The sequence below is a fragment of the Lynx canadensis genome, chromosome B4, assembly GCF_007474595.2.
Source record: "Lynx canadensis isolate LIC74 chromosome B4, mLynCan4.pri.v2, whole genome shotgun sequence".
Taxonomy (NCBI): domain Eukaryota; kingdom Metazoa; phylum Chordata; class Mammalia; order Carnivora; family Felidae; genus Lynx; species Lynx canadensis.
Window position 1 is genome coordinate 28,897,636 of NC_044309.1, and position 72,089 is coordinate 28,969,724.

At 37.2% G+C, this 72,089-nt stretch overlaps 1 protein-coding gene and 1 long non-coding RNA gene across 2 annotated transcripts; one reads left to right on the plus strand and one right to left on the minus strand.

The window, feature by feature from the left end:
* Positions 1-612: 612 nt before the first annotated feature.
* On the minus strand, positions 613-51,271 carry KIF5B (kinesin family member 5B). The gene is made up of 26 exons (XM_030321213.2): positions 50,677-51,271; positions 42,096-42,183; positions 33,227-33,300; positions 32,221-32,325; positions 31,566-31,614; positions 30,960-31,015; positions 30,580-30,667; positions 30,293-30,417; positions 29,088-29,192; positions 28,640-28,785; positions 27,794-27,942; positions 27,155-27,348; positions 23,466-23,534; positions 21,122-21,328; positions 18,488-18,631; positions 13,741-13,929; positions 13,090-13,207; positions 12,499-12,560; positions 12,293-12,402; positions 11,427-11,528; positions 10,007-10,067; positions 9,824-9,895; positions 9,549-9,653; positions 8,041-8,257; positions 7,147-7,297; positions 613-3,706 (listed from the first exon to the last, which is right to left on the minus strand). Exons 1-25 carry the CDS (start codon positions 50,800-50,802, stop codon positions 7,167-7,169), a joined length of 2,892 nt encoding a protein of 963 aa, XP_030177073.1. The 5' UTR covers positions 50,803-51,271; the 3' UTR covers positions 613-3,706; positions 7,147-7,166.
* On the plus strand, positions 27,283-45,438 carry LOC115518011. The gene is made up of 4 exons (XR_003970145.1): positions 27,283-27,368; positions 29,063-29,077; positions 35,786-35,790; positions 45,428-45,438. It is a non-coding gene; the product is annotated as an uncharacterized LOC115518011 (long non-coding RNA).
* Positions 51,272-72,089: the final 20,818 nt, after the last annotated feature.

Sequence of the window (72,089 nt, forward strand, 5' to 3'; positions counted from 1 at the left end):
TTACTGCTATTCTGCAACCCCTAATAATTGGTGGATAAAGGCACTCATCATTAATGGCAAATAATAATCCAGGAAGAGAACAGATATTATGTGCCACCTGATGGAAGAATATCAGCATCTATGAAGCAATGCTGCACCTCTCTCAACAGAAAAGCTAAACCTGATGAAGTCTGTGGATCCAGGATAAATTTATAGGAAATATAAAGGACCAAGGAGTTAGTATCAAAGGAATGTGAACAGCAAAATTTGGTAAACTACCGAACAAAGAACCTGCTTTCCTTATAAACTAATTACAGGGGGAAAAATGAGAAAGAGAAATGAAGTGGATGCTACTGCAATATATGGATTTTAATTGGATCTTGAGTCCAACAAATTGTTTATAAAATTGAATTTGTTTAGGGAATTATTCGTTTTTTTGGTGATAATGGTATCTGGTATTGTATGTTTTAAGGAGTATGTACTTGAGAGAGTGTGGAAAATGGGAGAGGCAGAGAGAGAGAATCCCAAGCAGGCTCCACGTTCAGTCCAGAGCCCCATGCAGGGCTCGTTCTCATGACTGCGAGATCAAGACCTGAGTCAGATGCTTAACAGACTGAACCAACCAGGCACCGCTTAACAAGCATGTATTTTAATATGCATAATATACTGAAATTTTATGAAGAAATGCATATATCCAGGATTGCTTTAATGTATATATGGGGGAGGGGGCACATGAGTGGGGGTTATGGATTAAACAGAATTAGCCCTGAGTTGAAAACTGTTGAGGTACTTGGACGTTCATTATTTACTGTATGCTTTTATATGTAATTAAACATTTCTATTAAAGAATTTAATATTATACACCCCGACCCCCCCCCCCCCCAACAAAAAGCCAAATCACCACTAGAACTTAAGAACAGTCTTTCTTTAGTTTTCTCCAGCTAGGCTTGAATGATCACTGAGGACCACCGAGTAAGCATTGAAAAACAAACACTTCTTACACAGGTTAATAAAACAATCAGGCTCAGATGAACAGAACCATGTAGGTAGGCTAAAGTAAAATAACATGGGTGAGACTGATTTCATTTCTGGCTCTGAAGTTTTCAGCCTACATATTTAATACCCACTGTCCAAAGAGTAAGTAATACATTAGGAAACAGAATATACATGAATATAATGACACATTAGTCACTATTCTGTCAAGACAAAAGGCCTCTTAGTCATATAAAATCAACCTAATACTTCATCAACTAAGTTTTAAGAAAGTTATTACATTTCAAAAAAATTTTCCTCTTTATTTAAACATAAAACACATTTACAGCATGCAGGTTAACTTAAAATTATATGGCGTCTTCCCAAACCAATGATCTTTGAGTGTATCTTCAAGCACTGAAAATAAACCCACATACTCCACAGGTATACTCAAGACTCTTTTCTGTCACCTCATATCAAATTGAAAGTTACAAATAGTAGTTTAAGTTAGGCAAATAATTTAATTGCTCACCATGAATAAATATTATTCTTTTATTTCACTGAGTTTCTCTTCTGAACCATTTATCAATACCATTCAGAGGAACGTTGATATTGTCAAAAAAAAAAAAAAGACACCGCAAATTGAAATAAGCGTCAATGTTCCAGATGATCAGAAATTTTCATTTATAAGAGTAAATGCTGTTTAATGACCTACCGTAGCAAATAGAGCAGTTCACTGAAAACTAATTTATGAAATTCTTTGTACACTTTGTGAAAGTTTGAAATTATAAATAGAAAAGAACCATTTCAATATTAAAAAACCCTAACATTGTGTATTCTGAACCACATGCTAGTTACAATTGTTTGTTACACAGCACCAATACCCGTGATACATCTAACAAGAGTGAAACTACCATGTTCAGATAAAAGAGAAAAAAAAATCTGCTTCATTTAAGACTACTGCCAAAGAAGCAAGCTTTCTTTTGAAAACAAAATATAAATGTCTATGTGAATGCAGCCAAATATTTCTCCATTTAGAAAACTATCATCATAAATAGGCTATAGCACTTTTTTTTTTTTAAAGTTAACTGTATTACTTCAATCTTGCTGCACACCAAGGTTTCATCTCAATTTCTGGAGTGTTTCTTTGATCAAAAGCAACACAATCATTTTAAAGGTTGCATACTCCAACAGCAAGGATTTTTGACTGTTAAAAAAATAAATAAATAAATTTATCTTTTAAATCAAAACTATTATAAAAGTGGAAATTACAATAGTTAAATAGAAAAATAAGCCAATTATGATCTGAGTCTTCTGACTATGGCTCCAAATTTAATACAAATATCTGTGTATAAAACTTTTTCAAAAAGTTAATTCTGCCAGCCAGATCCTAACACAGAACTCTCCAACTTTCTTTACTGACTGAATAACCTTAAATCCTCATCCTCTGCAAATTTCTGCTAATATAGCTGTAGTCACCCCACGCACAGATGAAGCAAATATTGAAACCTCTTTCCTTATTACTTTTATAGCTTCTGAAAATAAACTTGACGTCGCCTAATCAGCTGAGAAGAATGGCAAAAACAGGTACACTTAGTACTAATTACAAAATTAGGGGCTATAGCCAACACAATAATTTGAGGATTAGTGACTTGCAATTTATTATTTCTAGACTAAACAAGAAATAAACTATAGTGTATGACTTGGTGTTAACAGATTAAAAACACCTCAAGGATTTCAGACCAAAATTAATCAACGTGTTTCTAAGTCCACCATATACTTGTCCTGTTCTTCCATACTTTTTCTCAATTTTCACAGACTATAAATTTAGAATAATCGATACAGCACTAACAATATAAAATGCTGTTTGATCATGTAGTATCTTAATTCATTTCACTATATTAAGATGATAAATTAATCTGTCCAATTCTTATATTAATTAGCAGGCTCACCAGAATGAAGCAGGGTATTTTCATTCCATCAGGCCATATTGATTACAGAACTGGGAAGAGTCTCCAAACTCTCTTTCATAAAGTGAGACTGCTTTTGATATAAAATATTTCTATTCAAGATAATTTAGCAACAGGCATTTCATGAGAGAATTAAGTAGCATTGCTCAGTCTCAAATGCCTACTTATGCAGTTTTAAGGTTTCAGTGCTCAAACAGTAGTTTTCAGAAGCAAACTTCAGAGACGATACAAATAATTTTAACTCTGAAATCATTTCAAGGGATTTTAAAGTACAGTACTGACTGGATATATTTTGTGGGCATGTAGTGTTTTAAGTGGTAAAATTTAAGACATTTAATCTAAATGTTCCATTTTCCCTAAATAAGGAAGACATCGTAATAAGAAAAGCAAAATAAAAAGCAGTAGCAGCTAGGTAACTTAAACTGAGATTAAAAAATAAACACACACACACAAAAAAGTACAAAAAGCACAATCCTATATGGTACAGTTAGCTTGGCACAGTGAAGACTAAATTTAAGACACAAAAGACAAACTGTGTAATAAATAGGACCACAGTTGTAAACTGTCATTTTTTTCCCTCCTAAGACGCCAAAATTGCACTCTAGTTGTGTTGGGAAGCAGCAGAGTTTACAAGAGGAGTGGGTAGGAAACAGCTGTACAAGCCAGGTATAATTTATACATTAAAAAAAAGTTATAATTCTACAATTCCCAGGGGGTAGAGGTTATAGTCACTGAAAGACTCTGCTTGATATTATGTCCTCTTCATATTCAATTACTTTCAATGCCTGAAAATAGATGAAAAACAGAAAATATTTTTATTTATACAAAACTTGTTTCCAAACAATCATGAAAAAGATGGAAGTAAGTTCATAAAATACACCAATAGTTTAAAAACATTTTAGCCAACAGCTTAGACCACTTTCCCCCAAATTAAAAAGACTGGCAATATTAAATGATTTTATTCCTTTTCCTTTTACTTAAGTTTTAAACAGGGTAGTTTATAAGCAGTATAATGCTTAAAAGGTCAGCCCTTTATTCTCCCCAAGAGAGTTATGAATGAGCAAATGAAGGAATTACATTTTTTTGTAAAAAGAAACAAATGGTTAATAAAATGGGAGCAGTAGACGATATCCATGACATTTTTAAGCCAAGGATCATGAACTAGCAAAGTTTTATACATGGTAGCTGGAAAAGAAAAACAAAAAGTGGGACAGGAATAGGGATATACAAGAGATACATGGAGTGGGGAAAAGTAACCTTAAAATAAACAATTCCAACTGCTGTTACCTGGAGGCATCTTGTATTAAACTACCTCTTTACCTCTGTGTTTAGGAAAACTCAACTTGTTGAAAGTATTATGCAAACTACAAGTCCAGCCACGTAAAACTGGGTTCTAAAAGAATCAGTATTAATACACTGTTGTCTTTCCCAGAAATAAATCCAGTGTCTCAAAATGTTTCTTAATAATTAAAAATTTCTCTACATATTATCTAATTTTTCAACACTTTATCACTTATGAGACTTGTATACTCCTCAATCATGGTTTAAGACTGCAAGGCTTTAAAAAATAACAATCACTATCCTCTGGCTCAGCAATGAAACAAACCTGCAAACGACTACACTTTTCAAGTAACTTCAAGTCTTGCAAACCTCATCTGGACAGGTTAGCTATCTCCCTCATGTGCTAAACTGCTGTCATTACACTGGGATCACCATTCTACTTTCAAGCTAAAACTTAGTTATATTTAAGTAAGGCCACGGTCTATCTTGTCTATGAATGATAGTGCAAAGTTTACACATGAATTCTGATGTGAGGACAATACCCAAAAAGAATAAACTTTTGTCTGTATGTATATATATGCTTTGAAAATCCCTTTGCCTACCTACACTTCCAGAAAAGGCAACTTGCATCTACTGTACAACTGTTGTGTACTAGGTAACACTTTGTAGAATTCTCAAGCATGACTTTCATTCTTGTGGCAAAGGGGCTTCAACAAGTTAATTACTCCAAATGGAGAAAAACAGAGGCCACCTCTAATTGGCAGGAAAACCACTGTTTTACTGATGCAATACGATATTAATATTAAATTAATGCAATACAATATTAATATTAAACACATTATTACTTTATGTGGTAGTCTCATTAAGAATGGTTACTTATGCCCAATCTAATAAATGCTTTCATTACAACGAATAGAGGAACAAAGCTACTTACTATACATAGAAACAAACACACCCAGAGGTGGCATATGCTCAAGAGAACTAGCCTAGTCTCTTCAGTAAATCAATGTCATTAAAAAGGGGAGAATTTTTCTAGATTAAAAGAGACTAAGGAGGTCTAACTGAATGTAAACAGCAGTCATGGATTATACCCTGGTTTAGATAAACCAGCTATAAAGGACTTAGGAAAAAAATAACAATTAGAGAAATATGAATATGGACTGGTATTAGACAATGTTTAAAAATATTGTTAGGTGTGATACTATTGTGATTATAGAAAAAATGTTATGTTTACAGATACATTAGTTTTAGATCATAAACACATAATTTATTTTCATACTTAAGAAATTTAAAAGGAGTCAAAACAAGAAAGAAATTATATACAAAAAAAGTAACTTGTTGAAGTTTCTAAAAGTAGAAAACTCAGGATTCAACCTTATGGAACTCCGATGTCTGTACTCTTCACTATGTCACTCTCTTTTAAATCCTATACTTTGTGGACAAAAAATTTTTATGAGTTATTGGGATATTTGAATCCTTCAGACTATTGCTTAATTCTCTACTCAAACTGAGAGCCATTCTTATCCAATGTGTCAAAGTAAAAATAAGCAAGATGCAAATAAGTGGACTTTAGTATTTGTCAGAAAGTGTTAATAGGTAACGTAATAATTTTAGTATTTTTAGTACCCAAAGCGTGTATACATCTGGGACTTTCTAAACAACAAAAATCTGTGTTTCTGCTAGATGATGACATACTAGGCAGCTTATTATCTAGTCAATCATGTTGTAGAAGAAAATGTTCAGAACACATTGCCAAGTTAAAGAAGGCTACAAAGAAACATGTACTAGAATAGGAGCAGTATGTTATTAGAGTATTTATCAATAGTTAGAAATTTAATCTAAAAACGAAAATATGTGGGCACCTGGTGGCTCAGTCAGTTTGACTTCAGCTCAGGCATGATCTCATGATTAGTGAGTTCAAGCCCCCCATTGGGCTGTCTGGTCTCAGCACAGAGCCCACTTCAAATCCTCTGTCTCCCTGTCTCTGCCCATCCCCTGTTCATGCTTTTTCTCTCTCTCAAAAATAAATATTAAAAAAAATTATAATATGTAAAGAAAACACCAGAAAGATACACACAATAAATTGTGTGGTATCTCTGGATGAAATGTATCTTCTACTTTGTGAGAATTCTTTACTCTCCTATAAGGAACAGACATTACCTGTACAACTAGAAACAAATAAAAATCACTTGCAATAGGTAAATGGAAAAGGATACATACAGGAATAACTCAAAAAAAAAAGGGAAATATAAATGAGCCGGTAAATATATGAAAAAAATCCAACTTCTTAATAAATCAAGGAGATGCTTATATTAAAACAGAAGTTTAAAAACTATTAATATTCAATACTGGCAAAGATGCAACAAAATAGACAGTATCCCTGGCTATGACGCAATTTGGCCTAGTCCTTCTAGACAGCAATGTACTAGTATGTATCAAGAACTTTGAAAATATTCATGCTTTCTTATAATTCCACTTCTGGGAATCTTCTGAAAATAATCTAAAAGGTAAGAGAACACAAAAAGATATTTCACACTTGAAATTTTCCAAACTGAAATTTCCGTATATGAAATTCGAAATGTGAGACATCTTTTTATAGTAAATATAGAAAAAGAATTAGCATGCTTAATTTAATTAAATGTCCCATAAAGGGAATAGTTATAAGCCATGGTATATCCATTAGACAAAATACAACAGCTTTTAAAAATATTCCAGTATGTAAGGTTAAAGATGTTAGGAACGCAAACTTGAATATAAAGTATGAGATCTAAACTATGATAAAAGACTAGAAGGAATTATGCCAAGTTACTTTTATAATCACATACATAAAAAAAAAAAAACACAAAAAACCCAATATGGATATCCAAAAAAGCAGTATTTAACAACCAATGGCTGAATATTTCCATGTAGAGCTGTGACTCAAAGCCAGATATAAACTACAAACCTGTGGGTAATGTGTAGAGGTTACACTTGTTTGCCTCCTCCACCTCGAACTGCTACTGGCTGGCTGTTCTGAACAAATGCACCTCCTCCACGAATTGCACTTGGATGAGTTGGAGAAGCTGCTGGATGTTGCCCAGGACGAATAGGTTTAGCTAGTGTGAAAAACAAAAGCTGACTTTAGCATAAATCTTAACACATGACTCTTCTCTTTATTCACAACAATTCCCAAATGTGGTTTTTCTTTGCCTTTTTGTTCCTCAGAGAATTCTTCTCTTTTTTTCAGTTATAGCCTTTTCTCCAGGACCTATACAATCCCTAGTCTCTTAAGAACCTAATTCCTGTATCAATAATTATTCTAAAACATGTAATATTGTTGCTAAAAGATTGCATATTCCTGCAAGTCTCTCTGCTTTAAAAATGCTCTCTATAGAGGGGCGCTCAGTTGGTTAAGCTGAGGTCTCAGGTCATGATCTTGTGGTTTCTAAGTTCAAGCTCCGGGTCAGGCTCTGTGCTGACAGCTTAGAGCATGAAGCCTGCTTGGGATTCTGTGTCTCCCCCTCTCTCTGCTCCTCCCCTGCTTACACTCTGTGCCTCTCTCTCTCTCTCTCTCTCAAAAATAAATAAACATTAAAAAAAAAAAAATGCTCTTTTTATAGCTTCACCTCCTCCTGACCATTTTTGCATGCTAGTCTAGTTCTCATTTATCTTTTTTTCCTGTGAATGTGGCTATTCCTCAGTTTGCTCTTCATTCTCAACAATGCCACTCTTAGGTAAGTTAGAAATAAAGACAAGTACAACCATGACAACACAGAATCTGTCAATCAGATTACGTTTTCAGGTAAATAAAAACACTCAAAGTAAGCAAGGTTAAAAGGTTTTAATGTGTTCTACTAACCAATTTGTGCAGAATGTCCTCTTCTAGCCATATTCTTTGACCTGACCGCTTCCTTTATACGATCTACTTCTTGCTGATAGCGTTTGCGATCACGAGATGCATTTTCTTTGGCTTCTTTCAGTGCTGACTCCAAAGCTTTTACCCTCTCAGCTGTAGCTCTAAGTCGCTTTTCCAACTTAGGAAGTTCACAGCGAAGATCTGCATTATCACGTACCAACTAAAAGTACATAAAGAAAATAAGGATTTTAGCTTTAACAAGATGAATTGAAGAAGTATGAATGTTTCATAACTTCTCGTTAGAAAAGAAAACTACATTTTATATTAATGTTTTCCATTTATCTAACAATTTAGGCAGCAATAAGCAAAGAATACATACATCCATACAGATCCATATGTGTGTCTCACAAAATATAACTTCATTTAATTTTGGGAGGGGTTGAGGGAAAGGGTTCTTTCTCCCCACTAGCCAGTGACGGGAAATTGTAACATCTGGTAAATACCATGTTAAGTGTTAAAATCAAGTTTTGAAAGCAAAAAAAGGCTAAAATTCCCTTAACTTTACTCTGGTGCAAACATCAGGTCTACAATAACGAAATGTACGATTGAGTGCACTAAGAAACTTTAAAAATAATTAAGTCACATATCAAGGCACAGAAAGCAAAACAATAAAAACCCACATAGTTTAGGTAATGTGAAAGCATTATTTAAAAAAAAAAAAATGAACTGCCTCATTATTTTATTTCACACTCTGGGGCATTAAATGTAAAAAGACAAAAGACAAAAAAAATGTATTTGTAACTACAAAGACCTATCTATTGAAGATTTTTAAATTACCATGGGGGTGCCTAGGTGGCTCAGTTTACTTAAGCGGCTCCTGATTTTGGCTCAGGTCATGATCTCACAGTTTGTGAGTTTGAGCCCTGCATCAGGCTCTGTACTGACAGTGAAAAGCCTGCTTGGAATTCCTTCTTTTTGCCCCTCCCCTGCTCATGCACTAAGAAAATAATAAAACACCAAAAAAAAAATTTAAGGGGCACCTGGGTGGCTCGGTTAAGCATCTGACTTCGGCTCAGGTCATGATTTTGCAGTTCATGGATTTGAGCCTCGTATCAGGCTCTGTGCTGAAAGCTCAGAGCCTGGAGCCTGCCTAGGATTCTGTGTCTCCCTCTCTCTTTGCCCCTCTCCCATTCATGCTCTCTCTCAAAAATAAACATTAAAAAAAATTTATAAAAAAATGTTTCTTAATTACCATGAATAACTGAGAAAAACTGACAAGACTTAAAATCCTAGAAAAGAAATAATACTAACCATTTTCAATGGCCTCTTGATAAAAGGGTTGTTAAAAATATTAAGTTCCCTAAAAACTGCTAGTGATTTATTTATATAATTGCTTGATTAAAATAATGGAACAGCTCAGGGTATGAGAATTCCTTAGTACTCTGAAATATATAAACACTCCTCAATTTTTTTCTTAATTTGCAGCTACCATAAAATACACTCTCTATTACCTGTTTGTGCACTTTAGTGAGTTGTTCAAGATTATTTTCAAGAAAGGAGATCTTCTGCTTTTGAGCAGCACTGCCTCCAGTGTCATCAGAATCAATCTCGGCACTCTAAGAAAAGAAGGTCAATGAATACTACAAAAACATTAAAGATTAAAAAAAAATCTAACCTTAACTACACAGAAATTGTTTTGATAATATAAAATTATTTCACTTATGAACATAAATAATCATAGTAAACACCACTTATATAAATACCCACCTCAGCATTATTTTATTACCTTTTTAACTCTGGTGGCCAAGTCCTGAACAAAGAGCTTACGCAGGTTGTGTAAAGTCTGAAGTTCTTTTGCCTTGAATTAAGAACAGCAATGTTTTTGGAATTTGGTCTTTAACTTTAGTCATAAGCCAGGGGAAACCCATTAAACATCCCACTATCTTATTTATTTTCAAGTTTTTCTTACCACTGTCTCTTCCAAACCTTTCAAGTCTTGTCTTGCTTGTTCTCGTCTATCTTGCATGACTCTAACAGAAGAATATACATAATTTTCAAGTTGAATTTCATAAAGTCATAGTTTTATTTTCAAATAAATTTTTATGCCTTATAATTTCCTTCTAAATCTATAGTTTATTAGGAAAAAAACCCCTTATAGCAGAAGAGATGAAATAAAATGCAGCAGAATTCAAAGAATAAGGAGTGGTTCTGATATTTTAGTGCCACATAGAACATACTGCTATTTATCCAAAATAATTCCTATTAAGTGGGAATTAGAGATTATAAATTATTGAAGACTAAAACATTTTATGTATTTTATATTGGAATTATTCTAAACAAAATTATGGTTGAGATTCGCTAGTTTTTATAAAACCAACTCTGAGTTGATCCTGATCTGTGACCATCCTAATAACAGCAGTTCCACTTACAAATCGTCTTTCATAAATTCAAGATAGGAAAAGTTATAATCATGTGTTTTGTACCTGCTCAGATTCTAGAAAAGTAAGTACAGACTATATTTTTAGTATGTTAGGAAAAAAGTAAATGGTGAAAACCTCTGTTCAAGAGGCAAGGCTGAAACAATAATCGTCTTTTATGCAAAATCAAATCTGACAAAAATTCAATTTTTTTTGGCAGACCCTGAAATCTCTGAAATGACTTAATGTCATATAAGGTATATTTTTACAATGGATCTTCAACTAATATGGTAGCACAGAAATCTGAATCTTGACTATCAGTGAAAAATACAGTATCTTGCCTTTGCTAAACTACAATAATATATAGTATATTATTGCCAAGTTTTAAGGTATAAATCAAACCAAATCAGAGGTTTAAGAAAAATACCCTTTAACCTATACAAACTGAAAAATGTATTCATTGGATATAGCAAGAATAATATCTGCAATCCTCTAATTTAGTTTTTATTTTTTAAAAATTTTTAAGTTTTAAAATTTATTTTGAGAGACAGCGTGCACACAGGGGAGGGGCAGAGAGGATCCCAAACAGGCTCCATGCTGTCAGCACAGAGCCTAACTTGGAGTTCGATTTTACAAACTATGAAATCATGACCTGAGCTGAAACAGAGTCAGACACTTAACCAACTGAGCCACCCAGATATCCCCCTAGTTTTCATCTTATTTTATTTTTTTTACTGTTTATTTATTTTTGAGAGAGAGAGCACGCAAGCAGGGGAGGGGCAGAGAGAGAGGGAGACACAGAATCCGAAGCAGGCTCCAGGCTCTGAGCTGTTGGCACAGAACCCGATGCGGGGCTCGAACTCACGAACCGCAAGATCATGACCTGAGACGAAGTTGGATGCTTAACTGACTGAGCCACCCAGGCGCCCCTCTAGTTTTTATTTTTAAACTTGAATTAAAACATTTACTCACGTAAGTTCATGTAGTTTTCTGCTCTTTTCCTGATCTGTAGCTTTCAATTTCTCATGCTCTACTCTCAGACGTTCCTGTTCTAACATCATTTTCTGGTTTTGGCTGACAAAAGAAAAAAACATAACACAGTATCAACAGCATTGTCTTCTGAATGGCACCATTAAAATGTTTTCATCAAATTCTTTAGTTCTATAATCTCATTACTGAAATACTCAAGACTACCTGTTATCCTGTCCTCACAGCAGGGAGAAAAGAAAGGAAGAGCACGTGGCTACTACTTTCAGTCATATAATATTTTTCATATTTTGGTTTGAAATCATGACTCTCATTCTATATTCATCATTTCCCTGAACCCTTGTCCCTAAATCCATTAGGTATTAACATTAAGATCCACATGTCAAAATTTATCATTTTTTGTTAGTCACCTCTGGTTCTTACTCAAATCATGATTTGGTTGCAGACCTCCAATTTCTATAAATTCTAGCCTATATATGCATATGGCTATGGAAATAGGGAAAACCTCTTCTAGAAAAACTAAGATGACAACTATTAAAAAAAACTTCTTGAATTAAAATAAAATAAAAACTTAAAAACTTCTAAACCTCACAATTTCCAATAAAGTTTTTTCTCTGTTAAGAAATTTTCAAAGAGGAAGTTAATTTTTAAAAATTTCATCTGGAACTTAGAAGTTATGCTCATAAGCTAAAAAAAATCTTTATCTTCAAGTCAAAATGACAGTATCAATGAAAAATGCAGGTTTCTAAAATGGACATACTGTCCATCAATAATTTATTATTGCCTCTTGCTAAATAGTCCATCTTTCTGTGTTACTTCTAATATCTTAGAGGGAAGAAAAGTTTACTTACTCTTGAAGATCAGTAATAAGTTTTTCTTTTGCCTCAACTTCATCTCTCAAACTACTAATTTGTTTTTGATGTGTTTCTCTGTGGCTCTGGATCTGCTGTTCAACAGCTTGCTAAAATTATTGGGGGAAAAGGATGTTAAGGTAAGATTAATCAACATAAGAATAACGAGTTCAAGTCATTAGAATCTAATGCTACATCAAACTTGCCTTAACTTCATTTGCAGTCTGAACTTTATTTAAGTGCTCCTTTTCCATTTCATGCACTTTCTCTGTTTGGGTAGAGAGAGAAAACAGGAGAAGAAATAAGCCTTAAAGTTCTTCCTATAAACCAAGGAGCAAATAGGTTTAATGAGGGATCTGTTGCTTAACAGTACTAGACTTTATCCAAATGCCATACAGTAAATCTTGCTCTTGAAGTTCAGAACATTTTGACTCTTAGTTATATCCATTGTGTTAGTATTATGGTTACAGTTTCTTTTATTTTCTTTGCCTAATCCTGGAACAGACTGGTTAGGGAATGGTAGGGAATGAGATAGCTTTCCACCACATCCCCTATATTACGATTTATACATATATATACAACCTCATGACTGTGGGAAATTCCTAGATTGACCACTTCCACATTCAAACACAATTTTGCAAAAATATGTGTCAAAGCCACGTTAAAAGGTATTATTTGTTTCCTATTGCAAATTACCCATATTCCTACTATTTTCTATCAGTTTGAATATAAGTTTACTACAATTATACTAAGGGAAGAATATAGACAAGAAGTCATAAAACACTGAAAGCTAATACCTTGTGCACGAAGTTGGACTAGTTCTTCACTGAGGGAATCGACAGATTCCTCTAGCTGTCTTTTCTTTTGCTCCACATTTTGAAGGTATTCAGTCAATGATTTGATTTTGGCTTCATGCTTTTGGGAAAAAACATACTGATATGAATGAAGTGCAAAAAAATCTTACACGCACATTTTACAGATAAAGTTAACAGAAAGCAAGGTTTTATCTATGTATCTAAATATATATTGCAACAATAAAGAATTTAATCATTGAAATGGTCACCTGTTTAACTTATAACATTTGCACATTAAGGTACTGAAAGCTGACATATGAAATAATATTCTTACTATTATCTCCATCTAATACTACTCTCTTTCCCTCCTTACATAATTCCTATCTTGGTGAAGGACCTCATCCATTCAGTTGCCAAAGCCAGAAAACGGGTCTTGCAGTTTTGTCTACCCTAGAATTCTTCAATAGTCAAATCAGTTACAGCTTTCTAATAAATTTCTATACATGTCAATAAACATAACCCAGTTAAATTCATTCATGTTGCTATACTGCAGAGAACCTAGGAAAAAACTACTTGCATTACCCTTTTAATTGTTACCCAAAATAACCTATAGAAGGTCATTTTCCTTAAACTTTGTTCTATAATAATACATACTTGAGAGATACGAAGCTGGCATGCTGCTAACTCCTTTTCATTTTCTTCCATTTTTTTGTTGCTCTCAGTTTGCGTGCTTTCTAACTGTTTGCAGCGTTTTACCATTGTTTTTACTTCTGATTTCATTTTGCTAATGTAGAGCCTTGCAACAGTGAACTCTTCATCTATCATGCCAGTTCCCTCAGGCTGCTGTCAGAAAAAAAAAGAAAAATTAAAAACAATAATGTTTTTTAATGCTTGCTTGCTTTATTTATTTATTTATTTATTTATTTCATTTATTTATTTTTGAGAGATAAGAGTGAGAGCAGGAGCAAGGGAGGGGCAAAGGAAGAAGGAGACACAGAATCCAAAGCAGCCTCCAGGCTCTGAAGCAAGCAAGCAGTCAGCACAGAGCCTGATGCGGGGCTTGAACCCACGAACTGTGAGATCATGACCTGAACCAAAGTCGGATGCTCAACTGACTGAGCCACCCAGGCGCCCCTAACGTTTATTTATTTTTGAGAGAGAGAGAAAGAGAGAGAGAGAGAGAGAGAGAGGGAGGGAGGGAGGGAGGGAGGGAGGGAAGGAGGGAGAGAGAATCAGACTCGGAGGGAGGGGCAGAAAGAGAAAGAGACACAAAATCTGAAACAGGCTCCAGGCTCCGAGCTGTCAGCACAGAACTCCACACGGGGCTCAAACCCACGAACTGAGAGATCATGACCTATGCCAAAGACAGACGCTTAACTGACTGAGCCACCCAGACGCCTCGCCTTCCTTATTTTGTTTTTTTAAAAAATGTTTTTAATGTTTATTCATTTTTGAGAGAGAGAGAGAAAGAGACAGAGACAGAGGGTGAGCAGGGGAGGGGCGGAGAGGGAGACACAGAATCCAAAGCAGCCCCAGGCTCTGAGCTGTCAGCATGGAGCCTGACGTGGGGCTCAAACCCACAGACTGTGAGATCATGACCTGAGCCAAAGTCAGAGACTTAACCAACTGAGCCTCCCAACTTAATGTTAATACATGCTTGCAAGAGAAAAAAAAAAAGCAACCTAAAAACAAACAAAACCGATGACACTTGCTTCTTTCTATTTTTGATTTCCTCTTCATTCCTAATCATATGTGAGTCCAAATTAAAACTTTACAAATACTGATGTGTAGGTGGCAGAGGAAGGATGACTCTTAAGCTCACCAAAAGAACTGTGGTAACTATACATTCCTTAAGTTTCATTACAAAATTCCAGTACAATATTCAGTGTCAAAATTAAGTGGAACTTGAAAAGGAAGAAATTAAGACTGTCTTTGTTTGCAGATAGGATTGTTTAAAAAAAAAAAAAAAAAAAAAACTCCTAAAATAAACTATCATAGTAACATTGCAGAATACACGATTAATATACCAAAGTCACTTTCCTATATACCAGCAATGAACAAGGGAACTTGAAATTAAAAACACAGTGGCACTGACATTGTAATAAAGAGAAAAAAAGAATTATTTAGGCATAAATGTAATAGAACAGGTATAAAATCAATAGGACAAAAGAAATCAATGTAGAACTGAATAAATGTTAGATATTCTATATTCAGGGAAAGAAAGACTCAAGATGTCCATTCTTCCTAACTTGATCTATAGATTTAACATTATCTTCATCAAAATTCCTGCAAGTTATTTTATGGCTATCAACAAATTTGACTCTAAAGTTTAAAGGGAAAGGCAAAAGACCTTGAATTGCCAACACAACACTAAAGAACAACAAAATCAAAGAACTGACACTACCTAACCTAAAGACTTACTAAAGCTACAGTAATCAAGATGGTGGGGTACTGACAAAAGGACAGGTAACTAAAACAGAAGAGAGCCCAGGAACAGACACACACAAATACAGTCAATTGATCTCTGACAAAGGGGCAAAGGCAATTCAATGGAGATTTTTTTTTGAGAGCGACAGTGAGAACACAAGAGAACAAATGCACACAAACGCGTGAGAGAGATAATCTTAAGCAGGCTCCACACTCAGTGCAGAGCCCACATCTCTAGACCTATAAGATCATGACCTGAGCCAAAATCAAGAGTCAGACACTTAACCGAATGAGCCACCCAGGTAACCTGGAGATAGATCTTCAAGATTCAGTCCTAGAAAAACTATCCAGCCACATGTAATACAATGAAGCTGGACAGACCCTTTTTATCTCACAGAAAAATTAATTCTAAATGGATCATAGACCTAAATGTAAGTATAAAACCAAAAAACCTCTAGAACATAGGAGAAAATCTAGATGACCCTGGGTTTGGAGATGAGTTTTTAGATACAATACCAGAAACACAATCCTGAAAGAAAAAATTTTCAAGTTGAACGTCATTAAAATTAAAGGGAATGAAAAGATAAAGCCAGACTTGGAGAAATATTTGCAGAACACATATCTGGTAAAGGACTGTTACCCAAAATATACAAAGAACTCAAGGTAACAAAACATCCCAAATGCAAATTAAAACAAGATAACACTACACATCTCAAACCAAAAAACCAATACTTGTGACACCAATACTTGTGAGGGTGTGAAGTAACAAGAACTCTCACTCACTGCTGGTTGGAATACAAAATGCTGTAGCCACCTTGGGAGTCTCTTACAAAGCTAACACTATCTTAACATATGATCTAGCAATCATGCTCCTGGGTATTAACCAACTGAGTTGAAAAATTATGTCCACAGGAAAACGTGTACACAAGTTTATAGCAGCTTTATGTATAAGTGCCAAAGACTGGAAGTAACCAAGATGGCCCTCAATAGATGAATGGATAAACAAACTAGTACATCTATACAATGGAATATTTGGTGATATAAGAAATGAGCTACCACGCCACAAAACGACATGGAAGAACCTTAAATGCACATTGCTAAGAAAAATAAGCCAGTTTGAAAAGGACATTTACTGTCTAATTCCAACTATGTGTTATTTTGGAAACAGCAAAACTGCACACATAGTGAAAAGATCACTGGCTGCTAGAGGTTCAGGGCTGAGGCATGAATAGGGTAAAAAGGGATTTGTTAGGTAATCTACATTATTATATTGTAATGGTGGATCTGAATTATGTATTGTCAAAATCCACAAAATTGTACAACACGAGTGAACCATAACGTAAAAAACACAAGCAGTACTTACTGGTGATGTTAAGAGGAAAAGAATTACATATAAATGACAAAAATATTGAGAATTCATACATTAAAAAAAAAAGAAGCTATTTGCAAGGCTGACTTGTTTTCAAAATGCTATAATGGTATAGTGAAAAAAGCAGTCTGGGAGTAAGGGAACCTGTATTCTATCATTGGCTCTACCACTGAACATAAGCCGAAATTTCTACTCTTATTTTCCCTATCTTTACCACCTTTTCATGTAAGATTAGTTGAACACAAAATGGGAAGATTTTTCTAAAAAGAAGCTGCAAATTTACAAAGCAAATTTTGAACACCATTCTAGTGTTTAGTGATATTAAGTAAATTTACTTTTCCATCCCAAAAGATTCCCACAGCTCTATCATCTCACATTAGACCACCCTAATGAATGACAGAAGCGAGTGATGAAGTGAGTGAAAAGACAAGCGAGTGAAGAGAGAGAACAAGTCAAGTCATCCAGTATTTAACAATAACATTTTTCCTCTGTTTCAATGGCATGACAATGTTAAACAATAATATATGAGGAGAATGAATCCCTGCCTCCATCAACAAACAGCAAATTTGAATAACAATTGACAAAAGGAATGTGTGTTCCACATTGCAAACTTACTCATTTCAAGCTCTTGTTAAACTGGGCTTCTTATTCTTAGTAGGCTGTCACTATCAACCCTAGTTTGTTCTGTTACAAAATTAAGCTTTAATCAAGAAGATAAAATCCAAACAAATACCTAGCGCAACATACAAATCTTTCATATTATGTGCATGTGCTTGCAGCTAAGAGTCCTAGTGTGCTTTTCTGGTCTAAGTTTTAAAACCAGGTCACTAAACGTTTTTTTTTACCACATGCCTAGTGCTAACATAACCAATGTTAGTACCCTAAAAAAGACTATCAGAAAAATGGCATAAATAAAATAGGTGTGGCAAATTTTTTTTTTTTTTCAACGTTTATTTATTTTTGGGACAGAGAGAGACAGAGCATGAACGGGGGAGGGGCAGAGAGAGAGGGAGACACAGAATCGGAAACAGGCTCCAGGCCCTGAGCCATCAGCCCAGAGCCTGACGCGGGGCTCGAACTCCCGGACCGCGAGATCGTGACCTGGCTGAAGTCGGACGCTTAACCGACTGCGCCACCCAGACGCCCCAGGTGTGGCAAATTTTTGATAATAACTCTGAGGTTCACAGTATTATTCTCTCTACTGTTTAAAAATTTTTATAATAAAACTTAAAAAAATTAATAAGCATATCCATCTTTTATCTTTTCAAACATTTAAAACAAACCACAGGCCAATTCATTTACAAGTTTACTCCCTGAGCTAATCTTCACTGTTGTCCCAGTGACATACTTTCAAGTACTGTAACTAACATAATTCCTAAATGCAAACATACATAGTAAAGAACCAAACATGGGGTCCAAATAAATACTTACTGAATATACTTTCTGAGTGCCCCTTATTCTTTTCTCACCTATTACCATCTACTATGCATTGCTGTTGTGCATGAGATAATGGGTATGAAAAGAAATTTGTAAAAAGTTAGTAGTAAACAGAAGTATGAGTGGTGTACAAATAATTATGCTTAATATTTGGTTATTATTACTTACCTTTACATCATTATTTCCTACAGCAATTCCTATTTCTGCAAGGTCTTTTAGTAAAGATGCCATCATCTCAGCTGCTCGTTTTTTCTGGTGGTTGGTCATTTCCTTAAGTTTCTGAAGTTCAGCATCTATACTTGCTAAAGTTGCCTAACATAATCCAAACAAAAGACACAGTTAAATCTATTAAATGAAATATTACTTCAAATATTGACACATCCCAAGTTTTCACCCGGTACTTACAAAAGCATTATTTTCTAGTTCAGACTTTAAGACTTTAATTTTAAGTATTCTCTACGCCCAACGTGAGGCTCAAACTCACAACAATGAGATCAAGAGTCACACACTCAACCAGCTGAGCCAGCCAGGTGCCCCTCTACTTTCAGTTTTTTGAACTAACTATTCTACCGAGTTCTGGGACAGCTCTCAGTTCAAACTTACAAAATATTTCAGACCTAATAGACTACATAAAATAGCCATATTATGCTCCATTACGAGCAGGTAGTTTGTATCATTTCACTAATTTTTGAGACTGGGTAATATTTTCTGCCTAGAAATGGGAAATTTCCATATTAATTAGATTGAATTTTCTTTTACTTCCACAGTATAGCTTATATTTGGAAACAGCATCTGAGCAAATTAATGTTAGAACTGAATTTTCTAGATGGTTTGTAGGTTTTCTTTATATACTTTCTACATACACAGTCACTGGAAAGAATCCACCTGATAATTACTACTACTACATGATATAAAGTTATTTAGGAGATAGTGATGAAATAGTATTACTGAATTTAATTACTTTAAGTTTAAAATAATAGCTGGTTTATCAACAAGAAAGTCATCACAGCTTTGAAAAGTCCAACCATTTTGGCCACTTTAAAACTAATCATTATAGCACAAGTCAGATACTGACTAAAAGTAAGTTGCACTAAAAATAAATGAGTAAAGATGCCATCATTTCAGTTTTTTGTTTCTTATGGTCATTTCCTTAAGTTTCTGAATATCAGTAGTGTACTCACCCAATTTAATATAAAATACCAGGTATCTTTCAAGTCTCATAAGGTAGTATGCTTTATTTTTTTATTTTTTTAATGTTTATTTATTTCTGAGACAGAGAGAGAGAGAGCATGCGTGGGGGGAGGGGCAGAGAGAGAGACACACACACAGAATCAGAAGCAGGCTCCAGGCTCTGAGCTGTCAGCACAGAGCCTGACGCGGGGATTGAACTCACAAACCGTGAGACCATGACCTGAGCCGAAGTCGGTCGCTCAACTGACTGAGCCACCCAGGAGCCCCAGGTAGTAAGCTTTAATGTTTAAATCACCAGGTATTTTCTCTAACAACTGAGCAGGAATATTGTACGCATATACAAAGATGCAGAACGCTATAAGGTTTCTAACTCCTATTACCAATACAGTGCTGACAGATTCAGCTTCGTAACTGGGACACAGACACAAATGTCTTAAAGACTGAAATAGGTGACCAAAGACCAACTTACAGCTTATAGAGATGTAAGAAATTCCTACTGCTCTTCCAAATGGTAATTAGGTTTGCTAATAATGCAACTCAGTAAGAGCTATAAAGGCACCTTGGTTTCCATGCTGTGAAATTGTAACTTCCAGCTTAACTGTAACTTTGGAGATTAGAAAGGGAAAATGAATTTATCAGGGGTACGAAAACTTTAGAAATAGTGTTGATTGCTTTCCTTTAGATAGATGAACATGGACAGGGAAGTAAGCAGTGAACACTGATCCTGAGTCCAACTCTAGATGTGGTTTCTAGACAAGAAGTTAGCATTAGCAATAATAAATCCTTAATGAGAAAGCTCATCCACGGTGATGCTGGAAGTATAGCAGTCATTATCACAGCTATCTATTATCTTCAGCATCACTCCAGGAGGGTGGCAAATCCTGTTCTATAGCAATGATGACAAACAAAGATTCTTATCTACTGTGGAATCACAAGGAAGATGTGCCAGGTGGGCTCTGCTCCAGGGGCTGTGAGTTTAACAGTGAACAAAACCCAAATTATATGAAGTTATATATTTTTCTTTTTCTCAATTTACAGTTTGAACAATCATCTAATAACTTTACTAGAAGTTATTCTAGCAACTAGAAGCTAACTTATTTCCCCTTTAACATCAGAATATTAGGAATAGTCAGCAAGTCTTAAAATGGCATTTTAATTACCCATTAATAGACTTTCAGGAACTAAAAAAACAGCCTTCTTCTTTACCTCTAAGGCTTCATATAAAGGAGGAAGTGAAGTTGAGACCTGGAATTCCTTAAGAATTGATACCATCAGTCTTGGGCTTACATAGAAAGAAGTTACTGAGATAATTTCAATTAAGAATACTTGTATTAGGGGCGCCTGGGAGACTCCGCTGGTTAAGCATCCGACTCTTTATTTCTGCTCAGGTCATGATCTCATGGTTCTTGAGACTGGCCCCCATGCCGGGCTCCAGGCTACAGTGTGGAGCCTACTTGGGATTTATTCTCTCTCTCTCTCTCTCTCTCTCTCTCTCTCTCACACACTCTCTCTTCCCCCACCCTTCCCACGCATGCATGTTTTCTCACTCTCAAAATAACAAGCATTAAAAAAATAATAATAAAGTATTAAGAAAACAAAATCATAGTTTACCGATTTCTGGTTTAGTTCATCACTAAGCAATTCATATTCCTTAGTTTTATCTTCGACTTCCTGAGACTTCTGATCATAATTGACAGCAAGCTCCTCTAAGGCTTGTAAAACTTCTTTTACTTCTTCTTTAGAGGCATCATTTTCTGCTTGAAGGCGATTCAGTTCAGCTTGCATATTATCTTGATCTCTTCTGGTCGATGCCAGAAGCTACATGAAAGAGTAAAAGTATACAGGTTTAAAAAAATCTATTTGCTTCATCATATGCTATATACAGTGAATAAAATATGGATGCAATTAGCTGTTAGTATTTATTCATTCAACAGATTTACTAACTACTATGTGCAGGCAATGTGCTAGACACTGTGGGAGACAGCAAGGAAATCAAATAATGACTCTGTCTTTGAGGAATCTAGTAGAAGAAACACAGGTACATAAATAAACGCATGAGATAGAATGTTAAGAGCCATAAAAGAGGCAACAGGACATAACACATAAAAAGTACTTGGTAGTATTTAAAACAGGAGGGTAGGTATTTCTGTAGGTTATTCACAAAGAAGGAGGCTAGAACAGGCATTTAAAAACTTTTTTTTTAATGTTTATTTTTTGAAAGCGTGCATGTGCATGCAAGTGAGGGAGGGGCAGAGAGAGGAGACACAAACTGAAGCAGGCTCCAGGCTCTGAGCTGTCAGCACAGAACCAGACATGGAGCTTGAACTCACGAACCGTGAGATCATGACCTGAGCCGAAATTGTAGGTTTAACCCACTGAGCCACCCAGATGCCCCTAGAATAGGTATCTTAGTCATGTGTAAATGAATGTAATAGAAAGGAACAGGCATATTAGGTTCATGAATGGTGAGCATAGAAAAACAAGGAAATTAGTAGATGTTTAGAAGACTTCAGATTTTCTTTGGGCAACCAGGGGTGACACCTAAATTATGTCCCAGGAAAATTTAGTATCAACAAATAAAATTTGAACTGGAGAGAAACCAAGACACTAGTCTGGAGAACACTGTAATCATCCAGGGTCAGTGGCTTTAAAGAAGGGGTATTTGGAAATGTGTAGGAGTATTTCTAATGGGGCAGAATGCTAATGGCACTTAGAAGTAGGGACCAGGGGTACTAAATGTCCTATAACATACAAAACAGAATAATATAATGAAAAATTATGCAAATTACTAGTGCCCCTTTTGAGAAAACATGCTATAATTTAAGTAAGTGCAAAGATGACGTGACTAGGATTAAGTTGGTAGACAGTGGCTATCTTTTCCTTATTGAAGCTATACAGTTTTTGCCCACATTTCCAAAACAAACCTTAAATGATGTACCATTTTTCAATTATCCCCCTGCTCTCCCAGGTAAGATAAATTGACGGTCCAAACTAGGTGACAAACTAGAGAAGAGAAACTTGAAAGAAGGCAGAAATGAATGGGTTCAATGAGGGTAGACATGGTGAGAGGAGTCCCAAAGGATTTCATTCACTGATAATCTCATTCCAACAATAAGTCATACCTCAAATTATGCAATTATTAAAGACAGGTCAAAGTAATTCAGAAATCAGTATTTTTCCTTGTTTAATCATCCCTTTAAACTCTGTGTGTTTAAGTGAATGGTAATAAAACATGCTGTTTTTTTATATTCTTTCCTTCATTTCCTTGGGGAAATACTTTCCATGAAGGGAAGGAGAGTCTGAAGTTATCCCAGTCCAGTGTAGTAAGTCTTTCTCAAGAATCAGTAAGAAATGTTTTGGGGAGAATAAGGAGATAAAACAGCACCATATTTTAAGCAAGGAAAGAAGAAGACAGAGTTAAAAAGTCCATTAGAAATATGTTAAAGAATAATACTGAAAATTGTTATCTTCTCCCCTCCAGTTAGAACTCTAACTTAAAAAAAACAAAAAACAAAAAAAAAAACCAAATTCCTAGGGGTGTCTGGGTGGCTCAGTTGGTTAAGTGTCCAATTTCAGCTCAGGTCATGATCTCAAGGTTCACAAATTCGAGCCCTGCGTTGGGCTCTGTGCTGACAGCTTGGAGCCTGGAACCTGCTTCAGATTCTGTGTCTCCCTCTCTCTCTGCCCCTCCCCCCTCACACAGTGTCTCTCTCTTTTTCAAAAATAAACATTAAAAAAAAAATACTAAAAACAAATACTTTAAGAGGAAATCAATCTTTGCTTCAACCCATATGATAGCACAGAGAGCACAATCCACAGAGAAGCAGTCACATTCAAAACATTTTTAAATGGACTCTAGTATATTTTGAGATCTGTAGGTTCATCTTTTATGTTGAAATAATAACGACAAATTATAAAGCTCTCCTGAAAGCAGTATGTAAAGTATTCAACTTACCTCTTCTTGATCCAACATTTGTGTCTTTAGTTTCTCTACCAACTGGCTCTGTTGATTAATTTCTTCATCCTAGAATTTTAAAGTACCAAGTTAACAAAATTGCTCACAATCTGATTCTAATTATTTTCTAATACGAATTATAAGGTTACTATTCCCCCAATCAAGGTATTTCAAAACTGTTTCTCCAAGTCCAACATTGCTTATTTCAATCTCCTAAAAAAATGTTGAAAGAGATGGAATGTCTTTCAATTAATAATTATAACATTCACCATGCAATTAAAAAAGCTTAAACTTATAAAAGTTATTCATTAAATACTTTAAATGCTAAAAAATAATAAACATGTTTAAATTTATTATTGAAAGTAATGGCCATTCACTAAAAAGGAGAATTACGGGCCAGCATCACTGATGAATATGGATGCAAAAATTCTCAACAAGATATTAGCAAATTGAACTCAACTGTACATCAAAAGATTATTCACCGTGATCAAGTGGGATTTATTTCTGGGCTGCAGGGCTGGTTCAGTATTCTCAAATCAATCAATGTGATAAAAAAAAGGATAAGAACCATATGATCCTTTCCATAGATGCAGAAAAAGCATTTGACAAAATACAACATCTTGATAAAAACTCTCAAAAGAATAGGGAAAGAAGGAACATACTTTAACATCATAAGAGCCACATATGAAAGGCCCATAGCTAATATCATCCTCGATGGGGAAGAACTAAGAGCTTTCCCCCTAAGATCAAGAACACAACAGGGGTGCCCACTCTCAGCAGTGTTGTTCAACACAGTACTGGAAGTCCTAGCCTCAGCAATCAAGACACCAAAAAGAACAAAAGGTATCCAAACTGGCAAGGAAGAAGTCGAACTCTTACTCTTCACAGAGGACAAGATAGTCTACATGGAAAACCTGAAAGACTCCACCAAAAAACTGCTAGAGTTGATATACAAATTCAGCAAAGTCACAGGATATAAAACCAATATATAGAAAATCTGGTGCATTTCTATACACCAATAATGAAGCAGCAGCAAAGAGCTATCAAGAAATCAATCCCATTTACAACTGCACCAAAAACCGTAAAATACTTAGGAATAAACCTAACCATAGAGGTAAAAGATCTGTACACTGAAAACTATTTTCCACGCTCACAGAAAGAAGAACAAATACTGTTAAAATGTCAATACTGCCCAAATCAAGACACAGTCAATGCAATCCCCATCAAAATAACACCAGCATTCTTCACAGAGCTAGAACGAACAATCCTAAAATTTGTATAGAACCAGAAAAGACCCCGAATAGCTGAAGTACCCTTGAAAAAGAAAACCAAAGCTGGAGGCATCAAAATCCCAGACTTTAAGCTGTATTACAAAGCTGTCATCAAGACAGTATGGTATTGGCACAAAAACAAACACACAGACCAATGGAACCCAGAAATGGGCCCACAAATATATGGCCAACTAATCTTCAACAAAACAAGAAAGACCATCCAATGGAAAAAAGACAATCTCTTCAGCAAATGGTGCTGGAAAAACTGGAGAGCAAAATGCAAAAGAATGAAACTGGACCATTTTCTTACACAATACACAAAAATAAACTCAAAATGGATGAAAGACCTAAATGTAAGACAGGAAACCATCAAAATCCTACAGGAGAAAACAGGCAACCTCTTTGACCTCGGCCGCAGCAACTTCTTACCTGACATGTCTCTGGAGGCAAGGAAAATAAAAGCAAACATGAACTACTGGGATGTCATGAAGATAAAAAAGCTTCTGCACAGTGAAGGAAATAATCAACAAAACTAAAAGGCAAGGTATTTGCAAATGACACACTGGATAAAGGGTTAATATCTAAAATCTATAAACAACTTATCAAACTCAACACTCAAAATACAAATAATCCAGGGAAGAAATGGGCAGAAGATATGAATAGACATTTTCCCAAAGCAGACATGGAGATGGCTAAGAAACACACGAAAAGATGCTCAACATCACTGATCATCAGGGAAATATAAATCCAAACCACACTGAGATACCACCTCAACAGTCAGAGTGGCTAAAATTAACAACTCAGGAAACAACAGATGTTGGCAAGGATGTGGAGAAAGGGGAACCCTTTTGCACTGTTGGTCGGAATGCAAACTGGTGCAGCCACTCTGGAAAATAGTATGGAGGTTCTTCAAAAAAGTAAAAATACAACTACTCTACAACCAAACAATTGCACTACTCAGTATTTATCCAAAGGATAGAAAAATGCTGATTCGAAGGAGCACATACACCTCCACACCCCCATGTTTACAGCAGTACTATCAACAATAGTCAAATTATGGAAAGAGCCCAAATGTTCACCAACTGATGAATGCATAAAGATGTGGTACACACACACACACACACACACACACACACACACACACACACACAATGGAATACTACTTGGTGATGAAAAAGAATGAAATTTTGCCATTTGCAACAAACTGGATAGGACTGGAGGGTATTATGCTAAGCAAAATCCATCAGTCAGAGATAGATTTATGATTTCACTCGTATGTGGAATTTGACAAACTCAACAGAGGAACACAGGGGAAGGGAAAGAAAAAAATATAAAAACAGAGAGGGAGGAAAGCCATGGAGGAAAGCCATAAGAGACTCTTAAACACAGAACAAACAGAAGGCTGTTGGAGGGGAGGTGGGTGGGTGGATGGGTTAAATGGGTGATGGGCATTAAGCAGGGCACTTGTTGGGATAAGCATCAGGTGTTATATTAAGTGATGAATCATTGGGTTTTACTCCTAAACCAAGACTACACTATATGTTAACTAACTTGAATTTAAATAAGAAAGAAGGAAAGATAGATAGAAAGGCCATTCGGCTACTTCAAACTTGCCATATCTGCCTACAACACATATAAAATTCCACCTAAAAACAAAACCAGAACTATTTTCTTCGAGTCTCTTCACTGTTCTCGTTTTCCCTTTCCTATTTGCTTTATAATTTATTTTTCACACTTCTAATGGATATAATCAAAGCAGGAAAACACTATTACCACTTTATTCTGTTCCCTCTCTAATCTCTTGCATCACCTTTATTATAGAGTCCTTAGACCCCTGATTCTAAGAGATCATTTCATTAAGGCTCTCCAATGACCCAATGTTCAATTTCCTTCAGAAAATTAAAGAAGAGGGGGAAAAAATTAGGTCTCATACATAGTTTCTGCACAGAAACAGAAATTGTGATTTTATATTTTTTATTAAAACAGATGACCCTCGAACAATACAAGGGTTAGGGGTGCTGACCCCTCCATGGAGTTGAAGATCCACATGTAACCTCTGACTTCCCCAAAACTTAAACTATTGGTAGTCTGCTGTTGAATAGAAGGTTTACCAATAATATAGACAATTAACATATTTTTTATGTTATATTATATATAGTATTTAAAGAAAATGTTATTAAAATCATAAAGAAAATACATTTATATTACTGTACTGTATCAAAAAAACCCACATCTAAGTGGACCCATGCAGTTCAAACCAGTGTTGTCTGAGGGTCAACTTTACGATTTTCAAAAGGTTAACAAATCAAGGAAAGATGTATACACAGGTCACCTGGACCCACAATATTAAAATTAGGTAATAAAAATACCTGTATGTCATAACATTCTAAAACAAAATAGAATGTGAACAATACGTACCTTGTCATCAAGTTGTTTGTACAATTTAGCAATTTCTTCCTCACACTTTCTTCTCTCAGCATCAGTAAAGTTTCCAGTAACTCCAATCGTAGCTGCGGGTTTATCATTGGTGATGGTAATATCCTTATCCACTGCAAAAGCTTCCAAGTTGGCTTTCTCTTTGTCAAACTGTTCATCAATAGGCACTGTCTCTCCTAAAATAAGACAACAGATAGTTAATAAACATCCACCTGTCTAAAACTAATGACAATTTTATTCAATTTCAGCAGCTCTCACCAACTTTATCTGCTCAGTCTGAGATTTAAAAAACTACAATTACTTTTCACTCACCCCCATCTTCTAAATCCAGTCACCAAATCTTGTAATTTTTATTGCTTCCTCCCTAATCTAGGAAACTTGCCATCTGTGCCTTGGTTGCTATAGCTCCCAAGATGGCCTTTATGCCTCTATTTATTATTTCAGGTAAAATCAGAATTTAAAAGACTGCAGTCATTTTTATTTGATGATCTCTAATACTTAAAAAATAAAAATGGATACGCTTTGCTATTCTTATTTATATTCGTGTCAGTCTCAAATTTATAAAATAGTTTTACATTCATATTCAACAAACTCAAAATGACAGATTTTATAAATTATTACCATTACGCCACCGGTTGAGTTCATTTTCAAGCCATTGAATGGTGTTCCGCAGGGTCTTATTTTTTTCCTTTTCTCTTTCATACTTCTTTTTCCACTGTTCTGCAGTTAATTCTACATTTACACAAACTGTGTTCTTAATTGTTTTGGCCCTAAAAGAAGTAATTGCAGGAAAAAAGTGTGACTAAAATTAACTATTTTCAATTACTATCTATAGATCTCTGTTTTTTATATATATGTATGGCATATATGGCTGAGTAATTTGACTGTTTAATTATCTTTAGACTAAATACAAAGACCCATAATTACTACAGTGCTTCTTCAACAAGCTAAATAAATTTGGGTCAGTCCTCAAATCTGTGAATAGCTTAAAGACAAAAAAAATTAACCACCAGAGGAGGATAAAAAAAAAAGGGCCCATATTTTCCTAATTCTTTTGCAAGGCTGAATAAAAAAAAATTATTGTTGAAGGTCAAAAATAAAATCATCACTACTGACTTTCCTAGGTTAACCAATTCATATTATCTCATTATTTGAACCTGTCAACAGACTAACATAGAATTTGATGTCAAGCTTTTCTTTGTTATCTGACTCAAATACTTATTTTCTTTAATGTTTAAAGCTTCTCCTATAAATTTGACTGAATTTAACATTTGATTTCAATATGTACTAAAACTTAATTCAAATCTAAGCAGTTTTAAAAATGGACCTTGCTTGTATTATCTCTCAATTAAAAAGTTGTGTCATATTAACAATATGCACTCATTTGAATATCTACCTTTATTTTCCTAGATTTAATAAACAAAAGACCTATCTACATTTAGACTTTGTATTTTCTTAACAACAAACCTCTGACCAAACAGGAGTGTAGATTTTGTTTCAGATTCGTTGTACGATGATGGAGAGCAGCAAATTACAATAGTGGTTCTACAGTTTCCACCTAATGAATCTTGAAGAATTCTTGTCATTTTACTATCGCGATATGGAACATACGTCTACAATACAAAAACAAAAGAAACAAAGACCAATGGGTTTCTACAGAATAAAATCTGTTTATAAATACTCTAAGTAAATTACAAAGGGATTTTGGCTATTTTAACTGATAATATTATGATGGGAACTAGAACATACACACTACTATAAATTCCTAAAGACAACTAATTTACACATACTGACTTAAAAACACCAGATGTCCGCTCCACCCTGGCCCCACAAACATCCATGCATATACATACATTGATATTTAAGTAATTCCCCATAAGATAACCATAGGGAAAGAGAAGACGTGTGTACTCACACTTCCCTCTGCCAAAGCAGAAATGACATTTCCAAGAGCAGAAAGTGACTTGTTGATGTTCTTAGCTTCATCAAGCACAGCACCTTCAGCTCCAGTTTTACTAACCTATGCATAAGATTTCAAAAGAATGAAAACAAAACTGTGAGTTTAAGAATTATTTTCTTTGAATTTTCTAAAAAGTTCAGAGGTCATCAATAACCAGCAAACAACAAAATGAAAAGCTTCATGATTTTGTCAATTATTTACTCTAAGCTATCACTACTTGAGTATTGGTCTTCTGACAACTGTAGGTCCATGACAAGAATGTGATTAAGGAGATCCCGAATTTTATTTTTAGTTTGTGCTCTTGAAAATAACAAATTTTCAGGTACATTTGCAATTTACTATTTGTTAATCCCCTTTGCTCCATTAAAGAGGAACCTTTTAAAATTTGCTAAATCATAAGGTTGATATTCTGTTATGTACTGAATTTAAATATATAAGCAAACCTGCTTTTAAAAAAGATATAAAATACATATGTTAAAGATAGGATAAAATAGTAGACTAGCAATGTCGGCTGAAGAAACAGCCTCTCAGAATTCACAAAATTAAAGACAGGCTTTGAAGGATATGTTTAAGGCTTGAGTAAAAGGGAGTAGGTATGTCATTTTAATCAGAAGAAACAAATTAGTGAAACAGCAAAAATGGTTGCAGAGATCAATATTAAAATATTTGAATTTATTTTGATTTTCACATAAATTATAATCAGATGATAGTCCACAGCAGAGTCTGTAATAATTAAATAATCATCCAAAGAAAAGAAAATAGGTACAACCAAACCAGAAAAGACTAATGGATAGTTATCAGTTTTCACAGGGAGCCTACTGCCAATATGGATAAAATAGATACCAAAAATTGGGAAAAGAATAACTAATAAAATTGATAACAATATATGCTGAACTAATTCTCAATAAAAACATATACCCTACGTAAAAGGTAACACCTATTGGTTGAACTGGACTATGGCACAAATGATAGTAACTTGCAACTGATTTTTCAGTTTAAGTAGTCATTGGCAATGCATCAATGCTTTTAAACTCTCAAAAATACTACCAAATCCAATTTGATAAGTTTTCAAGATGTTAACAATGAATAATGCCTAAGTCCAAATTCAAGCTAAAGTTTATAAAAATGCTTAAATATCTACCAGAATATAAAGATTTTACCTTTTCACTACCAGCTAAATCAACCAGATAAAGTTTTCCACTCAGCTTTTGTTCCGTTTGCGTGTTCTCTTGTTTTACATTAATAAGAAATATACTGTGACTCCTAGAGCTATGTTCATTCATATCTGCAATGAAATTACACAAACAACTATAAACAAACATGGCTTTCCCTTACTAATAATTTCTAAAGCATCACTTTACATAAAAATCTTACAATTAACCAACTTGATAAAGATATTTTAAGGCAGCTCTGTACCTTAACTCGTGTTAATAAACATTCTACTTACTTGTAACTGCTACATGTCTGTTGGATTTTCCTTCATCAATGGTATCCATAACTTCATCTGGACTACATACAAAACGCTCTGTGCATCCCTATAAAATAATTTTTTTTAATATGTCAATAACCTTAAAAAATTTTCTTACAGGTTTTTCTTTAAAAAAAATTTTTTTTTAATGTTTATTTATTTTTGAGGCAGAGAGAGGAAGACAGAATCTGAAGCAGGCACCAGGCTCTGAGCTGTCAGCAGAGCCCAACGCAGGACTTAAACTCATGAACTTTGAAATCATGACCTGAGCCGAATCAGACGCTTAACCAACTGAGCCACCTAGGCGCCCCTATTACAGGATTTTTCTAAACAAGCATTCTGTATTATTTTATAAGTACCTTTACATAGGGAACTCGGTTTTTATCTTCATGAACGGAAAGGTTGGTCTTTGAAACTGAAAAAGACAAATAAATAATATCAGCAACATTCTCCTAAACTCTAACACTAGTCATGAAATAGCTAATTCAATAGATTGTTTCCTTTCCCAAGCGGCCTAATAACAGGTAAATTTTAAAAATATGAACACATCACTATTAAAAAAGACTCTGTAGAAACAGAGGAGATCTGAATAGAAACTTAATGCAGCAGTATAGAATTTTAGGTCCAATGCAACCTCTACCACCCACATTTTGGAAATAATAAGCCAGAGTGGTTGAACAGTTTGCCCAAGGGCAATGTATCTGACAGCAGACTAGGACTCAGGACCTCTAACTACAATCCATTTCTCTAATTACTACTTAAGAAACACAAGCACCCATAAATATGTGCTTTAAATAAGTTATTCAATGTGTAAAAAAAATTCAACTAACTTTAAAAGAACTTTAAAATTGGTTTCTTGTAATTTAAGTCAATTTCATAGAGGTTACTTAGAAATGGTCTCACACCTATTAAAAAAAGTAACATGTGCTATTTTAAAATGATAAAAGAGCAAGAATTTAACTTACCATCTAACAGGTCCCTTATCTTATCCAAATAAATTTCAAAATATGAAACCTGAAGGGCAAAGAAATAAAGTAAAAAAAGATCAACTAATTAAAATTATAAAATAATTTATTAGTAGTATAATAGTATACTACTATACTACTAGTACTATACTACTACTACTACTACTATACTACTAATATACTACTATTTTATACTACTATAGTAGTATAAAATCATTTATAATTAGTTCATTAAATTTATTGGGGTTTGAGTGCCAAGTACCATCTATACCAGAGGACAGAGTTAACAACTCAGCCACAGCTCATGTTCTAACAGGAATATCTAAATTCTCTAAAAACTGCTCATGTAACTAAAAAGCAATTTCTATTACATATCTCCATCTTCAATGAATTAGACTCATGAGAGCAGTAAGAACCTTTGAGTTCAGTAATAAACTCCATCACTTTACAGAGGAGGCTAAGACAAAAAAGACTTTATGACCTTGTTTAAGGTCATCTAATTGCAGATTAAGAACCCTCAGTTTACTAACTCTAATGATCTTTCTACTGTAACTGTCCATAAAATAACTAAAAATATTTTTAAAACAAAAGAGCATTTATTATTTCTTGGAATAAAATTATTCTAATATAAAACAAAATACCCCACGGATTTTACCTTAATATGAAATTCCAAATTTTCATCCATAGAATAAATGTAATTAAAAATATCTTGCACTATTCTTGGAATAATGCCCATGCCTTCTGGATCATGAAGTTTACCCTAAACAGAAAATGAGACTTTAAGTATGAATTAAAAGTAGAAACTTCCAATCTACAATTTACAGCCAATAGAGGATAGAAATTGTAATTGTTGCCATTTTATTGTGAAATGGCTCTACAAATATGTAAAAAATCCAATTCAACTATTACATATATTTGTAAATTATACATAAATACTGCATGTCAACAACATGGGTTACCAACTGACCTTAGCCTTTTATTTAATCATTAGATTTAGATTGTCCATGCTTGTGAAATGAACATATTCTAAAGAAAGAGTTTTAGTTTGTTTCTTCCAATGTAAGTTCATACTGTTCCTTCAAGTCGAATCCACGCAAGTGCTAGAAATGTCCTTATTCTCCGTAACTTTATGGAAACGAGTAATGTGAATTACACTAAAATACTCAGCCATTTATACAGAATGCTCAGATAAATGACAAAAGCAGATGCTTTGTAGCAGCAGCATAAGATATAGGATGTTTTCTAGAAGCAAAGTTTGGGCAGATCCACATCTTATTATAATGGCAGCACCGACAATTGTGGACACATTCCTATTAAAGAAAAGTGGCAGGTATTTGGAGAGGAGAACGAATTGCTCTGAATAGAAATGAAAACATAAAACATTCAAGATTTCAAATTTCCATTATAAAGAAAATTCCTGTTAATTCTAAAATGTTTATAATTGTGTGGTTATGCTGTCAAAACAAAGCTAGATATGATTTCAAATATATAATTTCAAACTCCAGAACTGATTAGATTCCAACAGTGATGTTACCTATGTATTATTCATAGGAGAGTAAGCAACAGAATAAAGCTGTTTAAACACAGTAAAATCATTTCGCAAATAATGAATGCACCTCTATTCTGCAAACCACATGCAAGTACAGATTATAAAATATTACCTCCATTGTATGTGTCTTCCCAGAGGATGTTTGTCCATATGCAAATATCGTTCCATTGTATCCCTCAAGTACATCTATGAGAAAATAAGAGATTTTGTACTTCAGGGCATTTATTTTTCCCCTTAAGGAAGTTTCATGAGAAATTACTTAAGAATGTTAGAAAACACTGAAAAAATTCACATACATATTAACCCTGTTCCTCATCCATGCATAATCAAATCTGCACAATAAAATATTTGTGGGAATAACAGTAAGGAAGGTTCAGATTTTCTTTATACTAATATGAAAGATACCATCACAAAATTTAGTTCATGAAAAATTTATAAAGACATTAAAGAAAAAAATAAGAATACATTAATAGTAATTTTCTTAGTAATGATCCACCTGAGTAGTTACTTTCTCTCCAGCCCAGATTACTTTCTGTGGTCAATAAAACACAAAATTTAAATTCCATTGCTTATATTCATTTCTTATATAAGTGTACATATATCTCAAATGTCATTATACCTGTATTCCAAAGATTTATGTGACCTAGAAGGAAAAAAATGTTCTGCAAATTTACATAGAGATATGAATTCACTTTTACAACTAGGACTACTGATTAGTGGTTAATTGGTGATTAAATCTCACAAACCCATACAACAGTCTCCCTTACACAAGCTTAGTAAGCTCAGTTCTAACTCAAAAATAAATTCTCAGAAAGTTCCTATGAAATTATTTTCTAGCCCTGTATGTACTCCAAAATCTACCATTAACCTTAATTTAAATATCTTTCTTTACTAGGCTGAAGGGAAAAAAGAAAATTTAACAAGGTGACCTTTTTATTTTCAATTTTTAGGGATTTAGTTGTATTATTTTGGTGACAAAAAGGTATTAAGAGATTACACTGTATTCTAGAGGAAGCTAAAGTAAAAAGAGAAGACTCTGTTGGAAATAGCTGATGGCAACAGTGGTAAATCAGTAAGCAAGTCAATCCTTGTATTTTTTTTTTTTAATTGGTTATCTAAAAAAGAAAAAAAAGAACAATCCCAACATTGGGCTCAACTAACTAGATATTAACAGATTTCCTACAGAAACATTTATTAACAATAACAACAACAACAACAACAACAACAACAAAAGAAGGTATTTACTCCCCTGGGAAAATTTTAAGAGATCTTCTATCACATTTAAAATGGATGGCATTGCAGTATAATTTTGAGTAAGAAATCATCTAGAGAAAAAAGTACTAGACCCTTTCCAATTCACTTCCTTTACACATAATTGTTCTCAGTATGTCTATGTCACACCCTCTGCTTAATATCTTTTAATCAAATCCAAATTTTTGATATATCTATTCATGATATGATCCAAATACCTAGCAACCACCAAAATAAATACTTAATAAATACTGGTAAGTGAACAAGTGACTTTCTCAAGATCATATTTACTAGCATGTCTACAAAATATTACAGTATTATTTGTGGTTATGTGAAACTATGTTCTGTGAAGGGACCTAGGATAACAAATGTATACAATACATTTGTATTTGGGACTTCAAGCATAACTTAAAAAATTTCGTATGATTACAGAGATTATGGAATATTCAACATTCAAATATTTATTGGACACCTGCTAGGATCTAAGCTCTGCTCTGGGCGCAAGGGATAGAACAATGACTGATTAGAGGTGATTTCTAGACATACCACATTATAACTAAAGTAAGTTTATAAACTTACTTTATAGGTAGGAAAATAATTCTTGCCTACCTTCATATCCAGCCCTGACTTTGCTTTCTCTAGTGACTTACCCCCAACAAATCTAAACATACAGAAAAAGTGAATACATTTTACAGGGAACACTCCTATAACCACTAAAATCTGATCAGTAACATTTTATAATTTTACTGTTTAATCATGTATCTATCCATCCATCTCATTTTTTAATGCAATTCAATGTAACCTGCAGACTTCAGTACACTTTCACCTAAAATACTTCACCATGCATATATCATTAACTAGGATTCATTTTCCAGTTTCCATCCCTGAGGTAAAAAATTTATATACAATGAAATGTACCCATCCTGAGGATGAATCTTTAAAAAAATAAAAAATAATACTCATCTGTTTAAAAGTCCTGGAGAGCATACATTTGTAATCAGGTAAAATTAGGCTCTTTTTGACCTGGCTCTTGTTTGCTTTTTCAGCTCCACCTCCCATCATCCTTCCTCTCACAATGCTCTTTTGGTGGTCAAAATGATCAAATCTGACAAATTCACATGGTTCAACTTCAGTCATACCATAATGTATGTTGTTTCCCACATTCACGATGCTCTTCTCAGGTGGGTATGCCTTGATGCAATGTCACCTCTGCCCACAAGGCACCCATCTTTCTCCTTCCTACTCTTTGGGCATCTTTTTTAAAAATGTTTTTATTTATTTTTGAGACAGAGACAGAGCATGAGCAGGGGGGCAGAGAGAGAGGGAGACACAGAATCTGAAGCAGGCTCCAAGCTCTGAGCTGTCAGCACAGAGCCCGACGCAGGGCTCGAACTCACAGACCGTGAGATCATGACCTGAGCTGAAGTCGGATGCTTAACCAACTGAGCCACCCAGGCGCCCCTTTGTGCATCTTTTAAGACTAGCTTAGGCTTTACTTTTTTCTCCAACCCAACACCATAAACCACCCCAAATAAATTTGGATGAGCAGCTTATCCTATGTGTTCTTATAGCATCTACATTTAAAGATTATACTTATTACTGTATATTGCAACAGTCAATTAACTTGTCTGCCTTCCTCTATTGCAACAGTCAATTAACTTGTCTACCTTCCTCACCTGCTTGTAAACTCCTTGAAGCCAGGACTGTGTTTAACTCCTAGCACAGTGACTGGCACTTAGTAGGGACTTGAATGCTTGCTGAATAATTGTTACCATTACAAACACACAGCATCTTTCTAATGCCTCCCTCACCCTTTAAAATACACTTTTGCTGTTCTTGTGAGAAACAGAGATGGACAACTATAGACAAATATTACGTCTTTCATACTCTGTAAAAATGAAAAATATTTAGGGGCACCTGGGTGGCTCAGTCAGATGAACATCTGACTTCGGCTCAGGCCATGATCTCACAGTTTGTGAGTTCCAGCCCTCATCAGACTCTCTGCTATCAGCTCAGAGCCCGCTTCTGATCTTGTCCCCACCTGCCCCCCCTCATTCGCATGCTCTCTTTCTCAAAAATAAATAAAACGTTAAAAAAAAGAAAGAAAGAAAAACGTTTAGTAAGCAAGACAACAGCATAACACCTTCTAAAAGCCAATTCTCTCTCTGAACTTCAGGTTCCTCATCAGCAAAATGTCTGCTTAAGGAAGGCTATGAGAATTACAAATCAGAAAATTGTTAACATCTGAGAGCATAAAATGTGCCAGGCTCTAATAATTTTTCATACATTAATGTATTCAATTCTCACAAAACCCTGTGAAAGGTACTATTTTTAGTTCTACTTTACAGAGAACAAAACTGAGGAACAGAGATATTAATTTGCCCATACTTCCACAGCTAGTAAGATAGAGCTGGGATGCAAACCCAGACAGTCCTGGCTCTAAAGACATACTCTTGACCCCTGTACTGTATTATCAAGGAACACAGGAACTAAAATATATGGGAGGCCACATCTGGAAAAATTAAAAGTAAATGAAGTGGCAAACAGTTCAGGTCAGGAAGCTCCGGTAGGAAACAGAGAAATCTATTAAGGACTGGTAAGATGACTAGCATATAGCAAGTACTGAATAAGTGACAACTACTTCATACAGAGAACTGAAGAGACATCCCTCAGATTTGGAATTCACGAGAGAATACAAGTGGGTAAACCTTGCTCAAAATAAAGAAAACCTATCTAGTGAATCTATAGAAAGGAAAAGGTAATAACTTTGTACATAATAAAGTTATACAAACATAAACTTGTACAGAAATTTATGAAACAATGCTTCAGTGAACCATCAGGAGCCCAAAGAGTACTAGCTGCTTTCAGGTCGTCCTTGGCAGCTTGCTCATCAAATCCACATCTCAGAAGAAATACCAATTCACCTATCATTTTGCTGACTATTGCCTACCAACAGTTTCTAACCATGGCCTTCCACCTGATTTGTGTGCCAATAACTGTCCCAAGGACAACCTGCCATGTATTTAAATTGGTTTCCTGTCCTCATACCTCACCAGGCACTCACCACCTACCTCTACCTCATCTCTCTCCTTACATCTATGTATCTATCGTTAACTCTGCCACATTCATGTTCTTGCCCAGGACAAGTCCCACTACCTACTATCAATATCCAGCCTTCTCCAAAATGGTAGACAGCATTTGGGTGAAGATAAAAGGAGCAAGTCATAGCCAGGTGATACTTTCCTAATACAAATTACAAGCTGGCAAAGAAGCTGGAGAGAGACAGAACTTTCTATTGTAATAGTTGCTTGAAGCCTAATTTTGTAGAGTGAAAATATTGTAGACTGAGTTACCCTAAGCACAATTATGATGATTCAATTAATAAAATAATTTCCTCTCTTAGAAGACAAAGGAAACAAACATCAGTTGATATCTGTTGTGTATTTGCTTCTTCATACCAGGCCCTGGGTGAAGTTCTTTTTCTTGAATCTTTTTTTTTTTTTTTTAATTAATTAATTTTGAAAGAGCAGAGCATGCAGAGGGGTAGAGAGAGAGAGAAGTGAGAAACCCAAGCAGTCTCCACACTGTCATCACAGAGCTCAATTTGAGGTTTGATCCCATGGACTGCGTGAGATCACGACATGAGCCGAAACCAAGAGCCAGATGCTTAACCAACTGAGCCACTCAGGCGTCCCTCCATGAATCATCTTTTTAAATATTCACAGTACCCTCATTTTACAGAACAGGAAATGGAGACTTAGAAAGGTTAGGTAACCTGTCTCTGTCTCTCAAAAATAAATAAATGTTAAAAAAAAATTTTAAATACATATATATAAAAAAGTGGTGCCCGGGTGGCTCAGTTGGTTGGGTGGCTGACTTCAGCTCAGGTCTTGATCTCGTAGTCTGTGAGTTCGAGCCCCGCGTCGGGCTCCGTGCTGACAGCTCAGAGCCTGGAGCCTGCTTTGGATTCTGTGTCTCTCTCTGTCTGTTCCTCCCTGCTTGTGTTCTCTCTCAAAAATAAATAAATGTTAAAAAAAATTTTTTTTTTAAAAAAGGAAGGTTAGGTAACTTGCCAAAATTGGCACAGCTAGAAAGTGGCAGAGCCTGGATTTCAATCTAGGTCTGTCTGATTCCAAAGCCTGTGTTCTTAACCATAATGCAAACAAATGAACTGCTCTTCAGAATTCAGTTCTAAACAGTAAAACAAATTTGTTGTGAAGTAAAAGGGATCAAATTTTGAGAACAGGAGGGAAATTTCACTAAATGAATCATGTCATCTTAAAATTGTAAACAGTAACGAAAAAGAACAGAAGGTAATAGAAACATGTACCTCAGGACTTCAGATTACAAAGGGTTCTGAGAAAGGTAAGTATGAAACTATTAAGAGACTAATTAAGGATGTACAAAAGAGACAAAAATCACTAGAACAGCATGAGAAAAACAGAAGTCCATAATGAGTGAGTCTAATCAAAACAAAAAAGTTAAGGCCCTAAAAAGAGATTTTAAAATATCCAGAAAAAGACTAATATATGAGTAGACTTGCATAGCCCAGAGAATAAAATGTTAACAGATAATATAAGACAGAGGTATTCCCATTTTATTACCACCTTCTACACAATTATCCTCAAAATGGAACAACAAAATAAACACTGCCAAGAAAGACTTTAAGGCTGAAGTGGATAAGACATCCAGAGAATGGATTTAAATGAGCCCAGGTTTCTAGTTATAGGAGAAATACATTCCATGGATAAAAACTTCACAGCCACCAAGCTAATTTTTAAAAGCCATGGGGAATGAAAAGTTAACAGCAGATTACTAACTTGTAAATGTTATACTCATTTTCAAAAAGGAAAAATGATAGATTATGGGAACTACAGACAAGTATACAAAATTTCACTAAGGAAAAGCTATGGTTGAACTAAACTCATTTCCTGTCTCGATACGGTCACCCAACTGATACTCTGGGGAAACACCAGCCTCATGTACCATGACTTCATAAAAGGATCCAAATTTTTCATCAAATTTTTGTTGATATGTGACAAGCTAAGAACTAGGTAACTGTATAAGAGAATCTGAAGTCGGATGGATACCCAGTGTGATTTAATTAACTGCCAAAAACCTTATTTAGTTTTCAGAAGACTAGGCAAAGGAACACAGCCCATTAAGCCTTTATTAAAACTTATTATACTTTGAGTGGGGGGAGAGGCAGAGCACTGGGCTCAATCCCACAAATCATGAGATCATGACCTGAGCCAAAACCAAAGTTGGACGCTTAACCAGCTGAGCCACTCAGGCGCCTCCCGTTAAGCATTTTATAAATGATTTAGAGTCATATTTTTCAAACAACACCACCTATAAAAAGTTTAAAAAAAAAATTCCAAGTCCCTGACATCATAACAGACTTATCAAATACGCTGACAGCCAACATATATCCTAATAAGATAACCATAAAAACAACACTCAAAATATAATCAAGAGCTAAAATGATAAGATGGAATCCACACTTTGAAAGCTGATAGTCAAATTTTATTTTATTTATTTTAATGTTTACTTAGGAGAGAAGGGGAGAGGGGGAGGGGGAGAGAGAGAGGGAGGGAGAGAGAGAGAGGGAGGGAGGGAGGGAGGGAGGGAGGGAGGGAGAGAGAGAGAGAGTGAGCGAGCGAGCAGGGAGAGGGGCAGAGAGGGAGACACATAATCAATCCGAAGCAGGCTCCAGGCTCTGAGCTGTCAGCACAGAGCCAAATGCGGGGCTCAAACTCACAAACCATGAGATCATGACCTGAGCTGAAGTCGGACGCCCAACTGACTGAGCCACCCAGGCGCCCTTATAGTCAAATTTTAAAACTCCAATACTCAAGTGTGGAAGAGGGTTTAGTGTTGGCCACAGGAGATGTGAAAAAGATCTGTACATTTAAGTTGCCCATGAGCTTATGAATCAATAACTGAGTAGTGAATGTGGGGCACCCGGGTGGCTCAGTCGGTTAAGCATCGACTCTTGATTTCAGCTCAGGTCATGACCTCAAAGGTTCATGAGTTCAAGCCCTGCATTGGGCTCTGTGCTGACAGTGCAGAGCTTGCCTGGGATTCTCAGTCTCCTCTCTCTGCCTCTCCCCACCGCCCCCCCCATCAAAAATATAGAAATAAACATTAAAAAAAAAAAAAGCTCATGTAAAATCTTAGGCTGTACTGATTAAAAAAAGTATGTTAAAATCAAAGAATGTAATGTAATTGTGTTCTATGACAGATTCATTTGGAAAATTACTTGATGCCTACAAACAAAAGAGGACACTGCCTGTTCCTCTTTGTTGTAATCATTTATAGAATCAAGTTAATTCTCCATCTTTCTATGAAGATTTCAACATCCAGTCCACTGTCTCTCATCAATACTATTCCTGTTGTAATTCTTGGTGGTTCCAATGTCCATTTAGTAGATGATCCTATTAAAATACCCTGGTCTCTCAGATCCTGGGCCTAGTTTTCTCCATGATCTCTTGTCCTTTACTCCTTCAGATGTCAATTCTACAGTTATATTCTAGACCTTTTATTTAATTACTAACTACACTGTTTCCCTAAGGCTAATTAAGTATCTACCCCCTATTATTCCTTCTAGTACCCTGATTCCAACAAACCTTTGACCCCACAAAGACTATAATATACTAACCTTACCGCTTCTTTTCATGTCCCTCAAACCCATTTCTCCCACCTGTGCTCTCCTTCCCCTCACTCACCGTAGATTCCATGGTTCACTATTATCATCATTCTCTTGACTACAGCCTCAATTAATTCTCCTGCCTTTCTCTCCCTCTTTTGTACTCATCTGGTAAAACACCAACTAGGTAAATTCAACTCTTGTGGCTACTAACTTCAAGTGGGCCCTTAATGCTGCCTGGCAATACTGCCACATTTCCCTAATCCATTCACTTCTATTGCCAGACAACTTCATTCTTTTTCCTAGGACCCCCTCCCCCTCATCTTCATTCTGTGATGACTTTGCTCCCTGTATCACATACAAAATGGAATATGAAAAGATCTGCATTTTTCTTCCATCACACCTATAGACTTCTATCCAAAAACTCTACCTATTCTCCTGTTACTGGATGAATTGTCTGTGCTCCTACTTAACCCTAACCTGTCCACTTTTATACCGAATCCCATCCCCTCTATCCTAGTATTCACTGGGATATCACTCATACCCTCTCTCAACTCTAGGGTTCTATGGTTTTAGAAAATATAAACTTGGAAAATCTTAGTACAAATTAATAGTATTAACTGGAATGTACGCACTTCCTCCAGCATTTTTCCGTTGAACACAAGAGAAGTCTTTGGGGAAGAAATAACAATGGAATGGAAGAATGACAGATTGCTACCATTTTCTACTATTTTTTAGAAACTTGTCTAACTATTTTGTAGTCATTCTCATGCTGCTGTATTTCTATAACTGCTACCTTAGAAACTCTCCTGGGAATACCTAATAGAAATGCATCTTTTAGAATAGGTGTGTTAACACTAAAATTCTTATAATACCCTTCACTAGGTACTGTATATGAATTAGATCATGGAATTTGAGCAACAGTGTGTTTACTAATTGTATGTTATCTTTTTTATTAAACTGTCTTCTACAATTAACTAAAAACGGGGGGGCAATTAAAATGAAAAAAAAATGTTGGGTAAATGGAGAAGATCACAAACAAATTTTACTTATTGCTGGGACAACATAGCAATATATTTACCTTTAACAATCTTCTTTGCACAATCATTATATACTTGCTCTTGAGAGGTGTTTGACTGGAACACTCGGTCAAATGCATAAGGCTTGGACTGAAAAACAGAAACAAAGGTGTCAACATCACAAATTAAAGGTGAATGGACACTTCTAAGCTCCTTTAAAGATGTCATCATATATTTAACCTTTGAAATAGAGTACTTACTATGCATTACTTCATGTCATAGTATCTTTGTAGAAAGGACCTTAGGGATCACTAAGTACAAATTCACTAGAATAAACTTTACAAAACCAAAAATGTCTTTGTTAGATTTCCAGGGCCTAGCACTACTATGATAGTGAAATATTGTTGAGTGAATTTTTATTTAATGAGTGTCTACTCTGGCAAGTACTGAGGCTCTATTTTCAATAGTATCATTTTGCAGACAAGGAAACTAGAATCCTGAAAGGTATAAACGGTGTTAATGACAAAACTAAAATTTAAATTCAAATCTCCGTTCAGTTCAGAGCTCCTTCCACTACTCCCATTAGGCTTTTCATTTTACTGCAACAGCTTTCCAATCATTCATTCATTTAACAAATATTTATGGAATGCCTAATACACTAGACATCTTACTAGAATGATGACCAAGATAGATACACTCTCTAATGGAGCATAAGTAATAGTGGGGCAGGCATCAGACAAATAATTAAATGACTAGATATCTGACTCATGCAATGGAGTGCTGTGACAGCATATAAAAGAAGAACCCAAGTCTGGGAGAAAGCAGAAATATAGCAGGGAATGACTCTGGAGAAGGGATGTTTAAGAACTGAAGAATAGCTCACTACCTGTCTCTTCAATACTAGTCATGGGAGGGTGAGGGTGGGAAGTAGCCTAGCTAGGTATTGGGATGCTTAAAGATCCTACGGCAGAAAGAAGCTTGTAGAATGCAGGAAGCCAAAAGAAGTTAAGTTGGAAGTTTAAGGAGCAAAGATCAAATGTAAATGACAACACAATGAAAAAGGCAAATAACATTTTAGTGTTATTTTGAAAATAGTTTTGACCTTCTGGGTCCCCTGAAAGGATCTTGGGGACTCATTTAGAACACTGCTGATATTGTCTGATGAATGAGCCACAGGGATGGAATGAAAAAAATCAGTGTCCATGCAAGTCAAGGAAGAATTATCAAGGAGGCACTGATTGTGTCAAATATAGCTGTGAGGTCAAGGCAAAACTGAAAAGTATCCAATGACAAAGGTCAGACTGGAAAGAGATTTAAAAAGTATTAGAAGTAACTGAATAGAGCAGAAATCAGGCTACAGGTCTAAAAAAAATTTTTTTAAAGATGGGTAAGACCTGAACAAGTTTAAATACTGGCAGGAACAATCTAGTAATCAAGGAGAAAAAGTAAGCATGCACAGATGAGAGGAGGGCAAGGGGATTCTAAGTATTTGAAAGGAAGTGTATGCCTGCTTTCTACCTACTCCTAAAGGAAAGGACAGACACTGGACCCTAAAATATAAAACAATCATGACTTCCCAAACAATCCTTAACATTACAGAAGACTTCTCAGGCCTTAGCTAAAAAAAAAAAGAAAAAAAGACCTGGTGCGCCTGGGTGGCGCAGTCGGTTAAGCGTCCGACTTCAGCCAGGTCACGATCTCGCGGTCCGTGAGTTCGAGCCCCGCGTCGGGCTCTGGGCTGATGGCTCGGAGCCTGGAGCCTGTTTCCGATTCTGTGTCTCCCTCTTTCTCTGCCCCTCCCCCGTTCATGCTCTGTCTCTCTCTGTCCCAAAAATAAATTAAAAAAAGTTGAAAAAAAAAAAAAAAGACCTTACTTTTTAGAAACTACATTCAAGTCTCCTTCCCCAAAGTCTGCAATAATATAATGAAAATTACAACGAAACACACTCTTAAAGGGCTATCCAAAGTCATTCCTAATTCCCCTTCCCCATGCCAGTTTCCACTACATACGTTGGGAAGCTAACCACCAGATAGCCTAGTCTCCTTGCAACTAGTGGACACGTGACCCAGTTCTGGATTCTGTAAATAAAGTGATGGTCTCCTGAAGGGTCTCGGGGAAACGGCTGTTTTCTGATAAAAAGGACCATCTCAGCTGAAGCTGCCCTTTCTCCTTTCTGGAATGATGGAGCTGTAGCATCCATCTTACAAACATCATGATAAAATCAATTAACTTAAGGATGACAACAGATAACAGAGTCATTAAGTAGTAGCAGTAAGGGCCTATCTGCAGACTTTTTATATTTGAGAAAAATAACCTCGTATTTATTTAAACCACTATTAGTTGTTTTCCTTCTGCAGCTGACAGCATTCCTAAAGGATATACTAAGATGACCTCACTTTGGTATTCAATTAAAAGTAGGCATCTCGGGGTGCCTGGGTGGCGCAGTCGGTTAAGCGTCCGACTTCAGCCAGGTCACGATCTCGCGGTCCTTGAGTTCGAGCCCCGCGTCGGGCTCTGGGCTGATGGCTCAGAGCCTGGAGCCTGTTTCCGATTCTGTGTCTCCCTCTCTCTCTCTGCCCCTCCCCCGTTCATGCTCTGTCTCTCTCTGTCCCAAAAATAAATAAACGTTGAAAAAAAAAATTAAAAAAAAAAAAGTAGGCATCTCAATATCTGATTATTCTTTGCCTAAATGTCCTTTCACTAAGGTTCTACAAAGACATTAACATTCAATTTTACAGGTGCAACTAAAAAAAAAAAAAATCTACTCTTTTACTGATTTTATAAGACATAATCGTGATTGAAAACAAACACATGTACAATCAAAATAACAATCCCCATCCACAGACAAACCATGCTAATTCTTCCTATGCAAAAAGAAAGTAACTTTTCCTCTGTATGTATCCAGCAAACATTTAGCACCTATCAGGTATCAGATATCGTAAACGATTAACAGAGTTTTAGAAATGTTATTTAGCTAGTACAGACTGTAGAGTTCAAAGAACAGAGAATAAGGCTGGGTAGAATCTTGAATACTAAGGTAAGAAGCTGTATACTAAGATCTAATGTAAGTGGTCATGCAATGTTAACTGAATTGAAATGGAGTCAGCATCTGGCATTAAAGAACTCATGGTAAAGAGTCAAGAACAGACTGCAATTAGCCAAAATATGCATTTAATAAAAAATGTATAAAAGATACTATGAAAACAAGAATTAAACAATGATTAATTCAAATTTTGCTTGCATGAAACAAACTAATCAACAGAAAATAGGTAATAGCACGGCATCCTCCAAAGTAAGTCAAGTAATACAATTTTATTAAAGTAAACATTTCGAAAATATAAAGAAGGGTGCCTGGGTGGCTCCGTTAGTTGAGCGTCAGACTCTCAATTTCAGCTCCGGTCACTACTTCGAGGTTTGTGGGTTCAAGCCTCACATAGGGCTCTGCACTGACCGTGCGGAGCCTGTTTGGAATTCGTTACTCCCCCCCCACCCCGCCCCGCCCCTGCTCTGTCCCTATCCCACTTACACTCTCTCAAAATAAATAAACTTTAAAAATTTTTTAATTTTTTTTTTCAACGTTTATTTATTTTTGGGACAGAGAGAGACAGAGCATGAACGGGGGAGGGGCAGAGAGAGAGGGAGACACAGAATCGGAAACATGCTCCAGGCTCTGAGCCATCAGCCCAGAGCCCGACGCGGGGCTCGAACTCACGGACCGCGAGATCGTGACCTGGCTGAAGTCGGACGCTTAACCGACTGCGCCACCCAGGCGCCCCAAAAATTTTTAAAATAAAAATAAAAAATACAAAGAACAGGAGTGCCTGGGTGGCTCAGCTGGTTGAGTGTCTGATTCTTGGTTTCAACTCAGGTCAGGATCTCAGTTTCATGAGTTCAAGCCCCCTGTCGGGCTCTGCGCTGACAGTGTGGAGCCTGCTTGGGATCCTTTCTCTTTCTCTTTCTCTTTCTCTCTCTCTCCCTCCCTCTCCCCTGCTCACACTGTCTCTCTCAAAATAAATAAACTTAAAAAATTATATATGTATATAAAGAACAAACACGACTCAGTTTTAAGTCATCTCTATTTATCACATCAATAAAAACAGTGGTCTTAAACTTTCACTTAGTAAGAGATATACCCAAAATAATGGATAATAGTAAAACCTGCCTCAAAAGTACTTTTATACAGCTGTTTACTATAGCATTCCTTATCGCAAATATGCAAACTAAAAAATAATTAAGCTAGGATTGAGTGATTTTTTTTAGATGTTAGATCATTGTTAAATAAAAAATTAAGTACTGGGGTGCCTGGGTGGCGCAGTCGGTTAAGCGTCCGACTTCAGCCAGGTCACGATCTCGCGGTCCGTGAGTTCGAGCCCCGCGTCGGGCTCTGGGCTGATGGCTCGGAGCCTGGAGCCTGTTTCCGATTCTGTGTCTCCCTCTCTCTCTGCCCCTCCCCTGTTCATGCTCTGTCTCTCTGTCCCAAAAATAAATAAAAAACGTTGAAAAAAAAATTAAAAAAAAAAAATTGAGTACTTATAAGCATTAAGTTGACAAAAGTTTTATTTTAAATTCCAAAACTAAACTATAATTTTGTTAAATAAGGCAAATGTTTTGATTAGAGATCAAGACCTGAAGTTACTAACTGACCATAGCTTCCTGGGATGAAAAACAAGATACATGAAACATAAAAACTTCTAATGGGTCTACAATTAAGGGACATCTCTTAATTAAAAATCTTTCAGGGCGCCTGGGTGGCACAGTCGGTTAAGCGTCCGACTTCAGCCAGGTCACGATCTCGCGGTCCGTGAGTTCGAGCCCCGCGTCAGGCTCTGGGCTGATGGCTCGGAGCCTGGAGCCTGTTTCCGATTCTGTGTCTCCCTCTCTCTCTGCCCCTCCCCCGTTCATGCTCTGTCTCTCTCTGTCCCAAAAATAAATAAACGTTGAAAAAAAAAAAATTTAAAAAAAAAAAAAATCTTTCAAATGAATTAAACAAAGGAACACTCACAATCTAGACATCCGTATCTTAAAAATCCTGGTTCTTTGCCTTGAAATGTACATTATATAGTCTTATTTCTATGAACCTTCAGAGATACCCCAAGTCATAAGATACATTCATATCTGACTTAGGCTTCAAGTGGACAAAACCAAATAGGAATGTTTATCTGAATTGCAACCATACCTCAGATTTGTCTTTTTTTTTTTTTTAAGATTTTAATTTTAGGTAGTTTCTACACCCAACGTGGGGCTTGAACTCAAAATCCCAATATCAAGAGTTGCATGTTCCAGACTGAGCCAGCCAGGCATCCCATACCTCAGATTTCTTAGTGAAGTGGTTCCTGTTTGTATTTTCAGAACATCAAATCTGGTTATAAAGGACACCCTCCTAGCAGGCATATATACCTTTCTCTAAAATTTTGAGTAGTGATCCTCAGATCACATGGGATTATAGCTTATCAGATTTTCCTTAGTTTGACAATGACTGTTAGCTAAGATTCCACAACTGTACAGGTGTGATGATGACTTCTTCTCTTTTAATGTTCACTCTTAGGGTAATTAGGATCAAACACCAAATCATCATTCACTTGAAAAGAGAAATCATGTTGAGCTATAAGCAAGGAACTGGACAAGATTATCTAATTAGGTTTTACTTTCCTCTAATTTCAATGAACTGCAACAGCCTGTTTTTGGTTCTGACAGCCTCTACAGTATACCATATAAGGAACAATGATTAATAAAGATACTTAATGATACACATACGCATGTTCCACTTTTATGATGCATAAAGAAATAATTTTTTCTATTGACTTTTTTTTTCCTGGAGTTTTCGGCAGGCTCATTTCAACTAAATACGGTGTTTCCCTTGTCCTCCTTTTTTTATTTAAAGGTTTTCCTTAAATAATCCATTTATTTCATTCAATATGTGATACTTATACCTCTTTAACAAGCACTTAATTACCAAAAAAATCTGTATGAAAGTTGCAAAACACAGAGAGACACTATAGGATTACAAGATTTGCCTGCCATGGGATATTATATTAAAATCACTGATGTAACAGAAAAAAGTTTGGACAATATATTGGAAATTGAACTTCAATGAAAATGAGAATCCTTAAAAATTATCTTCTAAAGGAGCACAGATTATACCTATAATTCAGTAACATTATAAACTACTTACTCTTTAAATCTTGATTTAACCAGAAGACTACAAATGTGTTTAAATCATGTTTAAAATAATTTAGTTTTAAATGACGCACTGCAGCAATTCCTTCTTAAAACCATTTCTTTTGAATCAGGATCCAGTAAAATGAACAAAATAAACCAACACATGACTTTACCTAGAAATTTTTAAATTTCACTCTCTCAGCTATTCCTTATAAATTCCCAACCTTTTAAAATATAAATTCATTTAAAAAATTGAGACCTCAGAGTAACCAATGACCCAGTAAATGCAGATTAATTCTTGAAAATAATGAACTAAACCTGTCCTCTTATATTTCTTAAGGCTACAGGACTCCGTTGTATTTTTGCTTAAACTTAAAAAAAAAAAAAAAAAGACTAAAAATGCTTACCAGTTTACTTAAAGGCCAACTGTTATTGCAGATTCACAACTCAATCACCTATTCATTACTTCTATTATCACTTAAATTTATTTACATTGTTAAGGAACGTCCAAGAACTTTATTCAAAGGGAACAACCTAGAATACATGTGTGCTTCCAGTGGTAATTGTTTTAACTGTCCTCATATTTTACGTCATATTTGGGCAGAAAGTTGCCTTCTCAATACATCTTGTGAATCCTAAATCCTATCATTCCAACAAATGAATCCTGGTAATACTTATAGATTTGTTTAAACACACACACAAAAATCTGCAGAAATGAGACATTCTTAATACAAATCAAAAAGGAAATAGCTTCAATGTGTCAACCACTGTTACTGCTGAGTAATCACAAAAACTCTGAGCAACTAGTAGCCAGTTTGTCAACAACCCAGGCCCTGCAAGCCTCCTCTGATTCCACAGAAGATACCATCCTAAAGGAAAAGGATGACTACTTCTGTGCTTAACTTCTTAGTCTCACCATGGTATCATTTAGTTTCTCTCATGAACTTGTTAACAAAAAGCCAGCTGGACAGTCTTTACACAGTAGTGGCTGGCAGTTGTTAGTAATCTAATGATTTGTTTGCCAAAAGCCTACCAAGCAACAAAGGGCTATGACACGACACTCATTACCTAGAGCTTAATTCTGGAAACTTTCACATAGAAACTCTTGAAGAAGTTCAGTCCTATCTCCTATGTCAATGCTCTTAATCATCAATGTCCCATCTCCTGTGACCCTTTGTCCTATTTCCAAATTAGGCTGTGCAAACAATATGCTAAATATGGAATGCCATTAGAGAAAAGATTAACATTAAGATTTTGTACCATGATAGCAATGTAGAAAAAAGTTCTGCCACAATCGCATTACCAAGAAAGATAAGTTTAATTTTTAGTCACAATTAGGTATGTAATATTCTGCTACCCATTTTAATCTTCTTAACCTGGAAATTCTATTTCCAGAGGACCTTTTGATACCAGAGATCAGACCACAAAAAAAATCAACCTTACATTCTGGTTTCCCTGACAATGATCAGCCAACTCTAGTTATGTTTTACATTTTATAGTACAAAGGACACTATTTCTCCGTCCTTAAGATTATCAAAATCAGTTTTTCTTCAAGGCAGAAGTAGAGATCTAATGTTAACAAGAAATCAATCCAGCTTACTGGTCAAATTTTAATTTTTTTTTAAAAGCTTACCTTTATAATTATAATACAAAAAGTTAACACTCTTTGCTATGCTCTTACCCCATAAAACCCAGTAAGAGATTACAGATTTTTCTGGGCACTTACTTGATCCAATCTGATCTGCTAGATCTACTATAAAATTGAACAAAATTGATCACTCCGATTTCAAAAGAAAACTCACTCTTTACAGTCCTCAATTTGTCATTTATAATAGTTAACATGAACGTTCATTCATCACTCAAAGGACGGGTGGGTGAACATTTGAGGTACAGGTATATTTGTAGTTGTTTGATAATTTTTCCTTCTCCCGTGAGGCAAACAATACGGTTCAGCAAATAGTTGTATCTTTATCTCCTATAAAACTAAGTATCTTCACTATTTAAGGTACAATAGGGCTAGTCTTAAAGCTCAACGTTCTTAGCTAAACTTTAATCTTGCACATGTTACAAATGGTAAACTTGGGGTAGTCCAAAACACCAACAGCATCAGTAACTGTGCACGCGCGGGTGCGCGCGCGCGCGCACACACACACACACACACACACACACACACACAGGCAAATATGCACTAAACTTACACCCCGGACAGTTCCTCCAGTGCCCCAGGTGGGGGAGTGTCCCAGACAGAGACCAGGCGCCTCCCTTCTCTGGGCACTTAAGATCGGGGTAGGGGCGATCCAGGAACAGCCATGGAGCCGCGCAGTCTCCCTCCCCAGGGTTATCTGAACCGGCAAACTCTACTCGGGGGCGGGGTTGGGGTCATCACTGCTAGCTCTCAATTCTGCACCCCGCCACTTCCCCGAACTCGGGGCCCGGCCAGGCCCGAAGGAGCTAGACTGGGGGTAGGGGCGTTGGTCACTCACCGCGATCATGACCGTGTCTTCTCCCTGAAACTTGGCGATGTACTTATCGCCGCGGTTCACCTCAGACTCATTGAGAGGTCTGAAGCGACACATCACTTTGATGTTGCACTCGGCCGGGTCCGCCATCTTCCTCGCTGCCGGGGCCGGAGACCGGGAGCCACTCCCCGCCTCTCAGTCTGGAAGGAAGCAGGCCCGAGCTGAGGACAGGGGTCGCGAAGGCCGAGAGAGTCAGCAGTCTGGCGCGTCGCCCGCCCTTCCCGCGGCGGCGGTGGCCCGGGAACCCAGACTCGAAGCGCCGGCGCCGGTAGCAGTGGCCCTGAGGCTCACTTCCGATCCATCATGGCAGCCATGGCGGCGGCGGCACGGGTGGAGAGTCTGCGGCTCCTCAGTTTCTCCCTCGTCGGCCTGGGCAGGCTGCACAGGTCCGACGGGATTCTAGACACCGGAAAAATTGCCACGTCCCTCTTCCTCGGAGACAGCAGGCCGGCCCCGCCGTCCGCCCGCCGGGCAGTCTGATCGCCGGCTTGCCGGCAGCCACCCGACCACTTCAGAGGCCGAAGACCGGCGACTGAGCGGCTGGATGGGCGGTGCGCGCGGAGCACGGCGCACGCGCGGCGGGTCCCAGCCGAGATGACCAATCCGCGTCCGCGCTGGGCCGCGCCGCCGCCCTGCAGCCACTCTTCGCCCTGGGGTTGCTGATTCGAGTTTTACTGGAAGCTCTCTTATAGAAGTACCTCTGGTTGCCCCGCCGCCTGACCGGGCAATTCTCTGGCCGCAGAATTTCCCAGAGCGAAGGCGGACGCGCTTAGTTTTCTCTTCTTCAGGGGTCAAGGGATTTGTTAAAACTACCTTATGTTGTAGCTTGTTTAAATAAAATACTGTATTCCTAATAAGGAGGTGTTTGCCTTCTGTTTGGTCTGGAGATAAAATTGGTTCGTAGCCCACCTTTTTAGAGCGCTTTCCCAGAGAAAGGAAGATTGGAAGCGAAGGGTGGGGCTTGGCTCTCTGGTTTAAGCGGTTACTCTTTACTGAGAGAGTGCGTTGGGGAGACAAGAAAGAAAAAGGACATTTCTCTTAAGGAATGCAGAAGATTGCTGAAGAAATGTGGAAGAGCAAGGTGGTTGGGGAGAAGGGCCTCAGTCAATTGGAGGTCCCGCTTCTCCGGTAATAAATACATGGAACTCGTCCATCTCAACACTGAAGGAATGACTGACCTGAGTCTGAAGATGGTCTTAAAAGACCTGGATAAATTTGTGGATTATATGTCAGCTAAAAAGCTGAAGTGGCTTTTTAGAAAGATGGATACCATAATGACTCTCACCTGGAAGTCTCTCTAAGGTGCTGTGGAAGAACTGCAAAGACAATCAGGAACCCTTTCTCTGGTTTGTAAAAAATGAATGATTGGATTGTACAAACCTCCAGTGCTCAGTCTTCGCCCTACCATCCAAATGCCTCCAGAAATTAATCCAAACTTCAACAGACACAGCGTTGTTGATCCACAGCAATGAGGGAGAGTTCACACCTGAGGAACTCTGGCACATCTCGCCAAACAAAGGCAAAGATGGAGTTAAAGGGCTCTGGGGGAAGTGTGGCATTTAGGTAAAATTTTAATAAAATTGTGTTTCAGTAGGCTCCAAACAAAGCAGAGATAGGACCTCAGGTCTAGAGTACAAGTGGACCCAAGGTCCTGTTTCCTTGGGGACTACAAAGTTAAGATAGATGTGGAAAGTTGTCTTCAGAAACCTCTGACCCAAATCTCTGCACCTGTCTTGGAAGTCAATCAAGGCAGCTTCTCTATGTCTTAGAGCCTCGAAGAAAGAGTAGGATGTTTTATTCTTACTGATATAATTTCAAACAATGATTCTGATAGTCTATAATTTTAGAGAACAAAATTTTCAGTGAAAGAGAGCAGCAATCGCTCAAAGAAGGAGGTTGTTGTGGCAGGTGGGCCACTAGTTTTCCATCTTTTTAACAGGATTTCATGACAACCCTGTCCTCAGCACTCTGCTCTTTCTCTGAGCCCATGTCTTCAACAGTTGCTAGACTCTTATCTACAACCCTGACCTTTTCACTTGTGTGACATTCCCATTCCTCTAGCAGCTTATAGGCCACCTTCTTTAGGATGCATTACCTTAACATTACATTTGACATTCTAGAGACTAATTAATTATCCTCTGCTTCCTGCCAATACTCAGTTCAACTACTCAACTTTTCCAGTTTGATTACCAGTATCAGCATTCTTCCATACTCACAGGCTATGAAAAAGTTCCAGGTACCTCTAACTCCACTGTTTACTTCATCCTTTATACATGCAGAAGAGAAATCTGGTAGTTTGTGTCTGAAGTTCCTCAACTTCCACTCCACCATTCCTTTGTGTCTTCACCTCAGACCTGGGGAATGATTGCTCTAGAGCAGTGATTTTCAAAGTCTCCGTGGAGTAGGGGTTCCAAAAAGGTGACTCAGGTGACTCATGGGTGTGGGACAGGAAAGGAGGTTGATGGAAGGGCCAAGGAATTAAGCTCTGGAAACATCTGCTGTTTAAGGCACTTTGGTTGCAACTGTTGCCTCTTCCTTCCTTCTGCACAGCAGATTCTGGAAGCACAGACTTTATGAAAACAAAATCCAGAAAGGGAAGTGTCTGCAAGAGCCTTCTGCTTTCGGATCTGACATTCACACTTTTTCTGGGCAAGGGAGCATAAAGAACCTGACTCTGCCTAGGACCAGGAAGGAGATAAATGCTACTTGAAAAACAAAATATTTCTAAAAACGTGTCCTGTCACATCAGTGAGGAATAGTGGTATCAGGCAATAGGCTTTAAGAATTATTTTCATAGTGAAACTAAAGATTGACTTTTTAAAAATTGGTTAATCCCAGTTTTTCTTCCAAATATGGAAAAGACTGGCATTATTCCACATTAGCAATGAAACAGGTTTCCTTGAGGACACAGTTTGAGACTCATTAATACAACTTTTTTCTGATGAAAATGTGAGTGGTACTTGTACCTATACAGATTGATTGAGATTTAATCTTTTTATTAATGCTAAAGTTTTAAAAAACTTTAAACAACGTTGGCACAGTAAAGACAGAGGCATTCCTTTTCTTTTCTCTTCTTTTCTTTTCTTTCTTTTTTTTTTTTTTTTACCATGTTAAGTATAACTTTAATCCCCATTCCCCCACCTCTTCCCTTTGGTAACCATCATTTCTCTATAGTTAAGAGTTTGTTTCTTGGTTTGTGAATATCTTCCATAAAACACTAATAAAAGAAATTCATCCTCTTTGGTTAAGCTTATTCCTAGATATTTTATTGTTTTTGATGTAGTTGTAAATGGAAAATGGAATTGTTTTCTTAATTTCACTTTCTGCTGCCTCATTATTAGTCTACAGGAATGCAACAGATTTCTGTACATTGTTTTTGTATCCCACGACTTTACTGAATTCATTTATCAGTTCTAGTAGTTTTTTGGTGGAGTCTTTCAGGTTTTCTATATATAGCATCATGTCATCTTCAAATAGTGAGAGTTTTACTTCTTCCTTACCAATTTGGATGCCCTTTATTTCTTTTTGGTTGTCTGGTTGCTGTGGCTAGGACTTCCAGTACTATGTTGGATAAAAGTGGTAAGAGTGGACATCCTTGTCTTATTCCTGACCTTAGGAGAAAAGCTCTCAATTTTTCTCCATTGAGTATGATGTTTGCTGTAGGATTATCACATAAGACCTTTATTACGTTGAGGTATGTTCCCTTTAGACCTACTTTGCAGAGGGTTTTTATTGTGATGGATGTTGTAATTTAGCAAATGATTTTTCTGCATCTATTGAAATGATCATATGGTTTTTATCCTTTCTCTTATTGATGTGATGTATCATATTGATTGTTTTACGAATATTGAACCACCCTTGCATCCTGGGAATAAATCCCACTTGATCGTGGTGTATGATTTTTTCAATGTATCATTGGGTGTGTTTGCTAATATTTTTGTTGAGGATTTTTCCATCTGTATTCATGAAAGATATTGGCTTGTAGTTCTTTTTTTGTGGGGTCTTTATCTGGTTTTGGTATCAGGATGATACTGGCCTCAGAGAATGAATTCAGAAGTTTTCCTTCCTCTTGTATTTTTTGGAATAGTCTGAAAAGGATAGGAATTAAGTACCTATACAAACTTAGAACATTAAATCTCCATTGTGGAAGTTAGCCACCAAAGATGATCCTCCAACAAAGCAAGCATCCCTGGATTTAGGCCTCTCTCCTGGCCCTTTGACTTACTTGTAACCATATAATGTGGCAGAATTGTGATGCACTGCATGCTAAGACTAAGTGGGAAGAAGTCTTGTAGCTTCCACTTAGATCTCTTGGAACACTCTTTCAGAGAAGTCTCAACTGCCACATAAAAAGATCAACTACCCTGCTAGAGACGCCATGTTTATGTAGGCACTCTAACCATAGTCCCAGCTTATCCCAGCCTTCCAGCTGTCCTTACCCAAGCTCCAGACTTGCAGAGGAGGCCACCTTGAACTGTCCAGACCAGTACACCCTGCAGATAAATATCAGTGAGTAATCTTAAGTGACACCCTTGGAACGGAAGAATCACCCAGCTGAGGCCTGCCCAAATTCCTCACCCACAAAATCATGAGATGTCATAAGATGGTTATTGTTTAAAGATACTCAATTTTGAAAATTTATTAATGGCAATACACAATTGGTATGAAAACCCACAACTTGGAACTTAAAATTTATCTACCAGAAACGACCCTATTAAATGTTACTTAAGCATAATATATGTACTTAGATTGGACTATATTTTAGACTAATTATAGTTAGAGAGGGCCTAAGAATGTAACATTATTTATAACATTATTACTATGAGAAAATTTGTTTATATTTAATGTGAAATGACTTTTTAAATGGGCATTTAGAATAGGAAATTACAGTATTTCTTTTTTTGAAATGTGTATAAGAGGCACCTGTTCCTTTCCATTTCTATTATCCCTTCCTAGTCCCAAGCCTTACTACCACATGCCTGGATTACTAGGACAATGCCCAGCCTCTTTTCCATTTGATTATTCAGTAAGTATGGGTTGAGCTCCCACTACCAGTCAGGCACTGAGACAGGTTCTGGGGATACAATGGTGAAAGAGACCAAACAATTCCCTTCCATATCCACTATTTTACATACAATAATTTTCACATTAAATATCCTAAATCCTTTCTTTATTACATCATTCCATTGCTCAAGAACCCACAACTCCCTTTTTTCTTACTTAAGCAAGTTCAAATTCTTCTGCTTAGAGTCCAAAGCCTTCTATCATCTGACTTCCCCCTATTTATGTAGGATTTTCTCACTGTTCAACATCTTACTTTCTTGATTCCTGGCAACTGGTCTTTTCACTGACCCCTTATATTTTGCTAATTTCAAAGTCTTGTGATCTCACCCTGAATTTTCCTTATGGCCACCAAACTCCATTCATCTTTCCCCAAATTCCACCTCCTGCAAATGGTTGTTCAGAATAGAATTCTTTCACAGTCAGATAGAAAACTCCTGCACTCTATTTAAGACCACAGTTTAATTCTTTAGAACATATTTTTAAAATGTTTTTATCAAAATAGCACACATCCATTGTTTAAGAATAGAATTACGGGGCGCCTGGGTGGCTTAGTCGGTTAAGCATTGGACTCCTGATTTCGGCTCAGGTCATGATCTCACAGTTCATAAGCTTGAGCCCCATGTGGGATCTGAATTGATGGTGCAGAGCCTGCTTGGGATTCTGTCTCTCTCCCTCTGTCTACCCCTCTTCTGCTGTGTACTCTCCCTCTCTCTCTCAAAATAAACAAACTTAAAAAATAATTAAAGTAGAATTACAACAATGAACCACATAAATTCTTGCTCAACCCACTCCAGTCCTCATTTCTATTCTTCAAAGCTATCACTTTAACTCTTTAACAATTTTTCTGGTATTTATCTCCATGTCCTAAATAACATAACATTCCTTTATTGCTGATTTTTGATTTATTATTATTATTATTATTATTATTATTATTATTAGGTAGGTTTCACACCTAGCACAGAGCCCAGCATGAGACTTCTACTCATGACCCATAGATCAAGACCTGAGCTGAGGTCAAGAGTTGGACGCTTAATTGACTCAGCCACCTGGGCGCCCCTGATTTATTATTCTTTTTAAAGGAAAATATAACTCTTTTATATCAGAGTTTATATATATTTTATTTATATTTTGCCCCTCATCTGACTCAACACACACATTTTCTTCCCCTTATCTTCCCAACATATTTCCATCACCATTTTTAGTTAATTATTGTACAGTGTTTACATTCTATCATTCACAGCTTAGCTAAATTGTGCACTATAATTATATTACCTAACTTGTATAGATCTTTTTACCATCTTGCAGCTTCTGTTGTTGTTGTTGTTGTTGTTGTTGTTGTTGTTGAGAAGTCTGATTCATTCTGAGTCCTGATCATCTGTGTGTGATCTGCATTTTTCTTCCAGGCAGCTTTTTTAGTTTCTTTTTACCTATGCTTCTCTTGTCTTTCTTATTTTCCATCTCTGGCTTTTGTGTGTCATGCTTATTTTTTTTAATGTTTATTTATTTTGACAGCAAGAGAGAGTGAGCACAAGCAGGGGATGGGCAGAGAGAGAACGAGAGAGAATCCCAAACAGGCTCTACACTGTCAGCACTAAGCCCAATGTGGGACTTGATCCCACAAACCCATGAGATCATGACCTGACCTGAAATCAAGAGTCAGATGCTTCACTAACTAAGCCACCCAGGTGCCCCGTGTCATGTTTATTTTTAACTGTTATGTTGGCTTGTGTGTGTGTGTGTGTGTGTGTGTACACAAATATGTGATAACATTTCTTGGATATGCTAATGTTTTTGGTATGCTGATCCCAAACTGAAATAAACATATATATATAAACATATATATGTTTTTCTAAATTTGTATTCTCTAAATGAATGGATTGCTTTTTAATTTTTTAAATTTATTTTTGAGAGGGGAGGGAGGGGCAGAGAGAGAGGAAGAGAGAATCCCAAGCAGGCTCTGCACTGTCAGCATGGAGCCCAATGCAGGGCTTGATCTCACGAACTGTGAGATCATGACCTGAGCCAAAATCAAAAGTCAGGTGCTCAACCCACTGAGCCACTGTTTTTAGTAAGGCAACTCATCACAACTTCAGCTGTGTCTGGTGTCCCTGAATCCACAGTCTCTCTGGTTCAACTTCTTCAGAGAGTGTTTTCTTCCTTCTGTTGTGCTGAGGAATGGGGCAATCTTCTGGCACTTGAGTAGGAGGGGATTGCATTTTACTGCTCCCAATATAATCTTTCAACTAAACCTACCTATTTTCAGCTCTACCTTGCACCCCTGCCTCTTGGTGTCTACAATTCCTGAGGTTTTCTGCATTCTGTGTGAAGAATTGACTTACTTTCTGGCTTTCTGCCCTGCAAACCTAGGTTTTAGCATTCTCCAGCCTATGTAGGCAGTTACACATTTTCAACATGTTGCTGAAATCCTGTTTGCTGATGATCTTTCAAGTTTTCTTTCCACTTGTAGCTTTAGGACTTTTGTGTTTCTTTACTGTTATTTTAGTGGAATGTCAGGGGGATCAAAGATAAATGTGAATATTCAACTTGCCATACTTAATTAGCCAGTCTAGCTGTCTAAATATGTTTAACCCCAAGAATATAATAAATTCTTTGAGGACAGTAAGTGTGACTCATTTTCTTCAACAATGTTTAGCTCAGTGCTCAGGATCTCATAAGTGCTAATAAATCCTATACTGATTGAAATTGAAATTCAATGAGTAACTATTAATTATGGTTGCTCTGCTCAAGAGATGGTGTAGGATACAAATGTGGATCATTTCTCAATGAGGAGGTCCTAATCTAGTGGAGGAGTTAAACATAAATCACAGGGATAGGTCCTTTAAAAGCAGTGCCATGAGAGCATAAAGAATGGATATTTTGGAGAAACTTCCTGACATTTTGGAGATGAAATCAGGGATGACAGTCAAGATCTTGCCCCAAATCTGCCTCTCACATGCAAAACACTGGGTTGGATGTACCATGGTTTGACCAGGTACATTCCGGTCATGTCTTCAATGCCCAAGGTTTCATTCTTATTCTTATTCTTATTCTTATTCTTATTCTTATTCTTATTCTTATTCTTATTCTTATTCCTATTCTTATTCATTCTCATTCTTATTCCTAATATTAACAATTACATATAATAATATATATGTCATATATATAAATACTAAATATATATTATGTTAACTATAATCATTATAAGGAGAATGCCCATAACTGAGAAAGTAGAAACTGAAGACCTTCCTATTTATTCATGTATTTACTATGATTTGGCAAGCTTGTTAATTCTTTTTTTTTTAAACCAGACTTGTATATATTCTACAATTTGTAATTTTTTCAGACTCCTTTTTAAATAAACATATATACAACCATGTTTATATTTTTAGGAATAAGCAGACTGATGCACAGGAAAACCAGCAAGAATTTTACTGCAGCCAGTCCATTTGCTCAAAACAAATTAATACAATAATAGTCCACAATGACATAAAAGTAGTTATTTTTTAAGTCTACCAAAAACTTTTGCCATATGTCTTAGGTTGGGTTTGACAGGAAAAAGTCTTGAAGGCAGAGATTTGCTTGCAGGAGGTTCATTGGGGTGTGCTCTCAGCAACACCACCTACAAGAAAATGAGCGAAGCAGCATTAAGCAGAGGAATGGCAGTGTGATGCGTTGTTGCCTCCAGTGATTTTGTGGGAAAGCTCTGGAACAGGGATGGCCCATCAAAGTCGTTCTAATACAGATAAGAAGCTGGTCATTGGATGTTGGCTACCCCTGGGGAAGGGGCCTGATTTTAGGTGAGGCAGCTCCCTTCTGTGGAAGACGATTCCCAGGGACACTGGGAGTCAACCACCAGCCTTCATCATAAATGGAGGATTTGGGAGCTTGGCTGACACATCACGAAATCCACCATACCACTATTGCAGAGCTCTTAGGAAGTCTATACTGTGTATTCCTGCAAAGACTTGATTTGTAATAGTAAGAACTTCAGTCTATGTTCTTCCTTCCATTGCTGTTTTCTTTACCAAAAATAAAATTGAAAGCAAATGCCTGAATAACTGAATTGAAAGGCAGACAAGTTAAAATTCATTTTTAGTGAACACTTACCCGGAAGTTCAGGTACTTCCTTCCAGCTTTTCTAACAGAGAGCCATAATAAACTCTTTCTAAGTGTTTGTCCTAATGCTGATGAACCTTTGAAAGCTTGAACCCGAATGTGCATCACCACTGCCCACCTGCATTTTGACTCTAGTCATTACTATCAATCCACAAGATTTGAAGTCAGGACAAAGCTTATTTAGAAAGTAATGAATAATTTTCTCTTATTTTGGAGGAGCTTAAGTATTATTGGCAATATAATTGTTAGCAATATGGTCTGATATTTTACCATAGGCATCTTAGGTATAGACAGGATTAAGGTAGGAGACCCTTGGGCCCTGGCTCAGTAGGTTAAGCACCCAACTCTTGATTTCAGCTCAGGTCCTGATCTCACGGTGGAGTCGTGCTCTGTGCTGGGGGTGGAGCCTGCTTGAGATTCTCTCTCTCCCTCTGCCCCTCCCCCACCACTTGAACACAGGAGAACTCTCTTTCTCAAATAAATAAGTAATAAATAAATGATATTAATAATAAAATAAACTAAAGTGGGAGACGCTTTTAGTTAAGAAGGTGAGCTTTCTCTCATCCTAATCCTAATCCTATTGTAACGTCCATTCCAGGTAAGCCTTCTGCAAGAAAGTACTACTTTAATCAGGTTAACTACAGCCCCGCCTTTGGGTTTCAGCTGCACAAAAATGCAACATAATCAAGTTATTTACTATGTCAAAGCTGTATAAACACAGCTGTTATAAGGGTTGTGGTCTTTTTCAAGATCCTGGAACTGCAAATATATCACTTATGGATAGTAATTAAATAGTGCTGGATCTTATCTGCTGGGTGAACCTATTAGGCATTGAACCTTCTATTCGCAGCATTAGAATGGATGTAATTGCTCGATGTCTCTAAAAGTGGTTTGTATGCAGCACATTTGCAGTTGATAGATCTGATGTTCAGGAAAACAAAGAGCTGGCTTTACTATTGATGAGTGGGGGAACCACTAGAAAGAAAATGTGTTGTTATAATTGAGAAAAATTGAAGATCAAGTGGACAAGTGGACAAGTTTTATTTGGGTTATTTCCCTGACTTTTAAGATTTGGTAGACTTATAAAAGTGTTAGACTCTGCTAGAATGTAAACACTATATTTGTGATAAAACGGAATCAAATACACTTTGATTGATTTAGCAAGTCAAAATGGAAACTCTAGGTAGGGTATCTATAATTCACAGGCAGCTTTTCCATTTTATCATTGGTATGCTGAGAATAAGCAAATGACTTGCCAGCATCAGAGTACAATGTGTGTCCTGACTACAAAATCTTCAAATCAATATAGGAAAGTAGTTCAGAGTACCTTTTGCCAAATTTCACTCGCTGTAAAATAACTTGCTCTCTGTTTTCAGGACTATAAGGAAAATGTGAGATCTAGCTAAGCTTATAATAGAATTCTTTGCTATCTCTTTATACACATACATATATGCAACATATGTACATACATCTATAATACACATATCTGTGATATATACTTTGTATATATATAATCTGTAACTTTCATATTAAATCATTTATGTCTGCATTGTTATTTCCTCCTTGCTCCCCTCAACCCAAATCCTATTCACCTGTCCCACTTATAATACCCTTAGGAAGAATAAATAGCCACAAGTTCTGTTCCTGCAAGTCTTTTTTTTTTTTTAAGTTTATGTATTTATTCTGAGAGAGAGAGAGAGAGCATGCGTGTGTGGGAGAGCTCTGGAGTGCAGGAGTGGAGGGACAGTGTGAGAGCAAGGACAGGGAGGGGTAGGGGGGAGATGAGAGTGGGAGGTGGGAGGGCGAAAGTGGGGGGGAGGGAGTGAGGGGGTGGAGGGTGCATAAGTGGGGGAGAGGCAGAAAGAGAGAGAGAGGGAGAGAGAGAATCCCAAGCAGGCTCTGCACTGTCAGCCCAGAGCCTGACACGGGGCTCAAACTCATGAAACTCACGACCTGAGCCAGAATCAAGAGTCAGACACCCCTGTTTTTGGAAAAACATGTTGATTGACTTTTTAGTAAAGATACTGTTTTGTAATAAAAAGATCCAAGAGGGGTGCCTGGGCAGCTCAGTCAATTAAGTGTTCGACTTTAGCTCAGGTCATGATCTCTTCATACATGAGATCTAGCCCTGCACTGGGCTCTATCCTGATGGCATGGAGCTTGCTTTGGATTCTGTCTCCCTCTCTCTCTGCCCCTCCCCCACGTGTTCTCTCTCTCTCTCTCTCTCTGTCTCAAAAATAAATAAACTTTAAAAAAATGATTCTAGAAAATGAGCTATACTGTCCTCACTAATGTTTCCAACATTTGTCTTCATTGTGAGGGTTACATTGTTGCAAATTATTTCTTTCAGATAATGTTTCTTTCTTAAATATGGTTTTGCTCCTTCTGTCCTTGAAAATTATTGATTATTCATGAAGATTTATATAAACAAGGTATATTCTTGCTTAAACTAAGATCAAAGTACCTGGCACATAATAAATATTCAATAAAAGTTAATTATTGTTAATAAAAATACTGGCCTTCCATACAGGATGGAGGCTTAGACTATTCATGTTTTGGCATAAAGGGAAGTGAGCTCTTGCAAGGCTGAGACAGTAGGCATATCTCAGTTATAGATTACTACAGAACATTATTGCCTTGGGTAATTATTGTGGTTATTAAGTTTTCCAGAGAAACGAATGATAACTAGCAGGAAATTATTGGTTGAGGATTCCTACTTGAGATTAAGCAGGTGGACAAAGGAAAGCTTTGAGAGGTGGACAGGAGGCAGGGAGGCAGAGGATTATGGGAGAAGTATGGACCATCTCTGATTTCTCGCTCTTCCAGTTCCCAGTATGTCCTCTGCTTTCTTCACTCAGATGTTCGATCTTTCCCCCTCAAAAATCTCTCCTCGGTAGAGGTGTACACTTAGTCACAGGAAGGTACAAACTAGTGACAGAAGTATTAACCCCTGCCAGGGGCATTAGCATTTTAACTGGGCTTTGGTTTTAATTTAGCCCCTCTAGGGCTGCCTGCAAGTGGTTAGGCAGGTAACACAAATGAGCAAAACAGCATGGTCCTAGACAACAGGGTCTGGTGGGGGCTGTGCAAAAATTCAATTAAAAAATGTTTGTTTATTTAGTTTTTGAGAGAGAGAGAGAGAGAGAGAGAGAGAGCAAGCTGGAGAGGGGCAGGGAGTAGGAGAGAGAAATCCCAAGCAGGCTCCGCGCTTTCAGCGCAGAGCCCAACACGGGGCTTGAACTCATGAACTGTAAGATCATGACCTAAGTGGAAACCAAGAGTCGGAGGCTCAACGACTGAGCCACCCGGGCACCCCCAAAAATTCAATTTTTAAAAAATCACTTGCTAAACAAAACATATTGGAGGATCAGATTCAGCCTGTAAACTGCTGGTTTATAACTCATGAGTTAAAGAAAATCTAAATGTGAAATTATAATCATTATCCAGTGGAAGGTTGAAAATAGTAATATACGTAGGGCCTTTTTTAATTTGTTTTTTAGAGGAAGCACCCAAAGGGTAGCAAAAGCAAAGAGTACTTTTTCCAGGTACACACACATGGTTCCTAGGTGGTTCTCTACTTTTTTTTTTCAAAATTTTTTAACATCTATTTATTTTGAGAGAAAGAAACAGAGCATGAGTGGGAGAGGGTCAGCGAGAGAGGGAGACACAGAACTGGAAGCAGGCTCCAGGCTCTGAGCTTTCAGCACAGAGTCTGATGTGGGGCTGGAACTCACCAACAGTGGGATCATGACCTAAGCCAAAGTCAGGTGCTTAACTGACTGAGCCACCCAGGCGCCCTGTCTCTCTACTCTTAATCAGTGGAAAAGCCCGTGTTTGCAGGTCTATGTACCTCTGGTTTCAAATTCCTGTTGGGTGTAGCCACTTACTTGCTGTAGAACCTTGAAGCTCTGTAGTTTACACATCTGTTTAATGAGAAAGATTCTTTAACATTTTTTTAAATGTTTTATTTATTTTTGAGAGAGAGAGACAGACAGACAGAGAGAGAGACAGAATATGAACAGGGAAGGGGCAGACATAGAGGGAGACACAGAGCCGAAGCAGGCTCCACACAGGCTCTGAGCTATCAGCACAGAGCCAGACGCGGGGCTTGAACTCACAAACCACAAGATCATGACCTGAGTCGAAGTCAGAAGCTTAACTGACTGAGCCACCCAGGCGCCCCAATCAGAATGATTCTTACCCTTTGGGCTGGTGAGAGGGTTCACTGAGATAACACACAAAATCCCTGCCTCATTATGTAGTAACAAACACATTTAATCAATGGGTGTTTATTGATTCCTAAACCTGTCAGTGACCATGGCAAATAATGCAGACATTGCCCCTTCTAGTGAGGAATAAAGGCTTTAAAATAAATACTTCAATAAATAAGCATCCAGTAAATATTAGATCCATTCCAGGTTCATATAATAGGTGGTCCCCTCAATCATGTGTGTGCACAGATACATTTTATTTGTCACCACATGTGAATGAAAATAAGCTCCATTTCCCTTGGGATGTTTCATTCATACAGTGTCATCTATTAAAAAAAATAATTTCTGTGGTTATTATTAAAGTCTGCTCCAGTGTGGGAAATGCCTTCACTTACCCCCAAATCACATAAATAAGACTCTAGTCAAGACAAACCAATCAAGGAATAATTATAGTACTTCAAGTAAGAATAGTGCACAGTGCTACCCACTATGGGGGATACAGAGAAGTGTGAACTCAATGACCTTCAGTTATCAGGTGTTTTTAAAAATAACCTGTTATTGGGGCACCGGGGTGGCTCAGTCTGTTGAGTGTCTTGCTTCAGCTCAGGTCATGATCTTGGGGTTCGTGAGTTCGAACCCCACATTGGGTTCTCTCTGCGGTCAGCCCAGAGCCCACATCAGATCCTCTCTCCCCCTCTCTCTCTGCCCCTCCCCTGCTCACTTGCACGCTCTTTCTCTCTCAAAAATAAATGAACATTAAAAAAATAAATAACCTGTTATTAATGTCTGACTTGGGCACGTTTTGGTTTTCTTTTCCCTGAACGTAGATATGAGATGTGTTATTGATCTGGAGGTTGGTATGCAATGTGCTATTAATCTCTGAGCTTTGTGGTCTATACATTTTATTTTATTTATTTTTTTGTGGTCTATAAATTTTAAAATGGAAGACTACATGATAGCTTATACTGCTATATTTTATGTAACTATCACCTTCCATAGCATAAACAAATATTATAACCAAGGACAATATTAAGACCTAAACATCAATTGCAGTGAACTCTAACAGGAAGAGAAGTGTCCTGATACCTGCCAGCAGCCCATTTGTGACATCTCTCCAAGCTCCTAGGATTTTCTTAACTTTTTTGGAGTCAATTCTTCTCTGTAAAGCAAGGATGATATCCTCTCCTTCTCAGGGGCTGGGAGAAAAGAGAAAACGGGTGTGAGCACTAGCTGTTTAAATTGCCATTGCTGTTCTCCAGTGCAGTTTGAAATCATCCATCTCAACCCACTAGCTCTTTGTTCAGACTCTGGCTTGTTCTTCTTGCCTGGGCTTCTGCAATTGCCTTGGTGCTGATCTCATCCCCAAAACATTCTCTATCCTGCTGCTAAAGTGATTTTCCACAACCACTTATACAACAACTTAAGAGACTTTTAACATCTTTCCATTACCTTTGTCTCTTTTATGAAGGTATTATTTACATACAATGGAATTCACACATTTTAAGGTGTTTGATGAATTTTCTTAATGATGTACAATTCTGTAGCCACCACCATAATAGTCCCTCTACCCCCTACCAACTGCCCCTTTGCAGGTGATTCTCTCTCCCAAACGCCCCTCCTAGGCAACTACTGATGGCATTCCTGCCACTAGAGTGTCTTAGAATTTTATATATTCCTTCCCATTCTTTTTTAAAAATTAAACTTCAAGGGTGCCTGGGTGGTTTGGTCAGTTGAGCGTCACACTCTTGGTTTCAGCTCAGGTTGTGATCTTGACATCTGTGGGATCAAGCCCTGTGTCAGGCTCTGCACTGAGGGCACCGAGCCTGCTTGGGACTCCCTCTCTCTCCCTCTCTCTCTGCTCCTCCTCCATTTGCACCCTCTCTCTGTCTCTCTGTCTCTCTCAAAATAAATAAAAAAATTAAACTTCAAAGTTTGAGATTTACAGAAAAATTATGAAGTTAATACAAAACGCTTTTGTGAATCCCACACCCATTGCCCATTTTTCCCTACTGCTAACATCTATCATTAATATGGTATTTTATTACACTTAGCAAACAAATAGTGACACATTATTATCAACTAAAGTCCAAGCCTTATTCGGATATTCTTAGTTTTTACCTAATATCCTTTTTTCCCCTGGGATTTCATCTGGATACGACTTTACAGTTAATCATCATATTTCCTTAGGCTCCTCTTGCCTGTGACAATTCCTCAGACTTTCTTTGTTTGGGGGGACCTTGGCAGTTCTTCCCTTTTAAAAAAATTTCAGGTGAATCTTAATTTTAATTATGGTCTATCAAGCCTCTAATAGCGTGCTAGTGCTGTTATAACAACATACCACAGACTGGGTGGCTTAAACAACAGAAATTTATTTTATCACGGTCTGGAGACTAGAAGTCCAGGATCAAGGTGTCAACGGAACAGGTTTCTTCTGAGGCCTCTCTCCTTGGCTTGCAGATGGTCACTTTCTCAACATATATTCACATGGTCTTTCCTCTGAGGGTGCACATCCCTGATGTCTCTCTGTGTGCCAAATTTTCTCTTCTTATAAGGACACCAGTCAGATTAGATTAGGATCCACTCTAATGGCCTCATTTTACCTTACTCACCTCTCTAGAGATGCAATCTCCAAATACCATCACATTCTAAGGTATAGGACTGAGGCTTCATGTGTGAATTTGACACTCTGCCTCTAGCATTACCTGGTGGTCTTATCTTTTACGCCACCTCTAGGCATGGCCCACATCCCTCACTCCCCTTCCCAGCAGTCATCTCCAAGTGCCCCATGTTTTAGCAGCTTTTCCACCATCTTAGAGACCAATAAAGCCGATCTAGGGGGAAAATACATCACTTGTGCCCTGCTGCCACCACTAATCAGTGATGTGGTGTCACTTAGGACAGCTTAAGAAATGGCGTTGTTTAGGGGAGCTTGGGTGGCTCTGTTGGTTAAGTGGCCAGTTCTTGATTCTGGCTCATGTCACGATCTCTTGGTTTGTGGGATCCAGCCTCATGTTGAGCTCTATGCTGACAACTTGGAGCCTGCTTGGGACTCTCTCTCACTCCCTCTCTCTCTGCCCCTCCCCTGCTCATGCTCTCTCTCTCTCTCTCTCTCTCAAAATAAATAAATAAGCATGAAAAAATGACTTTGTTTATGTCTTTGTAAGAAGAGAAACTTCTGTATATGGAATTGCCATTCTTCTTGATTGCCAAGCCCTGAAAATGTAACCACCTATTCCCTTGAAAGTGTAACTTCCCAGTCTGCCTCCAGAGCAGAGAGAATAGGAAGTTGTGTGGGAAGTAGGAAGCAGGGAAGATCCAGCACTGTCCAGGAGTGGGTGACGCCCACAGTGGGAGATCAGGGTAGTGATGTAACCACGGTTACACATTTTCACTGCCACACATACTCTGGCAACCGCATTCCCTGCTGAAGTGTCATCAAAGTTTCATCCTTTAGAGGAGGGGTTGGGAAGGATAGATTCCCAGTTCTCCCTGTGACTCATCCCTGGCAGCCCACCTCAGGGCAACTGTCCCAGGTGCCTCATAGGAATTCCATCCTGACCAAGCCATTGCCTGCTTTCACAGCACAAGGGTCATGTCAGGCAGAAAGCATTTCTCTTTATTTTTTTGCAAGTTTTATTGAGAAATAATTGATGTACATCACTGCATAAGTTTAAGGCATACAGCATGACAGTTTGATTTACATGTATTGTGAAATGATGACCACAATAGATTCAGGGAACATATAGATACTGCAAAAAGAAAAGAAAGGAAACAATAAAGGGGAAAATTTTCTCTCTGTGTTGAGAACGCTTGGGATCACCTTTCTTAACTTTCCTATATGTCGCACAGCAGCAGTGGCTACAGTTGTCATGCTCTACAGTACATCCCTAAGTTCTTAGTTGTCTTACAACCGGAAGTTTCTACCTTTGACCACCTTCCTCTAATTCCCCCAAATCCCAACCCCCAGCTTTACTCTTTAATTCATTAGTCCTTCAGTCCAGAAGCACAATCCCGGATCTGCTTCTCATATTTTCCTTCACTCAATTATGTTTGTCTGTATGCACATGTAAAATATATGTCCCTCTAAGTAGTACAGTGGTGTTCTCAGTACAGCTGGTGTAGTAATGCTGGCCCAGGGAACACCCAGGGCTGGAAATGTAATTTGGGGGGTTGGATTCCACAAGAGGCGGGGGGGGGGCAGAGAATATATGGAGCAAAGAGCAGAAAGTTGAAGGTTGCAACTTCCAAACCCTAGTTGTTTTTTTTTTTTATATGAAATTTATTGACAAATTGGTTTCCATACAACACCCAGTGCTCATCCCAAAAGGTGCCCTCCTCAATACCCATCACCCACCCTCCCCTCCCTCCCACCCCCCATCAACCCTCAGTTTGTTCTCAGTTTTTAACAGTCTCTTATGCTTTGGCTCTCTCCCACTCTAACCTCTTTTTTTTTTTTTTTTCCTTCCCCTCCCCCATGGGTTCCTATTAAGTTTCTCAGGATCCACATAAGAGTGAAACCATACGGTATCTGTCTTTCTCTGTATGGCTTATTTCACTTAGCATTACACTCTCCAGTTCCATCCACGTTGCTACAAAAGGCCATATTTCATTTTTTCTCATTGCCACGTAGTATTCCATTGTGTATATAAACCACAATTTCTTTATCCATTCATCAGTTGATGGACATTTAGGCTCTTTCCATAATTTGGCTATTGTTGAGAGTGCTGCCATGAACATTGGGGTACAAGTGCTCCTATGCATCAGTACTCCTGTATCCCTTGGATAAATTCCTAGCAGTGCTATTGCTGGGTCATAGGGTAGGTCTATTTTTAATTTTCTGAGGAACCTCCACACTGCTTTCCAGAGCGGCCGCACCAATTTGCATTCCCACCAACAGTGCAAGAGGGTTCCCGTTTCTCCACATCCTCGCCAGCATCTATAGTCTCCTGATTTGTTCATTTTGGCCACTCTGACTGGCATGAGGTGATACCTGAGTGTGGTTTTGATTTGTATTTCCCTGATAAGGAGCGACGCTGAACATCTTTTCATGTGCCTGTTGGCCATCTGGATGTCTTCTTTAGAGAAGTGTCTATTCATGTTTTCTGCCCATTTCTTCACTGGGTTATTTGTTTTTCGGGTGTGGAGTTTGGTGAGCTCTTTATAGATTTTAGATACTAGCCCTTTGTCCGATATGTCATTTGCAAATATCTTTTCCCATTCCGTTGGTTGCCTTTTAGTTTTGTTGGTTGTTTCCTTTGCTGTGCAGAAGCTTTTTATCTTCATAAGTTCCCAGTAATTCACTTTTGCTTTTAATTCCCTTGCCTTTGGGGATGTGTCGAGTAAGAGATTGCTACGGCTGAGGTCAGAGAGGTCTTTTCCTGCTTTCTCCTCTAAGGTTCTGATGGTTTCCTGTCTCACATTTAGGTCCTTTATCCATTTTGAGTTTATTTTTGTAAATGGTGTGAGAAAGTGGTCTAGTTTCAACCTTCTGCATGTTGCTGTCCAGTTCTCCCAGCACCATTTCAAACCCTAGTTGTTTAAGAAACTATCTTCCTGGTTGCCTCAGACTTATGGCATTGAATGTAAACGTTAAGCTTTACTGGGGGAAAAAGGAGTTGGAAATTTGGTATAATGCAGTAACTGTTACAATGGTGTGTGTAGTAAAATGTATTCAAGGGTGACTTTTCTGAGGCTCTTTGAACAGTTGTGTTTTTCTGTCAAACATGGTTTGTGATGGGTTTTGCTCTCAAAGAACATTTTTAAACAGTTGCTTCTTTTAAATAAAAACTTAAATGACAATTTGCAATTGGTAGAATGAAGAAGTGTGTTTCAGTACTACAGAAGACTATCAACTGGATACAAATTTCTGTGATTTTGTTTCTTGATATTTTGACCCTTTCAAATGTGTATAGGCAGTCCTCAGTTGGCACAGTAGTGCAGGACAGTAAAAATGACTGTGTAAGTTGGAAACATGCAAAACAATCTTAACTATTAGTGGGAAAAAAATGACAATTGTTCTATGACCTTTAAATACTTTCTCAAAACGTTAAAAACTCTGTCAGTTACAAAGGCATAGAAAAACAAACAAACAAACAAACCTGGGGTGCCTGGTTGACTCACTTGGTAGAGCATGTGACTCTTGATCTCAGGATTGTGAGTTCAAGCCCCATGCCGGGCATACAACCTACTTTAAATAAATAAGTAAATAAAAATTAAAAATTAAAAAATAGTAGAACTGACATTTAGTACATTATAAGTTAACACATTAGAAACATTAAAGATTAATGTGTTTGGGGCGCCTGGGTGGCGCAGTCGGTTAAGCGTCCGACTTCAGCCAGGTCACGATCTCGCGGTCCGTGAGTTCGAGCCCCGCGTCAGGCTCTGGGCTGATGGCTCGGAGCCTGGAGCCTGTTTCCGATTCTGTGTCTCCCTCTCTCTCTGCCCCTCCCCCGTTCATGCTCTGTCTCTCTCTGTCCCCAAAATAAATAAACGTTGGAAAAAAAATTTTTTTTTAAAAAGATTAATGTGTTTAATTTCTTTGTAAAAAAGCTATCAATAATTTGGATAGCGCTTGCCTTCTTCTTGTCATGTAACTTGCAATACGGAACAAGCAACTTCTCTATGCCTTAGTGAATTGTCACATTCCTAAGTTTCCAACATTTATCCTTTGTGCTTTCAATATGGTGTAGTGTCTCCGTGAGTTCCTTTAGTGTGAATTTTTTGCCAACCTCACTTCCTCTGGGATATCTTCATCCTTTCCCATCATGACCACTTTCCCCATTTATGCCGATAAGTTGCCTTCACTGAATTCCTCTGGCTGTACCTCTAGAGGTGTCCACGGGAGCAGAGACATCGTTCCCACCGTTAGTTCTTCTAGAACTCATGTATTGTGTTCAAGTTTCACTGTTAGCTTTATCACAATTTGCTTCTTTGCTGCATTCTCATCTCTGTTGGCCAATTCCTTCTTTCTGTTACCCATTTTTGTAAAATGTCACGTGAGTTTATTGCTGGGAGACAAAAAGTCTACACAACTTCACACTTTGCTGTTCGTGCAAGAACTGAATAGCAGATGTGCAACGGCCAATAACTGGTAGACCTGGAAAGAAGTGATGTGTTGGATGCCGATTGTATTGCACATCTGTTATTTACATAGAGATTTGTGGACTGAAGGCCTAGCAGCAATTACTGAATGCAATTACTCCATACTGTCGAGTGTATGGTAACTGAAATTTGAACTATTGTTGGAGAACTAGTGTTGTTTACCTAAACCATGGTAACTGAAATTCAGGCACACAGGAACTATACAAAGTGGGGGCTGCTTGCATATACTACTATTGGAAAACCTTCCTCTTAGACACAAGTTATATTTAGGCACTTCATTGGAAGCTTCAGACTGAAATGTTAAGCACTATGTCATTGGAGGGTAAATGGATGCCATATGAGGAAAGGAAGCTCTAAAATGGTAGGGATTAGGCAGATCCTAATATGTTGCTGGATGCTCTGGAAACAATTGAAATAATGAAGATCTACTCTATGGAACTGCCACCAGTAATCGTTGTTATTGACCCAGCTGTCTTTCTAGGATTTGCCTGAGAATCAAAGACTGTGACATGTACAGGAATATCCAAAATATTGGTAATGCCAGAATAGTGGAAAGTGCTTAACATCAGAACACTCTGCATTTAAGGAGCTATTTCTAGAATCTTGTTTGTTCTGTTAATTTAATGAATGAATGATATAGAATCCCTAACGGAGTGGTGATAATTCGCCCTTCTCCAGGGGTGAGGTTTAAATAATTAATTAAAAAAAATACTGCAAGATCTCAGTGATAGTTGGAAATTTTCTTTAGGAGATACGATGTACTTCAAAGCCACTAATTTCTCAAGGTCGTTTTCTAGGTTGATTCTGAGGATCACACAGGTAGGAAGAATCTGGAAATCAAATCTAAATCCTTTTTTAAAAACTTAGGTCTATTTCATCTTGAGA

What these genes read in the sequence shown, in the direction of transcription:
- KIF5B (XM_030321213.2), bottom strand. Translation starts at nt 50,802, where the DNA reads ATGGCGGACCCGGCCGAGTGCAACATCAAAGTGATGTGTCGCTTCAGA. An exon ending in CTTATTACTGATCTTCAAGA is followed by an intron (nt 11,529 to 12,292) that starts GTAAGTAAACTT and finishes TTCTTTTGTCAG; the next exon opens with CCAAAACCAGAAAATGATGT. An exon ending in AGAAAACTACATGAACTTAC is followed by an intron (nt 10,068 to 11,426) that starts GTGAGTAAATGT and finishes TTCTTCTGTTAG; the next exon opens with AGTCATGCAAGATAGACGAG.